Source organism: Dendropsophus ebraccatus, chromosome 2 (genome assembly GCF_027789765.1).
Source record: "Dendropsophus ebraccatus isolate aDenEbr1 chromosome 2, aDenEbr1.pat, whole genome shotgun sequence".
NCBI classification, from domain to species: domain Eukaryota; kingdom Metazoa; phylum Chordata; class Amphibia; order Anura; family Hylidae; genus Dendropsophus; species Dendropsophus ebraccatus.
The window spans coordinates 101,076,264-101,140,236 of record NC_091455.1 but is presented as its reverse complement, the minus strand read 5'-3'; the positions used below and the strand labels follow the sequence as shown (position 1 = coordinate 101,140,236).

The 63,973-nt window shown below is 42.9% G+C and overlaps 1 protein-coding gene across 3 annotated transcripts; it reads right to left on the bottom strand.

Moving 5' to 3' along the window:
- Positions 1–4,539: 4,539 nt before the first annotated feature.
- Positions 4,540–58,027, bottom strand: IRF4 (interferon regulatory factor 4). 3 transcript variants are annotated; one of them, XM_069960214.1, is made up of 12 exons: positions 57,947–58,027; positions 49,369–49,481; positions 43,191–43,261; positions 42,856–42,994; positions 23,864–24,091; positions 19,693–19,879; positions 18,782–18,876; positions 15,691–15,826; positions 10,336–10,443; positions 9,350–9,703; positions 8,076–8,188; positions 4,540–4,894 (listed from the first exon to the last, which is right to left on the bottom strand). In XM_069960214.1, the coding sequence occupies exons 5-12, from the start codon at positions 24,062–24,064 to the stop codon at positions 4,751–4,753; spliced, it is 1,338 nt and encodes a 445-aa protein (XP_069816315.1). In that variant the 5' UTR covers positions 24,065–24,091; positions 42,856–42,994; positions 43,191–43,261; positions 49,369–49,481; positions 57,947–58,027; the 3' UTR covers positions 4,540–4,750. The 3 variants fall into 3 exon arrangements, with proteins under 3 accessions (XP_069816315.1, XP_069816316.1, XP_069816317.1); XM_069960215.1 differs by lacking the exons at positions 42,856–42,994; positions 43,191–43,261; XM_069960216.1 differs by lacking the exons at positions 42,856–42,994; positions 43,191–43,261; positions 49,369–49,481; positions 57,947–58,027 and adding an exon at positions 33,311–33,340.
- Between the last annotated feature and the right edge of the window lie 5,946 nt (positions 58,028–63,973).

Genomic DNA, 63,973 nt, shown 5'->3' with positions numbered 1-63,973 from the left:
TGCGCTATAGCTGTAGCTGAGGCATTATAGGTGCCTAAGATGGTATAATATCATAATAGTTTTTAAGCATATAAGGGCTCTTGAGTTTTCCATGAATTGGTATTGCAGACTGTGTGCTGCTATATTCAATAAGACTCTAAATGTTGAGCTATAAGCAAAGCTTCTAGGGGAGAATAAAGGTGGGGCACATCAAGGAAATGGACTCTGTGTGTCTCCATGTAAACTGTGGCCCATTGAGGAGACCTAAACCAATGTAGGCTGTTTAAAACACACCCCATCTGAAGAGTATACTAGTGTCTCCTTTATTCTCCATGAACACTCGGACGGCATCATATGTTTTATTTATTTTATTTTTTTTATTACAAAATGCTCATTTCACATTATACAAAGAATAACATGTTGGTTTTACATGAAAATAAATGTTCTCAGGATCATTGTGAGAGGCTGAAGAGATTACATATGTATGATATACATTCATTGTCAGTAAACTTATTTATATACCTGAGCTTCGAGCACATGTAACAAGTGCAAACTGTCATTATTAGAGGTCTACAAACATAGGGTCACAGCTTGTTCCACTCCATGGGAAATGAAAGCTAGAGACTTGGATTTTTTTTCTAAGCATTTCAGCAGTATAATCTGTCTACCCATATAGCAGCATTGTTGAAAGCAAATGGTAGGGTGACATTGCTACACATTCATTTTATTTGCAAAGTAGGCATATTTCTGGGAGAGTAAGAAAGATTTTTTAAAAAGTCACAGCTTAATGTTGCAAATTTATCAATTTTCATATATACACACACATATATATATATATGTATATATATGTTCTTTTCTCTACAGTTCAGGTAGTGGATTAGCTAACTACCCAGTGGTAATACTAGATCTGACATTTTTACCAGCTGTGTGGTACTTCTATGAGATACCATATTGTCCAATGCCTCAAGAGGAGAATACACCATAGAAACCTAATTATACAAACAATGAAACAATACACCTGTGGTCATGGGGCTTACACCTGCATCTCATAGCAGCATGCAAGAATGAAGTTGGATCACATTTGCTAAAGTCTACACAATGAACCTAAAATAATAAAACAACCTTAGCAAAGAAAGGTCTCAGTGTAAATGAAAAAGATCTACAGCTATCTAAAATAGTTAGTTTTAATTCCCGCAATTGAGAACACACTTCACATTCACAAGCCCCAGTTCTCTCCACATTTAATCCACATTTAATCAACTGAAAAGTAGGTACAATCATTGGCATATACTGTATGCTGCTGGACACCCGAGGACCTTAATGACCATGGGAGCTGAAACACATTCGTAGCAGCACTAATCTCACTGATATCTTGCTTTAATGTGTCAGCCTGGAGTCCAGGCTTCTTAACTCAAGAGAGCATTGCCTAGACTGGATATAATTGTATTAATTTTACAAATACCTTGAAAATGCTGAGGAACTGAAACACATAGTATATTAGTCATAGAACTTTTCATTTACATTTTAATTGATATTATATTCATACAACTGGGCATGTGATATATAGCACAATGCTATATATTTTTGCAACTATTTAACACCAACATTTGGCATGCAAGCCTTGATAAATTCCCTCCAAAGTGGATTCTAAAGGGGATAGACGCACTGTGTAGTAGACCTTTTGGCCAGTTTCATGCAATCATAATTAGGCCACATTTTGGCATTCATATTGAGGCTTCGTTCACACTACGTATATTTCAGTCAGTATATGTATATTTCAGTCAGTAATATATTTGAGTCAGTATTGCAACCAAAACCAGGAGTGGATTAAAAACACAGAAAGGATCTGTTCACACAATGGTGAAATTGAGTGGATGGCCGCCATTTAATGGCAAATATTTGCTGTTATTTTAGAACAACGGCTGTTATATTGAAATAATGGCCGTTATTTACTGTTATATGGCGGCCATCCACTTAATTTCAACATTGTGTGAACAGATCCTTTCTGTGTTTTTAATCCACTCCTGGTTTTGGTTGCAATACTGACTGAAATATACTGACTGAAATATACGTAGTGTGAACGCAGCCTATGACTGCAACCCCTGGTCCCTAATCTTACAGTAGTCCTAGTCAACAAACTTCTGTCATTCTGTACTGGTTTATTGTCAAGGAGTCTCCTGCTACAACTAGCATAAGGCCAGTCAGGTGTGTCTTGCTGTGCATTCCAGCATTGTGGATACCTGGATTAGACTGCACACGTGTAACACTGACATAAATATAACCAGAAATCAATACCTTCCTGAGCACAATATATAAAAAAATGAATAACCAAAGTAATCCAAATCCATTACAATGGATTATGTTGTAATGTTTTGACTGAACAATGTGTGTTTGTGGGGTAACAGCCTTAGTCCCCTGTTATAGCATTAAAGGGTTTATCTGGTGCTTTACAGTTTTTGATATTGTACTGCAGACATATGCAAAATAACAAAGAGTCTTCATTGGCCTTCATCAGTCTTCTCTTCCATTATGTGAAACAACATACTATATAGGGATTACATTAGTGGGGGCTACTATACCTGCTGAACCAATAAATGTTTCTTGATACAGCCTCCCATTTCCTCCCAAATTTGAACTTACAGTTTGTCTGATAACAGTTAGATGGACATGAATTTTATTTTAATAATGAAAGTGAATTTCAGGTGATGAGTGTGATAATATAGTCAGTGGGTGGGAATATTCTCCATTTCTAATGCCTGGTAATTACTCAGGTAATAAGGACACCCTGAGCTATGTAAAAAGACTTTAAGATGTTGTGGCTGCGACCACTTTTTTGGACATTCAAGTCCCTATTACAAGGGGCGATTCAAAGGAGCAAACAAGCGACGACCAGTCAGGTCAGCGCTTGCTTGCTTGCTTATCGTTCCCCGCTTACTGCCGGCGCTATTACACCCATCAGCAGCGAGCAAGTACGAGCAGGGGGGGCTGCCTGGGTTATTGCTAAATCGTCTGCGCAGCCCATAGAAGATAGCCGTGGTCTGCTGCCGCCACTTCTATTACACGGAGAGATGGCAGCAGATCACTGCTATCTTGATCGTTGAAGTTTTAACATGTTGAAAGACAACGATCAGCTGACATTGCGCATGTCGGATGGTCGTTGTCTTCTATTACACTAAGCGATTATTGGGCAATAATTACTTTGTGTAATAGGGCCTTCAGTCCATGAGGCATATTCATTTGTATACATCACATGAATTAAGTTAGATGACAAATTTCCAACATCCTCTTACTTAAAAGGATCGGATGTGATGCCCTCTTCCTCCGCCCTTTCTTTCCCAGGCTCTGCTTCCTTTTTTTTATCCACAATATTTACTAACTACACTTAACTTTGAGGCTCCTTTAACAATGGAAAGAGTCATCCTTGTGTAATGGGCCCTACTGCAGTTTATATGTTTGTAACTCTTTTAGTCACGGCTATGTTGCAGTGTGCTAAGTAGCAGGTCCATGGCAAATGGGTGTTATCAAATAGTGGAAATGGTTGAATTCATACGTGGCCCATCACCTACATCTTTTGTCTTATTACACCAGACACAGTGATGCAATGATGAGTGGTTTTAGCATTTCTACAAACTTTATGGTTTTCTTTAAACATTATTTAAGCTAAAGCAAAGGCCAAAGCATTTACAGCAGCAATTACTATATTGTCTCAAGCACTGACAGCAGCAAATACGTCATTGTTATTACATGCACAGGAATTGAATGATATGTGAGATATTATATCCCAAAACTTTACATCTGTGAGATGTGTATTCCTAAAGCTAGCAAAGTAATTTCCACAATTTAAAAAAAAGGCATTATCTTCACCATTATATGTGCACAACTGCCCTCCCGCACCCCAACACTAGCATGGTTTAACAAATATATAGTTTCTTCAAGTCTTTGCAAATTGTTTTACTGTCACTTTAAAGAAATTTTCATATGTCACACAGACATGTCAAAAAGTACTGATCGGCCAGGGTCTCGCTGCTAAGACCCCCACAGATTATTAGATATTTTCATAGGAGAAGCCTGTGGCTGTGCACTTTACTCCCTGGCTTCTTAGAATAGAGCCCACGTCCTTCTACAAGTTAACTGAGTGGCAAGCTAAGAAATGAAATACACAAACACTCACTTCTCTCGACTATATCTGTTCATTGGTGACCCTGACTTTTTGAAACTCTTAATATGTCATGTGACACAAGTTTTTTTAAGTGACAATAACACCTTAAAAATCATGTATTATACAGGCACATTTGTCAGTGAAAAATTATATAAGTAAAAAGGCCAAATGTACACTAGAGTATAATACTTTCTATTTACATATGTTTAGATATTGTAAAAAATAAAAAAGGTATGAGGTTCTGTTCATTGGTAATATGCATATTCTGGTCTTAGAAAGTAAGAAAAAGTAAAAATATTTTGAACAGTTGAAGTCGCTCATATAGAACAGAGAAGAAATCATTGTTAAATTACACATTACAAATCCAATAGCAGATTTCTATAAAATATAATCTACATAAAATATAAAGACCAAGAAACATATAGTAGATTAAGACTAACTACAAATACAAACTAAAAACACAATACAACAGGTATTTTTCTGTCTTTTGTCAGCCAGACATGGATCTGCCATACAGTATGTCAGCAACAGAAGGCCTTTGTGCCAATGGTTTCATGAAATGATTTGTCGACATGTTTCAGGAAAAGTCACCTACAGGTTCAGTTTAACAATTTATTCCTGAAGAGGCACATGACGGATTGATCTATGATAATCTTCTGAGCTGCTAATAAGATCTGGATAGTCATAGCCTCTCATAAAATGTCCTCCATTTTGTTCTGCAAAGCCAATCAGCTGTCTTGCAAATACAGGCTCAATCTAGAAAACAAATCACACAATGACATTGTGCTCCAGGGTAAACTCATATGAGGTTCATGCAACATTTTTATATTTTATTTGTTTTGATTCTACTAATGATGAAATCTAAAAAGCTTTAAAGATGAAAAACAATAAATCTGCAAACGTATATTCCTTAAAGTGACACTGTCACCCCCATTTTTCATTTTTTCATCTTTAAAAACGTTTAAATCACAAATTTTGCTCTATCCATACCTTATTTCACATGTTTAATCATGGTGCTGGTTGATGAGAAAACTGAACTTTGATGATCTTGTTATTGTGACACTGGGCGGGGCTTGGCCTCTGAAGCGCCACATCGCTCCGCCCACTACACTGCCGTTGACCCCGCCCCCTTGGCTACGTCATCTCTCCAGGCCGCCGCTCCTACTTGTTTGGCCCTCCCAGCCTTCACCTGGATGTCGGGACGTGCGCGGCCACATCACCCAGCGTAATGCGCATGCGGCCCCGTCATTTCTCGCACAGGCGCACTGGGTGAGTACTGGGTCCGTCCACAGCCGGGCTGTGCGTGCGGTCACACAGCCCGCTGGTGCGGGGTCAACGGCGGTGTAGTGGGCGGAGCGAGTGGCGCTTGAGGCTAAGCCCCGCCCAGTGGCGCAATAACAAGCTCATCAAAGTTCAGTTTTCTCATCAACCAGCACCATGATTAAACATGTGAAATAAGGTATGGATAGAGCAAAATTAGTGATTTAAACGTTTTTAAAGATGAAAAAATGAAAAATGGGGGTGACAGTGTCACTTTAAAGGGGTTGGCCACTTTATAGTAAAATTGTTTAGTATACAGTATCAGTAAGGCCCCTATTACACGGGCCGATGACTTGGTGTAAGTGAGCATCGATCAGCTAGATCACTGCTTGCTTACTGAGCCCATATACGGACCGATAATTGTGCAGCAAGGACATTGCTAGCAATGTCCATGCAGCCCTTGTAAAATAAACTTATACATACCTCTCCATGCTCCCTGATGTCCTACTAGCTTCGGCCTACTACCCGCAGTGTCCAAAGTCACAGACCGCTCAGCCAATCATCAAGACAGTGCTGCGGCCAGTGATTGGCTGAGCGGCCTGTCACTTTAGACACTACGGGAATGGGCCGAAGCTAGCAGGACATTGGTGCACGGAAAGGTATGTATAGGGATTTTATTACACATTCATCAGCTGTCGGCTGTGCATCGCAATTACACGTAGCAATGCGTAGCTAAATCGGCCTGATTTGGCAAATTATTGCTCCGTGTAATAGGGCACTAATTGCCTACCTGTGTGCCTCACAGAGCTAAATAAGATACCCCTTCTCCAGGCTGTGCTGTCCTGCTCTGTGTGCTGAACTGTGACCCTGTCCATAGGATGGCAGAGCAGGGAAGGACAGGGAAATGCCCCACTTTCTGTGTCCTCCATAGGCATATGCAGGCTCAGGGGAGGACACAGAGGGAGGGGTATGCTTTTCCATGGTCTGTCATCTTTTGAACAGAATCAACATTCAGCATACAGACCTGGAGGAGTAGTGTAGCAAGTGTAGTGCTAACATTTACTAATACCTTTTACTATAACATGGCCAAACGCTTTAAGCTTCTAAAATAAGTGCTGAAATATAGACAAGGGCTCTGTACCTGGTTTACCCACTAAATGGGAGGGAGATGATTTCAGTTCAAGTGGCTTCATTCCCTTAACAAACTGAGAATGTCGACAAGGGCAAGGGATTCCTTCTTATTGGCAAATTTCTTTTAGCCAAAGACCCATAAAAGTTTAATCATACACTTTATACACTCACCGGCCACTTTATTAGGTACACCATGCTAGTAACGGGTTGGACCCCCTTTTGCTTTCAGAACTGCCTCAATTATTCGTGGCATAGATACCACAAGGTGCTGGAAGCATTCCTCAGAGATTTTGGTCCATATTGACATGATGGCATCACACAGTTGCCGCAGATTTGTCGGCTGCACATCCATGATGCGAATCTCCCGTTCCACCACATCCCAAAGATGCTCTATTGGATTGAGATCTGGTGACTGTGGAGGCCATTGGAGTATGGTGAACTCATTGTCATGTTCAAGAAACCAGTCTGAGATGATTCTAGCTTTATGACATGGAGCATTATCCTGCTGAAAGTAGCCATCAGATGTTGGGTACATTGTGGTCATAAAGGGATGGACATGGTCAGCAACAATACTCAGGTAGGCTGTGGCGTTGCAACGATGCTCAATTGGTACCAAGGGGCCCAAAGAGTGCCAAGAAAATATTCCCCACACCATGACACCACCACCACCAGCCTGAACCGTTGATACAAGGCAGGATGGATCCATGCTTTCATGTTGTTGACGCCAAATTCTGACCCTACCATCCGAATGTCGCAGCAGAAATCGAGACTCATCAGACCAGGCAATGTTTTTCCAATCTTCTACTGTCCAATTTCGATGAGCTTGTGCAAATTGTAGCCTCAGTTTCCTGTTCTTAGCTGAAAGGAGAGGCACCCGGTGTGGTCTTCTGCTGCTGTAGCCCATCTGCCTCAAAGTTCGACGTACTGTGCGTTCAGAGATGCTCTTCTGCCTACCTTGGTTGTAACGGTTGGCTATTTGAGTCACTGTATCCTTTCTATCAGCTCGAACCAGTCTGCCCATTCTCCTCTGACCTCTGGCATCAACAAGGCATTTCCGCCCACAGAACTGCCGCTCACTGAATGTTATACTCTTTCGGACTATTCTCTGTAAACCCTAGAGATGGTTGTGCGTGAAAATCCCAGTAGATCAGCAGTTTCTGAAATACTCAGACCAGCCCTTCTGGCACCAACAACCATGCCACGGTCAAAGGCACTCAAATCACCTTTCTTCCCCATACTGATGCTCGGTTTGAACTGCAGGAGATTGTCTTGACCATGTCTACATGCCTAAATGCACTGAGTTGCCGCCATGTGATTGGCTGATTAGAAATTAAGTGGTAACGTGCAGTTGGACAGGTATACCTAATAAAGTGGCCGGTGAGTGTAGATTCCCATGAGATCCATTTCATAGACTTTTCCCAGCTAATGAGAAAAGAAAATTGGTGTACCTCCACATTAATCTAGAGTCACACAAAGGTACCGTATAGGATCATTTAACATACAAGAAAGTAATAATAGTAACAAAAGATAAAAAAAAAACACTTACATGAGCTGTGATTAGTTTCCTTCCTCTCTGAGGGTCTGGAAATTCTTCTCCAAAACATAAAACAATCTGAAATTTTGGAACTGGTCGTCCATGGTGAGCAAATGCCTGTAATTCTAATAGATGCAAAGTATGTCAACAGAACATTCTGAAAGATAAGTCAGTGTTTTAAAGGGGAACTATCAGCAGGTTGGCTGCCTCCTCTGTGCCAGTCCCACACTGTTAGCCAGTGTAATCTTCTGCTGGGAGCACTGCCCCGCCCCCCACAACATCAGGCCCACCCACTCTATGTATAAACATTAGAAGGAGCAGGCCAGATTAAACTGTGGGGGCGGGGCAGCGCTCCTAACAGTGCTCCCTGCTGAAGATTACACCAACTAACAGTGCGCGACCGGCGCAAGGAGGAAGGTTAGACACATACCTTCCTCCTCAGTGTCCCAGGCTCTATAGGGGGCTAGATTCACCTAGCCTGGTGATAGTTCCCCTTTAAATACTTTATTATCTATCTATTCCCTCCTCTTCTTCCTGGCCCCTTTCAGCCCATTTGTGGAGGCCTAAAGTGGTGGGAATCTAAATGCACAAGTTACGTAATCCGTATACCACAAGTCTACCTCACAGGAAAGTTTTCTCATTCTAAATTATATACACTATGGGGCACATTTACGAAGCCGTTTATGCAGAATACTGTTTTAGTCAGATTTATCATGTGCGATTTTTTATTTTGCACAAAATAATTGTGCAGAAGTACTCCAGTTAGACCCTGGTGTAATTTGTTAGTCTTTTTTAAACCAAATATTTTAGCCAATATTTATCAAGGCCTTTGCTTCTAATAATATTTTTTTGTGCAGCATGTGAAAAGTGCAACTCATTTTTAAATGGTGCAAATACTTTTTACATAAAACTAAATCAACTTTGAACATTGGGGGGAGAGGGGCTTATGGAGCAGTCTTACAGCAGGAATGTTCTTCCAATCACAGCTCAGCTTTCATATTACCAGAGCTCATAAATATATGAAGGCTGAGCAGTGATTGGCTGCTATGGGCTTTAGAGAACATTTCTGCTGTAAGACTGTTTCATAAATTTTCCCTGATTCCCCAGCTGCTATGCAGATCTATGTATCTCAATGGCACCATGTACCTTATACTTCTTTCCTATCTACCAAATGCATGGAAGTATAATATGTAGGACGTTAAGCAGGCATATATAGACCTATGATCCTGATCCATTTATGTTCTTTTATCAAGTTTAATAAATTCCTGAAATACAACACAAGTTACCTGTTAAAAACTGTTGAGTATCAAATAGCTTGCAAGGCACATCTCGCTCCAGCTTATTGGGACGATCACTGTATATGGACAAAGGTCCCTCCCAGTAAATTCTGCTCTGGCACAGTCTCTTGGCATATATTCCATCATGGGCCATCCAGAGAATTACACCCCGCTCCAATAGGCTCAGTAGCTTCTCAATGTTTTTACGTAGACTATTGTCCTCAGGATAAGGAAACAAAATGTGGTCCATACGACTTATTTCCATGCATTGTCCATGTGAAATTCTACATCCTTCTGGGCTGGATGTTGTTCTTTCACCAACCAGGGTATCTCGGTAATATAAACTGATGTGAAGCCGGCAGTCTAGAAAGTAATTAAAAGTCAATTAGAATAATGCAACTTTTACAATCAATTGCATAAGAGCTGGGTTACTAGAGAATTTTGCTTTGGTATATAATTACATTAAAGGGATATAAAAACATTAAAGGGAATCTGTCAGCACCTGGTCGGGTCCCGAGATGCTGACAGTATTGTGTCTCATACCTTTCTTTTAGCCATCAGTACTGTAGTTTTTCTACAATCTGGCCAGATACATTGGAAGCAAGTGTCAAAGAGAAGCAGTGGTTAGGCGTTTGTGCCGCACTTCAGCTACCTCCTCCCTGTTTGGCATGCATATTGATTCGGCCTGGCCTCCTGCTTTTTTAAGATCTAATCTTTAGGCGTGCCTGCTCCCTGGATTTGTCTGGTCTGCGCGCTCTTGGCACCGAAAACTCACATGTGCCTTAGTGCAGAAGAGTGGCACAAACGCCATACCACTACTCCTCTTTGACACTTGCTTCCAATGTATTGGGCTGGACTGTGGAAAAAGAACAGCACCGATGGCTAAAAGAAAAGTAAGAGACACAATAGGGGGCACACATCTACATGATACTGTTAGGAACCTAACCAGATGCTGACAGATTCCCTTTAACCTTGGTTAACTACATTGCACTTACCTGAAAAAGCAATGGCTTCTCCAGATCGTAGGCTTGGTTCTATTGGCAGTCCAGCAGTTTGTGGCTCTGATGGCGGACAAGTATAAAAAGAGCCAGTTACCTGGTAACCTAATAAAAAGACAAAGACATATCTCATGTTATGTTATCCATTTGCACAATTATAATCAACTCCAAATTAAATAGCTGGAAGGGAAAAAAATGCAAAAGACATGTGCTACAGAAGGCACACAGACCTTTGCATAAAGGGCACAAGTTTCTCACACTGGTTTCTTTACCACTGCTAAATTGTGGTTCACCCAGAAAGACTACTTGCACGATTTTCTGCTTCTTGTTCTTAGGATGCACTATAGCATATGAATCATATTCATGTATGGCTTTTAAGAATAGAAGCAGTTACCTTTACCTACCAGGCAGATGAGTTTTATAATATAATCTAGGGAAAAGGCAGCTGATAACTGACTATTATTCACAAGAGCTGCAACAGCAATGCAATCTAGTTACTAAAAGTGTAACTGTCATGTTTTTTTTTTTTTTGCACAAGTCAATAGTACAAGCAGTTTTAATAAACTCTTATCTGTTATTATTAGGCAAATCCATCTTCATTACAGAGAAGCAAAGTGAAGACGGGTTCTGCTGTATCCATTATATCCTATGGAGGGGGAGGGGGCCGAGGGAGATGAGTGAGCAGGAAGAAGAGACATGAAGGTCAGCTGTTTGGAGACTGGGAATCTAAAATGCTGGATTCAGAGGTCAGAAAGGTCAGTGCTTATCCAGGAACTTGCTGAGAGAAGATTGCAGGTTGTTGTGCTGTGCAGGACTCCTCCATACTCACTCACTCACTCCTCTCAGCCCCTCCCCTCTCCATAGAGCATAATGGACACAGAAATCCTGCTTCTTCTGGAGTGAGGGGGGAGCTAGGAAAACAGCTTTTTTTTAATAATAATTCCTTACTAATCGGCCTTCCTTCCTCTAAACTCTCCCCACTCCAGTTCATTCTCAATGCAGCGGCCAGGCACATCTCTCTGTCCAACCGCTACAACGATGCCTCTCCCCTGTGCCAGTCACTACATTGGCTCCCTATTAAACACAGGATACAATACAAAGTCCTCCTGCTCACCCACAAAGCGCTCCACAGTGTCTACCGCCCTACCCGTGCCTTATGCTCCTCTAACGACTTAAGACTAACGACCGCCTCTCACTCCCGTCTCCAGGACTTCACCCGAGCTGCACCAGTTCTATGGAATGCATTACCAAAGACTGTCAGATTTACCTCCAATACACAAAGCTCTCAAAACTCATCTGTTCAAGCAGGCTTACCAGGTTATCTAATTTGACCACTACACTCAACCCCCTGCCCCCCCAAACACACACACCAACACCAACATTTAAGCACTTAGACCTACACATGCAGGCATTGGATAGTGACTGGTTCACCAACCTTTACCTGCATTGCCTTATTTATAAAGAAGGTCGGACCATTGCAACAATAAAGCACTTTGCCCCTCTACCTTTTTGTCTCAAACTCCCTCCTCATGTATGGATAATTATATGTATATCTCTGTGATGTCTGATTTTTGTCTATGTATGTACCCCCAGAATTGTAAAGTGTTGCGGAATCTGTTGGCGCTATATAAATAAAAATTATTATTTTTATATTATTATAGTCTTGGGACATTTAATCTCAGTTACAAGTGATAGTCATAATTAGAGATGAGCGAACCGGGTTCGAGTCGATCCGAACCAGAACGTTCAGTATTTGATTAGCTGGGGCTGCTGAACTTGGATAAAGCTCTAAGGTTGTCTGGAAAACATGGATACAGCCAATGACTATATCCATGTTTTCCACATAGCCTTAGGGCTTTATACAAGTTCAGCAGCCACCGCTAATCAAATGCCGAAAGTTCGGGTTCGGATCAACTCGAGCATGCTCGAGGTTCGGTCATCTCTAGTCATAATTAAATTTAAAAAAATTAAAAATAAAATGGGTATATGCTGTCTTTATAGTAAAACTGTTCAGTATACAGTATATGTGTACTCACGACACCTATTGACAGCAGCTCCCTGTTCAACCACCAACTTATCCATACAGATCCCTCATAAAAGTCCATCAAGTTTAACCTACAGAAATACTGAAGTGTTGATCCAGAGAAAGGCAAAACCCCTTACGAGGCAAATGCCTTTTTTTTTTTTAGAATAAATCCCTTGATCAATGTTCTATCACATTAAATCTAATGCCCATAACTTGTAATATTATATATTTCAAGAAAAGCATCCAAGCCTCTCTTGAACGTATTTAATGAATCAACCATGACAACATCATGTGGCAGAGAGTTCCATGGTCTCACTGCTCTTACAGTAAAGAATTCTCTTATGTACTGGTGGTGAAACCTTTTTTTCCTCTAGACATAGAGGATGCCCCCTTGTCATGGTTACAGGCCTAGGTATAAAAAGATTGCTAGAAAGATCTCTGTACTGTCCAGTCATATATTTGTATTTTGTGATCAGATTGCTCCTAAGACGTCTTTTTTTTAATGAGCTTGGTTGCCCTCCTTTTTATCGGCTCCAGTTTAGCCGTATTCTTCTTATATACTGGTGCCCAAAACTGTACACAAGTTAACCACACTGGATTTCTCCTATTTCTACATCCCATAGGGTATATTTTGTACCCCCCCCCCCCCCCACTAAGCATTTTATTAAAGAATAAATAAAAACTTATTATGTTGTGGTCACTACTACCTAGGTGACCCCCTTATCACTACCTTTGATATTCTGTCTGGCCTATTGGTTAAAATTAGGTACAGAAGTGCCCCTCCACTAATTTTGAAAGGTAATTGTCTTTTATTATGAGTCTTGACATATATAAAAAATGACATTTTTAAATATGATCTTATAATGATTTCATTCTGCTTTGCTGCCTCGGCTATTTGTCTTATTAGACGATTTTCTGCTTCTTCCACTATGTTTGGTGATTAGCATCTCTTAGAAAATATTTTAAAATTTTCTCCACAACCTAGCTGGTTTAACTCACCTAGTTCCCCTAAGTATTTTGAGCCATCTCCTGTCTTTCTAGCTGCTGCCGTTCCTGAGTTACAAGTTTATCTAAGAGCCAATCTATATCCAAGATGGCTCCAGCCATCTCCCATCAATTGCACCTCAGAGTTAACTGCCAAAATCTATCTGTCTATCTATCTATCTATCTATCTATCTATCTATCTATCTCCTATCTATCTATCTATCTATCTATCTATCTATCTATCTATCTATCCATTTACAAAGATAGATTAGCAAGAGAGAGATAAAATAACTGTGTGTCCTTTTCCTATGCTGCTCAGAAGGCTGTCACTGTTCTGTTGTTTTCTCACCCCTTGGCCAGGTGCTTACTGATTGGTGTGATGTCAGTGGGGTTACAGATGAGGTGTTACCAGCTTACCTGGCAACACAAGATCATGTGACTTTGGTCTTAAAGGGGGGGGGGCACCGTGGCCAGTGATTGTCTGAGCAGCCTGTCAGCTCAGAGATTATTGAGCCATGACGCAGTGAAGCTAGCAGAGGGCAGGAGAGAACCCGGGAGCATGGAGAGGTAATGTATTAACAGTTTATTTAATTGATAACTGTTAGCTGCGTATCCCTATCTCCACCAACATCTTTTGTCTGGAGTCTCAGGGGATCCACATACAATTTACACTGAAGGCTGAACTCACTGAGAGCAATGGTTTCAGCCGACTGAAGTATAACATGTATATCGATCTTTACAATGGAGCTCGAGTCCTGCAACAAGTTGGATTAGGATTGAGCTGAGGAGTAAAGTGTTAAGTGGTGTACTTCTCCTAGCTATAACTAATGATCAGTTGATTTAAATATTGATTTAGGTTTTTAAAGTTATAACGACAGTGACACTTTAAATATTTAAATTATCTACACTGACCCCTGTTTTTATTCTATTCCCAGTCTCATTACTACCTAGCGGCGCCATTCCCATTTAGGTACGGTTAATCTATATTTTCTTACCTGTTTTCTTGCCCCAGAATGCAACAAAACATGCATTAAAAAGTGTTGTTTTTTTGTGGTTTAATGTTGCGTTACAGCTGGGATTTAGCACTGTCCCATTACCACAATATATAGATGTGCTACCACTGTCAAGCTCCAGCAAACTGAACCTGGCACTTTGCAAAAGACTTCTGTTGTAATTTATCATTGGAGGCATAAATATATCTGTGTGTATATGAGGTATTTCCTTGTAACTGCATGCATTCCTTGCACCAAATTTATCAAAAATGCTCATGACCTTTACAAACTTGAGTCCACTGAGAAGCTACTGAATGTTAGTGTTGCACCAATCTAACAGATGTAACCATTTATGTGTATTCTGGAGGGGATTTGTGCCAGCGTCAGTGACATTTGAACAAAAGTTGCTAATAATCCATGTGCTATGAAGTTGAAAAACAGCTGTAACAAGATGACAACAGACGTGAGGAAAAGTACAGTAACTTGCAAAATTTGCAACTTTTTTACACTAATTCAAAAACGTACAGCGACGATAAAGTACCCCCTAAAACTCCAAAAATACGGACACATACATGATGACATGATGCCTAGAGACAAACATACAATAAATAGTGTGCTCATTTTTATTTTCTACTTTGTGTTTTTTTACCAAAATGTTTTAATCATTCCGCTAGTCTATTCTGCCAGTATATGTCCCAGAAGAACAAAAACCTGCCAAGAAATCACCATGCAACCACAAAAAAAGTGATTTCCTGGTACAGTTTCTATTTTATTCAACCACAGATTTATCTTATGAACTGTGGAGAAGTCCTGAATTGTTGTATAATAATTATTTCTAGGTTCACCAAAGATTACATATCAGATATTATAGTCATCTGAAAGGTTTTGATTTTAACAGATATTCACATTGTGGGTACAATAGGCACTTGTGGTTTTAAACAGATAGGATAGAATGTCCGAGAAGGTTTATTTCCTGTTAAAATCACTCCAAGGCTGGGTTGACACTATGTTTTTGCAATCCATTTTTTTGCATGTGTATGCATCCGTTTTTCCATTGAATTCCATTATAAGAAAAACAGATCCGATTTTTAACATACACAAAAACATAGTTGATCTAATTTTTGTGTCCGTTAAAAATAATGGAACCATTTGATCATTTTTTCAAATAATGGAATTCAATGGAAAAATGGTTAAAAATGGATGCACACACATGCATCTGTTTTTTCCATCCATTTTTCATCAGTTTTTTTGCAAAAAAAGGGTTGCAAAAACATAGTGTGAACCTAGCCTAACCAGCATACTCTGATTAACATGCATAACTACTAGCTAGCAATACAGTACTGTTCTTACTGTTATCACAGGGTGTGTTTTGCCATAGGTGACTTCGTGCTGTAAAGGGGACACTTGCACACTGGTAGGGGAGCTCGGGATGGGTTTGTTCATAGTCTCTCCAGCTACGTTCATGTGGCATCATAAAGTGTGGCACCTGTTGAGAAAAAGCAGATTAATCTTCTTAGAGCACATAAATTGTTGCAATGTGTCAAATGACATAGTCCTTAAACATGTCTCTCATGTCTAAAAAATTGCTATAGAGTGCTAATGTGGTAGCCTCCTGAAAGGTCACTTGCTAGATGGTGCTGTGTGACACCACTTTTAAAGGCTGCGTTCACACTACGTATATTTCAGTCAGTATTGCAACCAAAACCAGGAGTGGATTAAAAACACAGAAAGGATCTGTTCATACAATGATGAAATTGAGTGGATGGCCGCCATTTAATGGCAAATATTTGCTGTTATTTTAGAACAACGGCTGTTATATTGAAATAATGGCCGTTATTTACTGTTATATGGCGGCCATCCACTCAATTTCAACATTGTGTGAACAGAGCCTTTCTGTGTTTTTAATCCACTCCTGGTTTTGGTTGCAATACTGACTGAAATATACGTAGTGTCAATGCAGCCCTATGGTGTATGGTTGGTGGAATATAGCTCAGCCGGTTAGGAGGTTGTTGTGACGCCAGTACTAATTCAGCACACAAGTATGATGGTATACCTGCTTTTAGTGTCTGGCTGGATATATTGCTCCCCAATGGTCGGTGACCTGCAGTGCTGTGATGGGTCCCTTTGGCGCTTATCACAGTGGTCCAGGGTGGAGAGAAGACCCACCCGGACTGTCGATAACGCTACCCACAGAAAGGGGAAATGACTCAAGGACGGTGTAGCTTGTGTGTAGGTGCTGGTGCAATGATCACTGAGTCCCAGTAGAATAAATAAAACTTTTCTTTACTGGCAAGTCTCTGGTAATACAGGTGAATAATACGTGACTGATACAGACTTGCTTTCAGTAGATCTGTACTGAGAGTTGCTGAGGTAGAGAGTAAGATAGCAGTGCTGGCTTGATGACGTGCTGAGAAGAGTAGGGAGTTAATAGGAGTAGAGAGGAGTTTGTGATGAGTCCCAACCCAATGTAGTACCGTGCTCTGCCAGAACTTTAGTAGTGGAAGAACACTTAAGAAGTGAATACTTGAGAGAAGAATACTTGTGCTCGTGTTTTGACCTTTGTCACTATACCACCTTCTGCCCTGCAGTGTTGAGTTACCCATCCTACAAGGGTCACACAAGGGTGCTTTGCTCTATCTGGATTAGTTCCTCTGCTTTATGATACTGTTCTGCACTTTTAGAGATGTTCACGGCATGGGTTGGGGTGTCCTTTGACTTGTCCTCCCTTTACTGTTTAGCACTGCATCGTGAGTACAGGAGTTGCACAGTGCTAATGTGGTAGGAGAAGTCTCTGTGTTCGCCATATGTGTCTGTGCACTACAGCTGGTCTGTCCCTGACAGGGAACCTGGTTAAGCTCAGCAGAGATGCCTGTTCTGTGTTCTGCTCCACTGAGAATCAAACAGAAACTGACTAAGTCTGGACCTACACTTCTTCTCCCCAGAGGTGTATGTAACAACCTCTGTGAGTGTCGGAGAAGAGAGTACATAGAAGAGCAAAGGACAGGGATAGGTAGAGAAAGAACAGCATCTCTCAAAGGTGTACAGGATCCCAAAATATGGTACAGTAACCCTTAGGTGACTACAACTGTGCAACATATATACATAAACAGACATAGTGACATCTATTGGCAAAACTTATACATAACTTCATCACCACTTTACTTTCAAAGTACAAGGCTTTTGCGAGGGGTGTTCAAAACAGAAACACCCATGGTGAGACATCACACTATAGAGAACAGGGCCCCCTAAACACTGTGTACTGTATACTTATATACAGTACCCAGGCGGAGGCTGCCCGTCGCTATAGCACAATGTGCCAAACTCTCCACAGCAAGAGGTGATTACTATCACTGCTTGTGGTTCTAGCAGAATGACTGGTGACAGCAATCACTGCTCGCTATGGAGAGTCTGCCACCCTCTGCTACAGTGACAGGTAGCCTCCACCTGGGCTAAGACATCTCTGCAGTTCCTGACACAAACCTTGGTGGCAGCAGAGGGGCCTGTGATATATATACATACATATACATTTATTTTAAAGTTATGTTACAAAGTAGTGTAACTTTATTAAAACAATGTATTGGCAAAAAAAATATAAACTAAGTTTCCAGAGTACTCCTATAATCCTTGCTGTAGGACAGAAAAGGCGGATACCAAATTAAGAGGAAGGGGTTAACGCACAGTTCTTATGTCCTATACGTGTGTCAGTAAAGCCTCAGTTTATGGGCCCTATTCTACGGGAAGATCATCGTTCGAATTATCGTAACATTGTTCGGATCTAAACAATAATCGTTCGGTTGAATAGCAGTTAACGATTAAAAGACAACCGAGAAATGGTTGATCGCTTAATAAGATCTGCACCTATTTTTATCGTTGCTCATTCGCAAATTGTTCGCATTGAATAAGATGTCGCTCGGTCGTGCGCAGTAGCAACAAACGCAATAGCGACGACAAGACAACCGCAAGAACGATCATAAGTAACGATTATCGTTCCATATAAATGGGTGAACGATTTCAGGCCGTTCGCAATAGCGGTCGTTTGAAATTGTTTATCATTAACGATCATGCGAACAATATTCGTCCCATGGAATAGGGCCCTATGACTTTACTCCTGTGACTTCTCACTTGTGTGACACCTCTGCTTCTGTCAGAGTTGCCTCCGCTCTCCGCCCAAAGAATTGACATGTGAATGCTTTGGGCTCTCCCCCCTCCACAGAGGTGTGCAAGAAATCCCATTGTTGGGATAGGCGTAATTTCAAGACGTGTGCGCTCTGCTTTAAAATCCGCCACTCTTGCTTAGTGTGAACAGGCCTTCCTCTGGATTAACACTGAACTGGATGAAAGTATGTCTTTTTCACTCTTACAGATTGTATAGCTATGCAGTTAATGCACTGATGGTCATGGGAGGAGGCACAACACTCTCTCAACGCTTCATGCTACAAACCTGAGGGTGTGGCTGTAGAGAAGTATAGGCTTGAGGTACAGCAAATGGATGGTTCACTATAAGCTGATTCTCTTCTGTGCCAAGCTGTTTTATTCCTGTAATGATATGAATGGTTGTTGGTTTTTAGTGGTGAGATGGATAGACAATACTTCCACAACATTTTTTGTTCTAAACAAAATCTTCTCTGACCTCCCTGAATCTGTTCTATATGGAGGTCTTTTCTTATACATGGAGAATACTACAGAAAGTAAAATAATCAGAAGCGCTTCACAGGGCAGTATATCAATGCAGCCAAATAGTTCATACCAGACGACAACAGCCTGTATGTTCATCTTCATGTGTTCTGTATGCTTACACATAATAACAAACGCATACAGTAATAATAACAAAATGTATCTCACACATAGAGGCTGTTTTTTAACAAATCATGGCGGGATTTTAGAACTGCTCTTTGACTCCATAATTTTGAAGCAGTATAACACACGTTATTTTATAATGATGGTCATCATTTCCTATTTCTCCCCTAGTTTGCTGAAACTTTGATAATGAAACTACAAAAGTAGCTGGAAAGGATTCTAATGGCCACATATGAAAAGGAATTACCGGCACTCACCCAGAGCTTGCTTGCAAATGTGAATTTATTTCATAACAAGGTGCACACATACAATGGCATGGGTTTTGGAGTGAGACGGGCTTCTGAGAAAGGCGGTAACGGCACAACCCGTCCTGCTGTATATGAGTGCACATCATTATGAAATAAATTCACATTTACAAGCAAGCTCTGGGTGAGTGCAGTCAATTCCTGTTGGAGTTGATAGTTACGTATATCCTTAGGCACCACGGACACGGAGTGCCGACATTGACATTTACTACATATAAAGAGGGAACATATTGGGGGAGCAGTGTCTTACCTTTCTTTGATCCTTCTGGAACAATTTTGTACACCTTATATGGGTCTGATATATCCAGTTGACTTCTCTCTACTAACTCCTCAAAGTCGTTACTCTTGTTTAAGGCACAACGTAATCTTGTCTTCCATGTGGGAGGGTCTGGTTTGTCAAGACCCTCTCTGTATTTGCCTTTAAAAAGTGCCCAAGCCTGTAAGTAAAATACATATAATGATGATTTGTACATGATACAATAGTTCAACTAAGTATGAGCCAATGTAACAACGCAGTAGGAGAAGCGCCACATGATCATAATTTATAATTAGAGATGAGCGAACCTCGAGCATGCTCGAGTCCATTCGAACCCGAGCGATCGGCATTTGATTAGCTGGGGCTGCTGAACTTGGATAAAGCTCTAACGTTGTCTGGAAAACATGGATACAGCCAATGATTATATCCATGTTTTCCACATAGCCTTAGGGCTTCATCCAACTTCAGCAGCCACCTCTAATCAAATGCCGAACGATTCGGTTCGGATGGACTCGAGCTATTTATAATATATTGAAAAGCATATTTCTTTATGAAAAAACGCCAAAAATTATTAATCAAAATCATTTGATCAAAGAATTAGTTGTTCTGGAATTTTTTTTTTTATATATAAATGGCCTATCTTCAAAACAGACCATTAACCCCTTAGCTCCACAGCCAATTTTGTTTTGGGGCTTTTATTTTCCCTTTTATATGTTTTATAAACCATTGACAGAACCATATAAAGGCTTTTTATTTTTTTGCTGGACCAGTTGTACTCTACAATTGTTGATTTTTAATATTTTGTTAAATAATTTTTTCATTTAAAAAATTGGAGGCTTGATTTAAATAACTTTTTTATAGAGACGATCAATTATCTCAGGGTTCTATTGGTACAGCCTGCTGTTGGTAAACTGTAGGTAGGCTAGCAGAGGCCTCAGGCTTTGCACTGACAACAAGTCGAGCTACCTGTGGGGAGACAATCGTAACCACAACCCCAACAATGTCATGCTGTAAGGCCATTTCTGTGTCTGTCAGTTTTGACAGCAATATCTAAATAGTTAACGCCATTAGTGGCAGCCCCTAGCAACTGATATCAGAAGAGAATTGCCAAGTATTGAGTGGGCTCAAGTCCCAAGCCCGTCCATACCCCCTTAACAGCACAATCACGTTCACGTACATTAGTTTGCAATAAAGAGTTATTATCTGATTAGTGGAATTTTGATAAGTTGCACTATTTGTGCCATTTGGGCTGACTTCTTTATTCCTTCATTCTGCCACATTATTGACTCCCCTTGAGTCTTCGTACATGCACTAGTTTGTTCACTAGTCTGAGCTATTCCAAGAATAAACATGTTTTCCTGTTAAATTCTATTTCTTACTTACTGTCACATTTTTTCAGTAAAGATAGGTTTAAACTGGAAGAAATGTAGAGCATACAGGAAGAGGCACCACACTCTGTGCATCTCCCTGCACATTCTCCTCTGCATCTGATAAGTATGTTACACATTCTAAGGTAACACTTCATGCTTTTAGTACTTAGAAAATGAGACAGCCCTCTGCTGGTAAATGAGTCACCATTGACATTGACTTGCGTCTGACAATCAGTGACAGATCAGAAGTGTAGGAGGTGGAAAGAAAAACAAAGCTATTTTATAAAGAAGATACATTGTCAGGATTTGGTATCATTGGGCTATGTGTGGTCACTTTTGGTATTAGCAGTTACCAGAGATCAGATACAGTACCATGGGAGAAGTATACTTTAAGCAGAATCCTAATACTACTACTAATACTTAAAACAATACCACTACCAGAACTACAAATCTGGGTCTTGATGGTCATTTATACTGTAAATGAAAGACATCAGGTTTTAACTTTTTAAGTGCCCATACAGCTTCTACTACTGCACTGAGATTACCTCTCACTTTGTGTCTCATTTATATTTAGAATGACCACAAACCAAGAATACAGCAGGTAAAATAGAAACATGAAGAAGAAAGGAAGTCTTGTCCTCCCTGTAGAAATTCAACACTTGTATGTGTTAAAATAAACACACTTACAGTAATTGTTCAGTTATTCGCTCACTATTAGTCTACTAGCATATGAATGGTAATGTAAAAAGCCAGATATTAAATATAAAACATGACTAAAAAGTAAAAATAAAGTGAAAAGTGAAAAAAGAGAGTTTGTAAGTCACTGTTTATTTGCAGTGGAGACTTGGCGTACTAAACATAGTCATACAAGTGTCGATTATTGTTAATGAGTGTTCCTAGGAATGCTAGTATAATAATAATAATAATAATAATAATAATAATAATCGGCCCGTCTAAAAAGGGCCAGCAATCATTGTTATCATTATAAACCATAGCTATCAGCCACACGTCTTACTGTCTAAACAGAAGATGTGAGACTGATAACAATGTATTTATGGCTTCAAGGACTACAGTGATCGATTAATCATGCCTTGTAAATCAGGCCGTGTAAAAGGTCCTTAAGTCAAGTTTCACATGTTTACTTGAGCCTTAATTATGGCTTCTTCTTAAAGTGAGAGCCATTGCAACAAATCCTAATGTGTGCTGTGTGCTTATGTGGCATTTGGCCCCATACTTAATATATAGACAACAATTTTATTTCTTCCCCTGATGAATCATATAAATTGCTTTATGGGAAAATGCGTAAGGAAGTCCTCATGGATATACTTTTGGACTGACTTCTCGCGATCATTTTGGAGCACATATCATATATCTGACAATAATTGTTGGTTGGCTGAGGGTAAACCCGTTTTGGAGATCCAGTAGATAATTGTAGCAGGACTTGGTTTTTTGCTGGAAGAAATCTGTCCTGGCACGTGCCTGCATCAGGAGCGCGGCAGGCGACAGCCTATCCTGACAACCGTGAAACATTATAGTTACTCTTTAATAAGATCTAGTGTCACCAGTAGAAAGATGCAGCCTACTGGGAACTATTTTGGTGGAAAAATACATTGAGGTTAGAAACTTTGAGAGCAAGGTCTAGAAGAGAAGTGGTTGCCTGAAACACTGCAGGAAGTGTGAGTAGTATATGAACCTATGTAAAGTAGCACAGGCCAAGGAGAAGCACCTGTGAAGAGAACAGGAACCTGAAATAGATTCTGTACTGTTGGTTATTGCTTCTCTTCTGTTAACATATTTTCAGAAAAAATGCCACCTAGTGCTATTGTAACCATTAAGCGTTTGTGCTGTGTAACCATTAAAAGCTTGTCATGTACATAATTACGTGTTTTTTAAATAAGACCTGTCTGGATTACTAAACCTGCATTACAAGCAGTCTTGTACGTATAGCGGCCTCAAGGAGTGCAGCTGCTACCAGGCCCATAAATCATAAATTCAGTTTTTGTCTGCTCTGTATCTCTTGCTGTTCCATTTCCCCTGTACTGCAATCAGACTACAATTCCCAGTAGATTTTGCTGTGCACGCTCAGAACCTCCTGTTTCTCCCACTCCCATATACCCACCCCCTCCTGCCTATGCCTATCTCACCAGCTGCTCATGCCCCACCCCCACTCCACCCATGCCCCACCCCCACTCCACCCATGCCCCACCCCCACTCCACCCATGCCCCACCCCCTCTCTGTCCCCTCTCTGTCTTCAGTCAGTGCTCAGCAAAAAAAAAAAAAAAAACTAAAGGCTAGACAGTGGTCACATGATCTTTGTATCCTGAGTGGATTGCAGAGAGGTCAGTTTTCTTTACTTTCTGGGTGTGAATCAACTACCAGTTCAGCAGAACTGTGCAGACACAGTATTACATTATATAGAGACATCTTTAATTTTCCCTATCCAGAGTTCCCCTTTAACTCTTCTATAAACCTTTTATACTGCTTTACTTAAAATGTATGTTTTATATAAAATACATAGTAAAACAGATATCACTCCTACTTTCAGAAAGTATTTTATATAAGACTTTTATACTAGGTTAACACTGAAGTTGAGAATGTTTTTCATAGTCCATATTTTAGATTATATGTGAGGGGAATGGTAAAAGGGAATTTTCTTGTATGCAAATTGTTTCACTACAAAACTGGATATGTGGTGATCAGCTCATACGCATCACTCATCATTTGTCACATTTTAGTCACTTTCTGTGGGTGTTCATGTGAATATTGTATTGTAATATTGATCTAGAAATTGTACCTTGAAGAGTGCTGCATCTTCTTCTCTGTTGTAATCCTGTTTCCCAGCATGTTTCCATGGAATGCGAAAGATGGTCCGATCATCATTCTCCCATATTAAACCAGGGTACTTGCCGCTGTCAATCTGATCAATCAGCCACTGTCTTAGTTTGCCATTGCCACAGCTAATTGGTGTCATTACACTCTCTCCTTCTTGGTTCATACCAAATACAGCCACCCTTTTCTTGCACTGTGACAAAGTAAAGAAAGGTCAAATGAAAATTCAATTAGTTAATTTGGAATTACATAACAGAGTTTCATTTATCTTCTATTGTTTGCTTTTGTGGTGTTACAATGCCTAAGAATAATAAGTCACAATGTATCACCCATTTTGGACAATTTATAAACAGTTGAAATCTAACAATGCTTAAAGTGATATTGTCATCCAACCCCCCCTCCCCCCGCCGCCCTTACTCTATGGTTCTGTGCGGTGGAAAGTGTCATCTAAGAGGGGCTTCACGGCAGTTGGGCCCCCTCCCCCTAGAGGAGAGGGAGCCCAACTTCTGTGAAGCCCCTTCTAGGTGACACTGTCCATCAATGAAATGTGTAAAGTATCCTGTCAATGCAAAAGTTGTATGTTCTGCTGCACACAAGTATCTTCAGAGTAAACAAGATCTTATTTATGATAAACAGACTTTGTAATTTTTCATCCCGCACCAACACAGCACACAAACACTCCTTGGGACATTTCCCCTTTCTTTCGGTGGTAGTAGCAATACTCACTACTCCACTCCGGACCACCGTGACTACAGCCCAAGGGGCTGATCCCCCAAAAAATCAAATAGGTATTCTTGTGGCCAAAAACACATAAGGAGAAACACTATACAGTACAAATGTAAACATTTAAAAACAGAAGAACATATCCCATGGTCCATAGTAAAAGATAAGGTTAAGAAACCCCCTCAACAGAACTGACCCAATAACAGTGGGTTATCACCCCCCCCCAAAAAGTAACACAAATAATATTAACTAGCTTATGAGGTATGTTGGTCTAAAAGAAGAAATAATGCAGTATGAAATAGATTTTATCTGTCATGTGTCCTAATGGTAGCCAGTGGCGGAGCTGCCGCCCTACAAGTATTGCTATTTGTCACAGCTTCATCAGGGTTGATGGCATACTCTATTTAGGTGCTCTACATACTGGGTCAATGGTATAATAAATATGCATACTCAATTTCTGAAATAAATTTACCTGAATGACTAATACATGAAGTAAAACTTCCTCTTTGTATATGTCTATAAAATCCCATTCACAAATTCCCAAATTTATCTATCTTGTTCACCCATAGCAACCAATGACAGCTCAGCTTTCATTTCTTAAATTGTTCTGGTAAAATGACCTGCGCTGTGATTGGTTGCATTCAGACAGTTGTTGACCTTAGATTGATATATCTGGACTATTGCATCCATGCAATTCCATTGTTGTGGGTACCACATTAGGTATGGACCTCACAAGACCGCTGTGTTATCTGGTAGCATGGCATAGAAGATTCTTTCAAGTGGTTGGCCACTTCATAGTAAAATTATTCAGTGTACAGTTTTAGTAAGTGTACTCACTGTATATACTGACAGCTAGGGATGAGCGAACTTTTAAAAAGTTCGGTTTGATCGGGCGAATTTTCTTGAAGTTCGGAACCAAACCTTAAACGAACCTTGCTATAACAGCTGAATAATTGCAGCTACAATAGTGGGAGTCTGATAGGGTATAGTTTCTTTTATTTGCAGTTGCTATTACAATGAAAAAAAATGAAAAAATCAAAGTGCAAAAATAGTGAAAAAAAATTAGCCAAGGTGTAAGTGATTACACGAGACATAGGACACAAAGTTCCTTGGACCCAGTAGGGTGGAAAACAGACGTTTGACAGTGGAACCAGCAGCAGTAATAGTACTGTATTGGACCCAGTATGGTTGAAAACAGACAATTGACGGAGGAGGAGGAGGCAGTAGCACTTGATTGCACCCAGGCCAGTATAGTAGAGAATAGACTATTTGAGGAGGAGGAAGAGGCAGTACCTGATTGCACCCAGGCCACTATGGTTGAGAACAGACAATTGAGAAAGGAGGAGGAAGATAATGTTCAGCCTTGGAGTGGTGGCCTGGGAATCCTCGCTGATGATGTTGTTCAGCGCACTTTCCAGAACATGGACGAGTGGGATGATATCGTTGATCCCATAGTCACGCCTGCTCACAAACACAGTCGCATCCTTAAAAGGAATCAACAATTGGCAGGAAATGTTCAAAGAAACACTATGCACTGTGCACTATGAGGTTTATCACATGTGCCAAACAAGGTATATGACTCAGCCCTCCCTGCTGCACTGCAGAGACAATGTTCCTCCCATTGTCGGCTTCAACACTTCACACTGTTAGTTGACAAGGGGTCAGCCATTCATATATCTCCTCCCTGATGGTCCGGAGGAACTCCTTCCCACTGTGGCTGCATTCACCCTGGCTCACCAAATGGAGGACAGCCTGAGAGCGCCGGGCCTGACATCGTTGGTAAGACACCAGGATAGGTTGGACTGCAGTCAAAGCGGCGGTTGGTTGCAAGGTGGTGGAGGCAGAACTTGTGCAGAACTGGCCCCCTAAAGCACTGGGGAGGTGACAGTGGCAAGAATGGGCCAACTTCCTGATGCTCTTCTGGGAGGATGCTGACCCAATGGGCAGTAACAGACCCAAGGATGGTGTAACTGCTGTGTAGATGCTTGTGCAATAACCACTGATTCCGGTAAAATAAATAAACTCTTCTTTACTGAAGGAATACTTTAGCATACAAGCAGACAGTAGACTTTTGACTTCACTAGGTAGAATAGCAGTGCTGACTTGGTTGCATGCCGAGAAGGTAGGGTGAGTTCAGAGTAGTGAAGAGGAATAGGTCGTGAGAGTTCAGAGTAGTGGAGAGGAATTTGTCCTGAAAGTCCCAACCCAAAGTAGTACTGTGCTCTGCCAGAACTTTAGAAGAAGTAGAAGTAGAATACTTGAGAGAAGAAGAATACTTGTGCCCGTGTTTCGACCTTTGTCACTATACCACCTTTTGCCCTACAGTGTCCGGTGAGCCGTCCTACCAGGGTGATACAAGTCCCAGTCCTAGTTACCTTGTCCTAGTAAAGTGTTCGAGGGAGTCCCGGTGTCACCTGCGCTGAGAGACAGAGCATGTAGGCTTGTAGCAACTTTGCTCTATCCAGATCAGTTCCTCTACAGGATACTGTCCTGCACCTTTAGAGATGTTCACGGCGTGGGTTGGGGGGATTCCTGACTTGTCCTCTCTTTAGTGGTATAGCACTGCATGGTAAGAATAAGTGTTGCTTTAGAGAAAAGAGTCTCTGTGTTTGCCATGAGAGTCCGTACACTACAGCTGGTTTGTCCCGGAGGGGGAACCTGGCCGAGCCAGGCTCCTGGCTAAACTCTGCAGGATACCCTGGTCTGTGTGTCTTGCCTTTACAAAAACCAAAAAAGAAGTGTGAGTCTACAACTCCCATGGGACAACTTCCTACAGGGTGTGTAACAGTTCCTGTGAGTGGTGGAGCAGCTCTTCTGTGATATTGAACCAGATTGACTAGCCTTTGCTCCCTGCAAGCCTTAGTGAACCCCAAGTGCTCATGACCCTGTTGCTTTTCACAAGTTGTCAATCTGTGGACTTGTTGCTATGGAAATGCTCTGACCCAGTCATGTAACCATCAAAATTTGGTGACTGCAAAGTTGCTTATACTCCACTTGCGCACTTACCCACTACTTGTACTTTAAATTCAGCACTTTAACTTCAAGGGTCCATTTACACAGAAAGATTATCTGACAGATTATCTGTCAAAGATTTAAAGCCAAAGCCAGGAACAGACTATAAACAGAGATCAGGTCATAAAGAAAAGCCTGAGATTTCTCCTCTTTTGAAATTCATTCCTGGTTTTGGCTTCAAATCTTTGGCAGATAATCTGTCAGATAATCTTTCTGTGTAAATGGACCCTAATGGTGCGTTTACACAGGCAGATTTATCTGACAGATTGCAGAAACAGACCTAAACTTGGAACGGGTCATAAAGGAAATACTGAGATTTCTTCTCTTTTCCAATCCATTCCAGGTTTTGGCTTCCAAAATCTGTCAGATAAATCTGCCTTTGTAAACGCACCATAAGGGTCCGTTTACACACACAGATTATCTGACAGATATCTGACAGATTTTTGCAGCCAAAACCAGAAATGGATTTGAAAAAAAGAGAAATCTCAGTCTTTCCTTTATGACCTGTTCCCTGTTTATAGTCCATTCCTGGCTTTGGATGCAAAAATCTGTCAGATAATCTGTGTGTGTAAATGGACCCTAATGCTGGGTTTACACGGAACGATTATCGTGAGAATTTGCACGATAACAATCGAATTCGAACGATAATCGTACGTGTAAACGCAGCGAACTATCGAAAGACGAGCGAGAAATCGTTCATTTTGATCTTTTAACAGGTTCTTAAATCATCGTTCGTCGTTCGCAAAAAATTCGCAGATCGTTCCGTGTAAACAGTCGTTCACTGATTTTTCCTATGTGCGAGATAGGCTTAAGCGATCGCAAAACGATCGCAAAATGAATTTTCTGTACGATATATCGTTCCATCTAAACGATGATCGTTATAAAAGAAAAATCGTTACTTAGAAATCGTTAATTGTACGATTGGGCGAATTATCGCTCTGTGTAAACGCAGCATAATACTTGCTGCCTAATATATCCCATCCCTTGGCAAATGACCTAATAATCAATGTTATTTGCTTGTCAGTGTTCTTTATTGTTATTACTGATCTGATAGATGTTTTAGCCCCTCATTAGAGCTTTTTTTAAAGGAGAAGTCTGGACTGGGTTGATTTTTGGCAGGGTGCTGAGTGCTGGGGAGGATGAAAGAAGTAACATGCTCTCACCTCCCCTGGTCCCAGCCACTTCTGGGTCTGAGTGGGACCTGGAGCGTGATGTCTTAGGCCCACTCAGCCAGTCAGCAACCAAATAGGGAGCCCTAAATCCAATAATTTGTTGATCCTATGGAGTCTGTACTTTGCAGGATGTATATAAAACTATGTTCTAAAGTTTTTCTCCTAACTACAAGCATACATTAACATACCCAGGGACTCTTTTTTCAGATTTTTCTAACTGTGTTATCTGCTAGGTAGTCAATTTCCTAACCCTCTAACTCCTATTTCCAATTACAGTATCTTTTTACAGGGACTCTCACCTCCCAAGGCCTCATGGGCTTAATTCCCATCTTTTACATCCATCTCATAAACCTAAAGCTTTTTAATAATTTCCCTTCCCAGTGGAGGCTTATTGAAAAGCACATTCACCATCTCTTCCCAACGAGGACTGGATGGAGCTACAGCACATGGTTATCCCCTGCAGCAAATAACAAAATAACCTAACTGTAAATTACCCACTGTAGTCACCTTTACATCGTTCAATATAACACATTTGATAAATGAAAAATTTCTTATATCTTCACTTAAGAATTGTGATAGTTTCTAGATCCTGACAGACTGCCCAATCATAAAGCATAAACAAGCGTTGATCTGCTAGATTGGCGCTTGTTTAATGAGCAACTACATGGGCCTACTATTGGGAAGCATGAGCTACATGGACATTGTTAGCAAAGTCCGTGCAGCCCTTGCCTTTAGCTTAAAATAATACAAGTATTTACTTACCTTACCATGTTCCCGGGTGTCCTCTGGCGTTCCCTGGTCTCTGCAGCTCTGCCTTCTGGTCTAATGCCATTACGTAAGTAAATACTTAATTTTTTTATGCTACAATTATCAGCCATCACTATTATGCATAGTGATGGACGGCCAACTCCCGATGATGTTAGGTCTGGACCTAAAGATCGTTTCATCGACTGATTGTTCTCTATTACACAGAGCGATACTTGGCTGAATCGGAATATTCATCTGATTATAGCTCTGTTTAATAGGGCCCCTACAATATGCTGCTACTACTTCATCTTTCTTGTATGGTGACATCACTAATCCTCACCTGCTGAACTTGATCTTGTTAAAAATGGACGTCCTTCATATAAAGTGTATGTGTCACAGATGGACAGAGTATGATTTACTTGATTCCCATTTTGCACCAGAACAGTTACACCTGCCTAATTCAGCTATGTACTTGACCCAATTATAATTAAGAGAGAAGTTTTTTTTTTTTAAAAGCAACATATGGCCAACAGAAAATATAGCACTCATGTTAAATATAATCTTGAACAGATGTTAATAACAAGCATATTGTATGTATACTAAAGTTGATGTTAAGCAATGTTACCCTTGTCTCTAGAGATTCAGACAACTTTTGTTTTTCTGTATAGAAACACTTCACACATCACTGCTGCTGCAATGGGATTAATGGTGCATACATAATCTATACTATGTACAGTACAAAAATTGACAAAGTACAGGATAGACATCAAATTATGCTAGAAGACAGACAAATAGGTACTTGTGTTTCTTCTGTATTCTTTAGAAGTCAGGAAGTGTACCACATTGAACTAAGTTTAGAGAGCATAAAGGCAGCGTATAGGAAACTAAGAACTAAAACTTGAATTTCCAACAACAAATGATTATTTATCATAAGGATTTTCTATCTACATTTAAGAGATAAGGTGACCCTGTGTCTATGATAATAATAAAAAAAGATCTCCCTTGGAAAAATGCAAACATAAATTAAAAAAAGGTCCCTCCTTATGCAAATGGAATACTGTGACCACTCCCACCACTTTTGAAACTAAGATGTATAAAGGTATTTTGCTACACCACACATACTCTCAAAGTGGATCTATAAGCTGGTGTCTTTCTTGCTATGAAAAAAACTCCTGAGGGAAGCCAAACGTTTTAACGGTTTTCAACGTTCTGCTTCAACGTCTTTTCAAACAGTCAGTAAATAATGCTTAGTGGAAATGTCACTTTCTTTATTAGGATTTTTAAAATAATTGTTGGGGTCCAACCAGTGCAACCCATAACATTTCATATAGATTTGATTTAATCATTCTGTATAACAAGCACTATAAATAATTCTTTTTACAAAAATTTAGGTTCCTTAAAAAAGACATGATACTGTGATAAAATCCCAAAAGATACCTAGACACTTTTGGTAGCTGGCATGTAAAGGATCCAGCTCTGCCGCTATTGTTAGGTTCTCATCCTGTGACAGCACAGAAATCCACACAGTTGCACTGATATGAATGTAGGGCTCTACCAAAATTCCATTTTACCATTTCTTTAAAGGACAAGTGCCATGAAAAACTTTTTCCCAGTAATTGAAGCACATTACAAAGTTATATAACTCTGTAATGTGCTTCAATCACCTATCTGCCTCCCTTCCCTGTCTTTTCCCCCCTCCACCCCCCACCAGGAAGTGTCCTAACTCACACAGACCTGATTACTGTCGTCACCGTCACCAGGCAGCTCCTTCTTGTGAGGATGAGTCATCAGCAGGAGAGCTGCTCTAGGTCCTGTTACAGCAGCCCCCCCTCCCCAGTCCAAGTGATGGCTTGCAGTTGTTCAGCCAATGGGAGCTGAGCAAGCTGAGTCACCTGACAAGGCAGGGAAGGGGGAGGCTAGTGTAACAGGAGAAGGAGCTGAGAGAAGACCTTGGTGACGGTGACGACAGTAATTAGGTCTGTGTGAGTTAGGACACTTCCTGGTGGGGGGTGGAGGGGGGAAAAGACAGGGAAGGGAGGCAGATAGGTGATTGAAGCATATTACAGAGTTATATAACTTTGTAATGTGCTTCAATTACTGGAAAAAAGTTTTTCATGGCACTTGTCCTTTAATTGTGGAAATGGTTGTTTAATAGGACGAAGAAACATATAACTATAGCAAACACGGGAAAAATAACCTGAACCTTTTGGTCTTAGCTTCTGATGAAGTGAGCGAAACGTGCGTCGGGCTGGTGGGCCGGACGGGGGTAAGATCTCAGTGTTGTTTTTCACTTTTGTGTGGTCGCATAGGATTTGGAATTTGTAGGGCCTTACTTGTGGTGCTCTATTCATTACCTGGCTGGCCGCTGAGGGGTTACAAACAGTCTCTCCTCCATGATACTATATCATATTATACTACATCTATGCTGTAACTGCACTGCAGGTTAAATACTTGTCATCTGCTATAATTTCAGTGACCACTAGATGGTAGTGTTGCAATTGGTACACATAATATTGAAGCCCTTATAATTTCTAATTTTATATTGATTTACCCCTCTGGCCTTGTGTTATTTGTGTCATTTCCCATGAAATTCCCTAGTTTTTATAATTTTTTGTAAATTATGCATATGTAAATAAAGGACTTTTTTATACTTCTAAATAATTGTGCAATTTTTTTCGGTTTTCTATATGGTTTTGTTGCACTGTATGTCGTTTAGGCAGGACTTTCTTTTGGGTTGTCTGACCTTTTGGTCTTGCTGCCTAGACACAAATATGGTAAATTACAAGATACATTTACCTACCTAGACGTAGCATTTACCCATAGTACTTTACCCTACTTTAACCTCACTAACCAAGCAAACATGATCCATCAGCATAGTATCTTTTGGGATATTGCATTTTATATTATCTGCTCTTACTGTAAAGAATCTTAAAGAAATGCTGCGGCTAAGATATTGCACCTGATTCCAATATATATTCAAGGGATCAGTTGTGCAAGAGCATGTGGCTCTACGGCTGTTGTCAGGTACATGTAGGATTATGCACTATTGGTACCAAGGATGCCACAGTATAATTAGAAATTAGTAACAGTGACTGCACCATATTACTGTCAGCTGAGCCTAAGGTAAAATCCATTTCACTTAGTCATATCGTGGTCTTTATTACTTTTAACACTATGGCTTAGCACCATGTAGTGTAGTTTAGATCTGAGGTCGGGGACTTCAGATCTAAACTGTAGTCTTGTCAAAGCTCACTGTATGTGACATGCAGTATCAAGTCAACCACTGTGTATGGTACTGGACAAGTGAAATGAGTCACTACATTTCAAATGAATGAACCAAAAAATTATTTTAAAAAAACCCAATACCTGAATGACCTTTTACCTACCTATATATCATTGCACTGGAAAATATTACTGGAAAAAATGCTATTATTCATTCAATCAATAGATGCTATCTACAATTAAGTTGCATTATAAACTATAGATAAAATAGATGAATAAATACATAAATAAAAATAAGTGTTTTAATGAGAGGAATATATATATATATATATATATATATATATATTCCTCTCATTAAAATACCTATTTTTATTTATTTATCTCTTTTATCTCTATATACAATATACATATATAGTTGATATATCAGCATTAGCATTAAAGTGCTGTACTAAAAAGTAGAAGAGAAGAAAGTTTAGGAAGATGCTGAAGTACCGAGGCAGTATTGTTAAAAAAGAGAAAGTGGGAGCATTTCTTACCTCTCCTCCAAGTGAAGCAAGTGTAAGAGCTCTCTGTTCTGAAAACTAAGATATTACTACTACTATGTAAAAAAGGGAACTTCCTTTATGTGGGGAATAAATTATCAGAGGGTGTGAACTGTAGGAGGGAACCCAGTGCATGTAAATGTACTAGTCTTCTACAGTGCTGTCTAGAGCCCTCCAGCGCATCTATAATATAAAGACATGTTACATACACAAAAGGTGGGAAACCCCAGGCTTCATTTAATATAGGCTGCTGTTACAGTAAAAAATGCTTCAGGAAAGTTTTCTCAATCATTAAAACATGTTTAATGTGACAATGTCTTATACAACACCCACCATAATATACAAGACAAAATTTAAAGAGTAAAGGCATAAAGCAAGTGAAGGTTTACCGTAATTGATAAGTAAGTAATCTAAACTAGGAGTTTGGAGCCTTACAGTAAATGCATAGCACTGTTCATTTATGAAACTGTATACCTCTTATTGCTGGTATTACAACCAGATCAAAATAGAACATTCAACTTAATGTAATTATTATACTTGTTAGGTTTCCTAGTAAATTGTGTTTGTATCACAACTATATAGCAAATGTGTTATACTAGGAAGACTTAAGCATGCTACAAGAACTTAAACGCGATAAGAAAAAACTTACAGCAAACTTACAGCAAAATACATTAAAAGAGAAGTCCAGCCAAGATGAGAAATCGGCTGTATGCGGGGGATGGGTGGGTATAGGAACATAATAAAGAAACTCTACTTACCCCACCCTGTTACCCTGCAGTACTGCCTTACTGCTCATGGACTGCCATGGGGCTCCTGCATCTCCTGCTCTTGAAACGCCACAACCTGGGCTAAGAAATACCCGCTCAGCCAGTCAGTCAGTGCCTGGGGCGGGACACTGCAACACGGGAGAAACTGGAGACTGGCAGCCATCAGTAAGCACTGACGTGGTGCTGATGGGACACAGGGACAGGTAAGTAGATTTTTTTTCCATTATGTTCCCACACCCACCTGCCTGCAGACATTTTTGTATTTTTGGACAGAGTAATTTAATCAAGATGCCTCCAAAGGGGTCCATTGCATTTTCGGGGGTTCTCCATATGTGGTCAATGACATTTTATGTAGAGTAAAGTTATAGCAACAAAGGTGGTGCTTTATCTTGCTGTGGCGTGAAGTGCAAATATTTGAATCATTTGTGTGCATCAGCTTTTGTTGCTCAAAAACTTTGTGAATATTTGCCTTTGCTCTTCTTGCCAGAGAGGTGGGATAGTGGGCATGGTCAAACACAGAGAGGGTATGGCCTCTGTCTGCACCACATTTACAACAATTTATGCCGACTTGCTGACTGCACGCAGGGAGCTCCGGCGGACATGGATTTACGTAGAGGTGTGTACTTAAAATGGGGGAAATTTTTTAGACATATGAAATGACAGTCTTGATAAATCCTCCCCAAAGTTGTTACTAATTCAGCCTGTAAATTCCACTTATTGCATAGCTGGTTAATACATATGCAAGCTGTGCATGTGATGGGTTCTTTAAAAATAACATGGGCTTTATAGGTGTTTACCAAATTACTACAAAGCATATTATGTGCTAACTGTAGCCGGTATTATTTTATGAGTCCCAAAAGGCAAAATAATAATGTTCAAAAGCCTGAAGAGTATAAGGGTCATCCATATCATACAAGATACTGTTAAGACGTGCTTATACAAATAGTGTAAGAGACGGTATTTGAGTTCATGTTTTAATGATCATATCAATGCTGCAGCACATTCTGAAAGTAATATACTACTTCCACCATGTGGTGCTGCTGTAGTTTAACAATTCCGGAACAGTCTAGTTTCATGATGACTCACCATAATGTGAGCTCTTTTTCTGTTTATCACTATAAAACCATAGCTGTATAAATTGAATCACATAAAAAGAAAGACCTGATAAGAACAGTAAAAAAATTGGAGGTGGATAAGGTTTACAGCTGCTTTACTCAGGAGCTCACAATCATATAATTCATAGTGAATTATTCATTGTATTATAGGGTGGTTATGGTATAATCCATTCGAAGAGTTAAAGGCTAATAGTGGGTCATGCAATATAAAACCTAAATAGAATCTGTAATGGAGAAGCGTGCATTAGGCCCCATTCACACGTCCGTGTCAGTTTTTACTGTCAGAAAATCCTGATCAGGAGGCCTCAAATGTCATCAGGAAAGGATTTCATCAGGATTTCCTGACATTAATCCGTTTTTACCTTCAGAATACCATCAGGAAACCATCAGGAAAAGCCTTCAGGATTTCCTGATGGGAGAAAAGAAAAAAAAAAAAAGATTTTAATATGGTCTAGTATGCCAACATACATCACAAGCACCCACATTGCCCCTCATGTACCCTACCACCTCATGTACCCTACCACCGTCACCCCTCGTGTACCCTACCACCGCCACCCCTCATGTACCCTACCACCGTCACCCCTCGTGTACCCTACCACCGCCACCCCTCGTGTACCCGACCACCGCCACCCCTCGTGTACCCGACCACCGCCACCCCTCATGTACCCTACCACCGTCACCCCTCGTGTACCCTACCACCATCACCCCTCGTGTACCCTACCACCGCCATCCCTCGTGTACCCTACCACCGTCATCCCTCGTGTACCCTACCACCGCCACCCCTCGTGTACCCTACCACCGTCACTCCTCGTGTACCCTACCACCATCACCCCTCGTATATCCTACCACCGTCACCCCTCGTGTACCCTACTACCGTCACCCGTGTACCCTACTACTGGCACCCCTTGGTACCCTACTACCGTCACCCCTTGTGTACCCTACTACCGTCACCCCTTGGTACCCTACTACGTCACCCTTTGTGTACCCTACCACTGTCACCCCTTGTGTACCCTACCACCGTCACCCCTCGTGTACCCTACCACCGTCACCCCTCCTGTACCCAGGGGTGATTCTAGCCTCTCTGCTGCCCGAGGCGAACTATAGAATGACGCCCCCCCCCCCCCCGTCAATCCGCCCACATTATAATCCACTACTGCCCCCCCCCCCCACTGCTGTCCCCAATAAACATAATGTTTGGTCCCTTGCTGCACAGAGGATGTCAGGAGAGGAGGGGGCTGACTTTATAGGAGAGGTCCCAGCAGCACAGAGGATGTCAGGAGAGGAGGGGGCTAATCCTATAGGAGAGGTCCCAGCAGCACAGAGGATGTCAGGAGAGGAGGGGGCTAATCCTATAGGAGAGGTCCCAGCAGCACAGAGGATGTCAGGAGAGGAGGGTGCTAATCCTATAGGAGAGGTCCCAGCAGCACAGAGGATGTCAGGAGATGAGGGTGCTAATCCTATAGGAGAGGTCCCAGCAGCACAGAGGATGTCAGGAGAGGAGGGTGCTAATCCTATAGGAGAGGTCCCAGCAGCACAGAGGATGTCAGGAGAGGAGGGTGCTAATCCTATAGGAGAAGTCCCAGCAGCACAGAGGATGTCAGGAGAGGAGGGTGCTGATCTTTTAGGAGAGGTCACAGCAGCACAGAGGATGTCAGGAGAGGAGGGTGCTGATCTTTTAGGAGATGGTCCCCCTCTTCCCCCCTTATAGATGGTCCCCCTCTTCCCCCCCTTATAGATGGTCCCCTCTCCCTTATAGATGGTCCCCCTCTCCCCCCCTCCCTTATAGATGGTCCCTCCCTTATAGATGGTCCCCCTCTTTCCCCTCCCTTATAGATGGTCCCCCTCTTTCCCCTCCCTTATAGATGGTCCCCCTCTTCCCTCTCTCCCCCCCCCCTTATAGATGGTCCCCCTCTTTCCCCCCCCCCCTTATAGATGGTCCCCCTCTTCCCCCCCCTTATAGATGGTCCCCTCTCCCTTATAGATGGTCCCCCTCTTCCCCCCCCTTATAGATGGTCCCCCTCTTCCCCCCCCTTATAGATGGTCCCCTCTCCCTTATAGATGGTCCCCCTCTCCCCCTCCCTTATAGATGGTCCCCTTTCCCTTATAGATGGTCCCCCTCCCCCCCCTTATACATGGTCCCCCTCTCCCCCCCTCCCTTATAGATGGTCCCCCTCTTCCCCCCCTTATAGATGGTCCCCCTCTTCCCCCCCCCTTATAGACGGTCCCCCTCCCGCCCCTCCCTTATAGATGGTCCCCCCCTTATAGATGGTCCCCCTCTTTCCCCCCTCCCTTATAGATGGTCCCCTTCCCCCCCCTATAGATGGTCCCCCTCCCTTATAGATGGTCCCCTTCCCCCCCCTATAGATGGTCCCCCTCCCTTATAGATGGTCCCCCCCCTTATAGATGGTCCCCCCCCCCCCTTATAGATGGTCCCCCTCTTTCCCCCCTCCCTTATAGATCGTCCCACTCTTTCCCCCCTCCCTTATAGATGGTCCCCTTCCCCCCCCCCCCTCCCTTATAGATGGTCCCCCTCTCCCCCCCCCCTTATAGATGGTCCCCCTCTCCCCCCCCCCCTTATAGATGGTCCCCTTCCCCCCCCTACCTTATAGATGGTCCCCCTCTCCCCCCCTCCCTTATAGATGGTCCCCCTCTCCCCCCCCCCCTTATAGATGGTCCCCCTCTCCCCCCCCCTTATAGATGGTCCCCCCCCTTATAGATGGTCCCCCTCTTTCCCCCCTACCTTATAGATGGTCCCCCTCTCCCCCCCCCCCCTGCACAGCAGATAAAACAAAAAACAGCACACAACTCACCTGCCCTCCGTTCCCCCGTCGAGCCTCTCTGGTCTGGTCCCGGGTGATGTGCGGCTGCCGGAGGTGTCCCGTCCTGTCCCCGGCAGCGCGCGCATCAGAGAGCTCCCCGTGTGCCTGTGGCTGTGACTTCCGGCGCACGGGGAGCTCTCTGATGCGCGCGCTGCCGGGGACAGGATGGGACACCCCGGGCAGCCGCACATCAGCCGGGGGACTAAGGCTGCATTCCACGTTCCGTGATCCTGTCGGATCACGGACGTGGAATGCATGTACTGGAGCCCCCCCGCCCCCGGGCAGTATCTGTAATGAGATGCTGTGAGCGGGGGGGGACTGTATTCATAAGCGCCGCGCTGTAGTAACAGCACCGCGCGGCTGATTCATTACAGGGCGGCGCTTATGAATACAGTCTCCCCCGCTCACAGCATCTCATTACAGATACTGCCCGGGGGCGGGGGGGCTCCAGTACAGTCAGTGGTGGATTATAATGTGGGCGGCCGCCCGAACCGCCCATATTATAATCTGCCACTGAATGCCGCCCCCACGAAGACAGCTGGTGGCGCCGCCTGAGGCAGACGATTCAAGTCGCCTCATGATTGCGGCGCCCCTGCCTGTACCCTACTACCGTCACCCCTCCTGTACCCTACCACCGTCACCCCAGGTTGCAAAACTACAAATCCCATCATGAAAAAATGTCAGGACATGATGGGAGTTGTAGTTCTGCAACCTGAATGGCAATATGTTGCAAAACTACAACTCCCATCATGGACTGTCAGCAGGGCATGATGGGAGTAGTAGTTCTGTGACCTGAAAGCTGCAGGTGGCAAAACTACAACTCCCACCATGGACTGTCAGCAGGGCATGATGGGAGTAGTAGTTCTGTGACATGGATGGCCATATGTTGCAAATCTACAACTCTCATTATGGACTGTCAGCAGGGCATGATGGGAGTAGTAGTTCTGTGACCTGGATGGCTGCAGGTGGCAAAACTACAACTCCCACCATGGCCTGTCAACAGGGCACGATGGGAGTAGTAGTTCTGCAACCTGGATGGCCACAGGTAGCAGAACGACTACTCCCATCATGATCCTGCTAGGACATGGTGGGTGTTTTAGTTCTTGGGGGGGGGGCTGCGATCTCACTTGTCCCAGTGTAGGTCCAGGCGTGTGGTGGGGTGTGCCGCCAGCTCGTCCAGTCTGGCGGCAGCAGCAAGTGGTGGGTCCCGGGGGAGGGGGGGGCTTGCGGGGGGAACGGGGAACCTGCTGCGGTCGCGGGGGTCTGGTGCGGAGTCCCGGAGGGGGGGGGCGGAGGCGATGATGGTTTGCGGGCGAGGAGTCCTGGCATCACGGAGAAGGTGGGAGAAGAGCGCTTGGTTGGTGTCGGGAGGCGGGCGGGTGGCGCTGCCAGGGACCGGGGAGGGCACTGCCAGGGTCCTGGGGGCATCTTGGAGGTGTGGCGCTGCCAGGGTCCGGGAGGGGGGCAGCTTGGAGGTGTCGGGCGGCGGGCCGGCAGCGCTGCCAGGATCCGGGGGAGCTCGGGGTATCGGGTGGCGTATGGGCAGTGCTGCCAGGGGGCGGGGTGGCAAAAGGGCGGCCACCGACGTTAGCGTGCTTGGGGTGTCGGGCAGGCAGAACGCAGTGGTGAGATCCGGGGATCGGGCGGCGAGCAGGCCTGTGCTGAGGTCTGGGTGTGGCTCTCAACCAATCTGAAATCCCGGGCACTTTCCTGATGTACATCAGGAAAGTGCCCGTGATTCCGGCGCTTCCATAGACTTCTATGGGGGCGTCCGGGCCGGAATTCCGGACAAAAATAGGACATGTCCTATTTTTTCCGGATCTATTTTCTGGGACGGACACCCTTCCGGAAAAATCCGGAGGGGTGTCCATGACTAATTAAAGTCTATGGGTCCGGAAATCCGTGCCTGAATGTCCAAAATATCTCTCTGCTTTTTTTTAACAAGATTGCTTTTTCCTGTTTTTATTAGTGAAGCAGATTCAGTCCTATCCCACATGATCACATGTCTCTCTCAATAACCTATTTGGGAATTTTGTGTTCAACAGAAAGGAAGAGATTCGAGATTTTGTGGGCATACTTCTGACAATGCTGCCACAACTGTGGCAATGGAGGAAACTGAAAATTTTAGTGGTGATTGTACACAGGTAGGGACATTTAGCAATAATATATACAGTATGCAGTGAGCTGTTGCATTTTTTGTGTTTTTGTGTGTTTGCAATTTCAGCCATAGCAACATGCTCCTGCCTAATGTGAATGGTGTTGTAGGAGAGCTGACCAAATTTGTCTTTTTTGCAAATAATAATATATACCTCAGTGTTATAGAATTTGATTATACTCTGGGATCATAAGCTATCAGGTAAGTATATGTTTATTACTTAATATATTTTTTGAAGGTTTACTGAAGGTGAAATTCACCTAGTCCTCCTTTTGAGAGAAAACAACATGCTAAAAGAAGATCTCAAAAATCTGATTGGGACTTTGGACTGGCCATTGAACTCATAGACCAAAGTCCAACTTGACCCTATAAGTCCACAGAGCACACTCTAGAAATGTAAACTATAATTTTCTGTCAGAGGTGCAGTATGTACAAAGGTGTAAGTTATAACTAATGGACAAGGTGGCCAAATGGACTGCAAAAAGAAGGCCTGATGAAAGAATAACGTACTGGGCAAGTCAGTTATAAAGTCCATAGCAATATGGGTTCACAAAGGGGGACATGTATCATCAGACGTACGGATGATTTTTGGCGGAAAGTGCCGATTTGCGCATTATTTTATTCGCAAATTGCCGATTTGCGAATAAAATATTCGCAAATTGGCACTTTCCGCCGAGTACGCCGGGGGGCGGGGAGGGGGTGCGAAGGGGGCGGAACGGAGGGCGCGGACTCAGAGTCTGCGCGATTCACCATCCGTTCCGCCAAAAGATACGCCGAAAACCTACTCAAGTCCTCGGCTGGCGTAGGTTTTCGGCTGTGCGCACCGACGCCCACAGGATTTATGTAGAGGCAGCCCGCCTCTACATAAATTCCCGTAGCGCTGGAGATGCGGGGACATTTTTAAGTCCGGCGTAAAAAACGCCAGACTTAATAAATGTCCCCCAAAGAGTTTGGAACGGGCAAAGGAAGCAACAAACCAATTTTTGTTGGGAGCCTGTGCACAAGTTGGGCAAGCCCCCTTTAAATTATTTATAGCCATTTATAGTGGGCTACCAGTAATGGTAAGAGATGTGATTCAATGACTTGCATACAACATTGTAACTTGCCTAGGGGAGAAACTACTTCCAATAATTCTGTGAGACAAAGAACTCGGAGTGAAGCCACTGTTATTATGTGCCTGGGATGATTACTTAACTGAGCTTAAGTAGCCAAATATGTTGGATCCTTGTCCATTGTTCCTTGTTTATTGATCTGTATTAAGGGCACCTTTACACAAGGGTGCTATAACAAGGGGTCATTGCTCATTTAGTCAACCCTCACACAGTCATACAAATGACATCTGGCATCATTACAGAGAGCCGCCAGGTAGATTGGTGCACTAAGGACAGTAGTACCGCTCCAAGTGCACCAACCTTCCTAATTTACATATTAATTAAACTGATAAATATGACTGAGGCTGAAGGTTAGTATATGACCTTTATTCTCAGCGCCATGTGTGCCATACCGGCAGGTTAGAGTCTTCTAACCTGTTGTTAGTTTCTCTTTAAGGATAGGGCCAGAAGTACAAAGACTGCAGAGGTCTTACTGCAACATAACAAGCAATGAATGTGGTTGTGTTACTACTGAAAACATGATATATGAACAACACAACAGGACAAAAATCTAAACCTGCTGGATTTTCAGTCACCCAGTGTCTAATGTGGTTTGCATATTCTCATACACACGTGACTTACAGTACAGTCATATCCATCCCTTAAATAGCGATGCAACTCCGAACAGGAAAGCTGCAGGTAGATCGCGCACATTTATTAAAGTGTCTGTGACTAAGGTCCTGTTCACACTACAAAATCGGCGCTGAGATTTTGTGCGGAACCCCTCGCGGCCAAATCCTGCCTTCAATGTGTTTGAAGGGGAGGCCTTTCTGCACCTTACCATTTAAAAAATTGACATGTGAATTCTTTGAGCGGAGAGCAGAGGCATGCAAGCCCTCCTGTTCAAAGAGATTGAAGACAGGATTTGGCCACGAGGGGTTTCTGTCAAGTGACGGAAATGACCATGTAGCCCTAGTCCAGTCCTTCTAGCTACAACCAGTAGTTCATTATTCTGTGCAGCTGGAGGAGCCAACATGTGACCAAATTAATGATACAAGATTTGAAAGGAAAACTCAGGTTCAATGATCATACTGTAGACAACTCATGACTGCAGCTGTCTGTGAGACATTGTCTGTGTCAGAGATTTTCTGCAGCTGAGCGTGGCTGGCATGTCTTTTAGGTTTTAATTTTATAAATCCCATCTGTAAAAATGTTGGCAGCTGGAGAATCATCTCTAAGTTCATTCATATTGAAAGCAAATATTTTCTGGTGGGTATAACTGTCAGTATTTAAAAAATATCTTTTTTAAAAGAATGGATCAATGTATACCCTTCCATAAGATGTCCATCCTCCTACTTGTAGATCTTCCCCCCTGTAGAAGTCACCCAAGAAGGATCCATAGGTTCTGAAAGTAATAGACGCTGCCTCTATTTTTCTTACACGTTCTTCCCTGCCATCATCTACACTAGCCAGTATCAGCTCTGATATCAAGAATCCTTTAAAGGGGGAACTATCAGCAGGTTAGGCGAATCGAACCTGCTGATAGTCCCCTATAGTGCCGGGGATGCAGAGGAGGAAGTTATGTGTCTTACCTTTCTCCTCGGCCACTTCTACGCTGTTAGTTGGGGTAAAATCTGCTCTGGAGCACCATTAGGAGCACTGCCACGTCATCTATCTAGCCAGATGATGCTTATGTATTAGCCCAGCAGCTGTGGGTTGAGTGGGCAGGGGCTACAGAAGAATGAAAATCTGCTATGAGAATGTAGATTCATAGGAAATGACAGTACAGAGCATTGTAACGTATTTCGCTGTGGGAAATCGGCTTCAATACGGTACATGTGAAACTGGCCTAAATCTATTTATTGTTAGGTAATTAGTAGGTAATTGTTAGGAATTAGTAATTCAGGGGTTCTCTGAATGCACTTACTTCCACCTTGCTATGCACATCCTTGTTAAAATTTGCCAACACCATTACATGAAAGCTTGATCACAGATCTCCTAAGCAGAAAAGGGAATACAATATAACTTTAACTGATTTCATGTAATTAATCAACCAATGTACACACTTTCCTGTAAGCATTTCCTGTTAGGGATCGCCTAAAATCACTGTATGAGTGATAAATCTATTGCCTCACACATAAGCCAGTAACAATGGTTCTCTCGTGATTGTCTGCAATCATGAAGTGGAAGAAAATGATTACTGTATGATTTTAACTATTGATTATAAAATGTAGATATTTATCATCATTACTACGAAACATAGGAATATTCATGAAAATACAGAATCACATAAACGAGTATAGCTGAATATTCGTATGCCACGACAAGGCCCTCCATCTCCTGACTAGGTTGGGTTGGGGTAGCAATTTGAACATACACTCCAAAGACAAATGTTTTGTCTTTGGGTAGCTTCACACGTATCGGATCCGCAGCGGATTTCACACTGCGACTTTGTAGCAAAATCCGCTGTGGATACTGGTAGTGTGAAGTTAAATGGGTCACATACCAAAAAACAGATGGAAAAACTGATGAAAAAAAACGGATGCAAATGTGTGCATCCGTTTTTCTATTGACTTCCATTATTTAAAAAAAAAACAGATCACAACGGATCAGTTTTTTTTAACGGACACAAAAAAAAAACGGATCCTTTTTGATCTGTCTTTTTTTATAATGGAAGTCATTGGAAAAACCGATCAAAACGAATGCACACAATTCCATGAGTTTTTTTTTTATCAGTTTATCATCCATTTTTCGCAAAAATAAACGGATTGTAAATACATAGTCTGAACCCAGCCAAAATCATACCTGTAGTCTCTGTTTAGCATGTGGTTCATCCTGTATCTCTTATCTTGTTTATTCTGACCTCTACTATTGCTACTTGACTATTTATTTGGTTATGATTCTGTACTTTGCTTACTTGACCACCCGTTCTTGTTTATTTGTCTTCTCTGCGTTTGTGTTTTCACCATTGGCATAGGAAGTTGTCCTCTACTGCTTAGGGTAGCTAAGGGCTTACAGGTAGGGACAACTGGGTGGGTGGCTTAAGGGCTTACCGTCCTTGTCTCCCCTCTTCCTCCTTGGCTTCCAGCAGCAGCTATTGGCATAACAGTTTGTCTTTTAAAAGGCAAATGGCAGTTTCTATGGATAATCTTACTGTACGGCATGTAATGGTAGTAATATTTTGTTAGTACTTAATTTCTTCTATAACTAATCTTAAATGGAATGGAAGTGGTAACAAATTGACCTCAGTTTATAACAGTTGTTCAGTTAGGGCTAAACAGCAACTTTGCTTGACATAAAGGTATTATCACACTGAAGCTACATGATAATTTTAGGGATCAATTTGGTTGTAAATTGTAAATTAAGGATTAGATTTAGGATTTGCAACCCTCAATAGACACAGAAAAGCTTATCCGTTGCAAAGGAGACCCAATCAGGTTATTTACAATGACCTCTATGCTAAAAAAAAGGAGATTCCAATGTAGTAACATCAAACAATTACAACAGAAGGCTTGCAGTATTGCAATGCAACCTTGCAATCTTCCTTTCATGCAACTGATGTCATGGTGTAGCCTCAGCCTAAATATAAAGAAAAACATTGGCTGTACAAGCAAAATAATCTTAAAAGCAATGGGGGAAATGGAGCTGCCATGATCACTGTTAGAAGGTAACATGATTCCGAAATCTATGCCCCTTGACCCTCCTCCACTATGGGCTAGAATCAATGGGCCTTACGACTCCTCCAGGTACCATGTCCTGTGGACTTTGTATACAGAGATTTTCAGATCTCTAATTCCCTGCAAATACCACTGTAATGTGCATGGTTGTACTCCTTTTGCATATGGTAAATGACTACACAACTTTGTTTCTGGTTCAACCCATTTTTTCCAAAATCTGTTTGAAATTAGTTGACAAGTCTTTCCTTTACCTAAAAAATACAAAATATTAATGGATTATCCATCATGATGAAGGTTCAGAGAAGTATGGTGGCCACAATGGGCTGCAACAGACGGTACAATGCAGGGCTATCTGGGTAGAATATGTCACATGGCAGGGTAAGTATAAGGCAAAGTTGCTACAAGTTAGTGATCTACTTAAAATGGAATTCAGTCCAATTAGAGCAGACTTTGCTTATCAGAATCTTCACAGTTTGGCTGGCTGGGGTTATGAAACATTTGTACTCCCAGAACTCTGCAGATCTATCTCATAATATACAAAGAATATATAATACCCAGAGTAAAGGCCCTATTCCACGGAACGATTATCGTTAGTTTTCGGACGATATCGACTGCTACGGACGATAATCGTTCCGTGGAATAGAGTGCAACGATCAGCCGACATCGTTCATGTCGGCTGATCGTTGCAGTCGCTTGTTTTTCAACATGTTGAAAAACAAGCGACTGATATAGCAACGATCTGCTGCCGTCGCTCCGTTGAATAGGAGCGTCGGCAGCATACGCTGCTATATCCTATGGGCTGCCCGGATGATCAGCGATCCTCCGAGCAGCCCCCCCCCCGCAGCACCCCGCCGCCCCTCCCGCACTCACCCGCTCGCTGCCGACGCGTTGAATAGCGGCGGCAGCGAGCGGGGAACGAGGAGCAAACGAGCGCTGACAGTGCTCGTTTGCTCCTCTTAATGACCCGTGGAATACGGGCTTAAGCAAGGTACTGTATTCCTCAGCCACACAACAACCTTATTCATAAAGTTACTGGGGAAAAAGGTATTGGGACACTGCAGAAGGTTCAAAGAAAACCCCAAGAAAATTAATAAAACACTTGAACAAATAAGAATTGAATGGTTTACTGGATTGTTGATTCAGTAATTTGTTCGACAAACGTACAGTTTATGAATTGTATTAGAAATAAACAGTTACAGAAACCATTTACATACAACCAAAGGGCGGTCATTGATATATACAACACAGAATGACCCATCATTTGTACCTGATGTAAAAGCATATTTGTCTGAACCGTGAAAGAAGTGAAGCATTTCAAGACCTAGGGTTCTCATGAAACTTCTTAGGCATTCTGAAACTTTTTAACCAACTGAAGACAAGGTTGCAGCTTTACAGGCTGTATGTTTGGGACTGAATGAATTGTATATCTTTATCAGTGCAAACCCTGATAACTGTGCTTGGATTCAATTAAATTATCTCCAGCTTCTTTTCTATACTTCTTGAGTAACAGGAAGAAAGTTCCTATTATATCAATATGTTACGTGACGTTTTCTTTCAAAATGTGATCATATATAATATAGTATATTGTAAAAACAATGGTTTTAGCTGATAAAGATACATTTTGGTGTATCATTATGTAGATCTTACTTGTCTGTTTAAATGAATACTTGTATCAATTCTGTGCTGTTCCTCTTATTCTTGCAAGAAATGTATGACTCAATAACCAAATGTTACCAGTTTGGGGGGGGGGGGGGGACTACATAGTCTGGCTCTGATTGGATAGTGTAATGGTGCGTTTACACGTAACGATTATCGTGCGAATTTGCGCGATAACGATCGAATTTGAACGATAATCGTACGTGTAAACGCAGCGAACGATCAAACGACGAACAAGAAATCGTTCATTTTGATCTTTCAACATGTTATCAAATCGTCGTTCGCAAAAAATTCGCAGATCGTTCCGTGTGAACAGTCGTTCGCCAATTTAACCATTGTGTGAGATAGGCTTAAGGATCGCAAAACGATCGCAAAACAAATTTTCCGTATGATATATTGTACCGTATAAACGCTGATCGTTATGAAAAAAAATCGTTACTCCGACATCGTTAATCGTACGATCGGCCCAATTATCGTTTTGTGTAAACGCACCATCACACAGTGTAGAGACACACCCTTAATTAATATCACCCAATTGGTCATGCCTTTCTATTAATAATAACAGGAATGGCACATCACAGAGCTATAGATTAAGGTGTTTCAGAATTGTTATGTAATTGGTACAGCAAGCACTTACTAAAACAGACAGACCAGTATTAAAGACAGGTCCTTTTTAACTGTAGACTTTGACAAAGGTGTTGGCAGAATGGTCAGTTAAGAAGGATCAATGTAGCTTCATACCGGTAGGCACAGGAGGAAATAGTTCAGGAGGGATTTTCATATACAGTGGTGCCTTGGATTACGAACATAATACGTTTCGGGGCAGTGCTCGTAATCCAAATCCACTCTTAAACCAAAGCAAATTTTCCCAGAAGAAATCACTGATATGCAGACAATTGGTTCCACACCCCAAAAATAATGATTTAGGGGTAGATGTGAGCACTAGAGATGAGCGAACCTCGAGCATGTTCGAGTCCATCCAAACCCGAACTTTCGGCATTTGATTAGCAGTGGCTGCTGAAGTTGAATAAAGCCCTAAGGCTATGTGGAAATCATGGATATAGTCATTGGCTGTATCCATGTTTTCCAGACAACCTTAGAGCTTTATTCAAGTCCTGCAGATCGTTCGGGTTCGGATGGACTCAAACCCGAACCCGGTTCGCTCATCTCTAGTGAGCACATACATGCAGCGCTCTCTGTCCGGGGAGAGAGGGGTTACAGCTATGAAGAGATTACCCCCACACACACAGTCCTGTCCCCTGATGCAAGCCCCAGCCTGAAGTGGATTTACTATGATTTAGAAGGTGAAGGAGACTTCCTGGGTCATAGTACAGGGCTATAGACCCTGCTATGCAGATCATGCCCCTCTTCCACTCGCGCTCCCACCCAGTACAGGGAGCTCTTAAACCAAAGCAATGCTCTTAAACCAAGTGACAATTTTGAAAAACTGTGAGCTCTTAAACCAAGCTACTCTTAAACCAAGGTACCACTGTATACAGATATCAAGTGTGAGATCACTTCTTCCAATTATTTTTATAAACCCTTATTCAATAAAATTTACCCACTTTTCTATTCCCAAAGGACAACTATATCTTAGCATTACTGGTGACATACACAAATCTGGCACCAGGGTCTCAATGCATTTCTCCCACCAATTGGGCTCATCAGGAGACCAGCAATAATCAAGCAAGAGTATGATACATAAGGGCCACATAACTCATAATAGATATAGCTAATAGATATAGATTTGGCCCTTATGTATGACGCTTTTGATTGATTATTGCTGGTCTCCTGATGAGCCCAAGTTGTGGGAGAAATGTGTTGAGACCCTGGTGCCAGATGTGTGTATGTCACCAGTAATGCTAAGATATAGTTAAACACTCAGACCGTGACCGATAAAAACGTTTGACATGTCTCTATGACATGTCAATAGTTTTTAAAAATGATAGGTTTACTTTAATTCCAAAATCAACTGGTGATTTTTTTTCTAATGGCACTATAGACTTTCCCAGAAGTTTTCACTTTCGAGAGGTACCCAACTGGGTTGCTACCCAACACTGCCCTATTTTGATTCTTCATTAAAACCTTAACAATTAAGATTAGAACAAATGTACAAAATGAAGTGTTCGGATGCCAATGGGGAAGCATTCCCATTCCGTGAATTTCTCATACCAAACTAAGAACAAAAAAAACTAACAGTGAGTAATATCATGGCATTGGTATGCATATAATTATGGTAATGATGTTAAAGGACGTCATGCTTATACCAGTGTATATAATGTGGATCTGTTGTTAGATGTATAGTTCCTGAAGGAAGAGGCCAGAACGGTCTTAAAATGCGCTGACTTTTTAAAACAAATATTCTTAGTTTTTATCCTTTGTCCTCCTGAGATTTTCACCGTCCCAATCTGTGTGTGGGTGAGGAGATTGCACGTTGCTATACCATCCTCATGTGGGATTCACAGGAATGGCAGCCATCTTTTAACCTGGGATATCCTGTGGTTATTAATGGTACTGGCAAAAACTTACTATGGCCTTTATCCTGCCCTTGGTAAATGAATTAACATCTCCAATGAGAATTTTCATGGTTTACCATAGGCTTGTTTTATTTACATGGCACTGCTGAGTTTGCAAGTTTAGTAAAAAGGAAACATAAAAACTGAGAAAAGTGACAACCATTTTGCTCGTTTCATATGAGAAGCTACTTTCACAGGATGGATTTGATGTAAAGTCATTTAGAGAGGATCATAATACAAACATTACTTTAGTTACCTTTGCTGTGTTGTTATGTAGGTCTTGTAAATGAAAGTTCCCATTTCAGGTTACTAGCATGTCTCAGTCTCAGGATTGGTTTCAGATTTTCTTTCTTCATTATTTCTCATTCTCTTTATTCAGAAATACACAAATTAAAGCCAAATTAGTCTTTTTCATAGTCCTTTTTTAATTCCTAAATTACATTGTGATCTCTACAGAAAGGAACAGACCTCCACAACAGACCTTCTCAAAAACCAGAAGGTAGCAGGGCTGTATTTACAACCTACGCCACCCTAGGTACTAAGGGCCCTATTACACAGACAACGACCGTACTTTATGCGCCTGTGAACACTGCCCTATCTGCTATGGGATCCCGGCCAGAGCGTTTACACATCATATACGCTCCGGCCAGGATCCCAAGCGGACCCGCAAATAACTGACATGTCAGTTTTCTGCTGCCGTAGGAAACCCTGTCAGTTCACACAATGAAGCGAGCGGCTCCGGCTGCTTGCTTCATTGTGTGCTGTGGAGTGTTCTGAAGCGGGCATGCCCTGATGGGCCTGCATCAAAACACTACAGCCATAAAGATCATTCAACCAGCCGTTCCGTGACCCGGCCGGGGTCACTGAATGGCCGGTCTCTTACAGAGTGATGCACGGCCAACGGCTGATGATTATAGTGTAAAATAATAAATATTAACTCACCTTACCATGTTTTCAGGCATCCTCAGAGGCCTTCCGCGCTGTGTGCAGCTATACTTCTTCTCCGGTCTTTTCAATGACAGGCAACTGGCTGCTCAGCCAATCACCGTCAGAGAATGGCCGCTCAGCCAATCACTGTCCACAGCCTGTTTTGGCCATAGGTTGGCTGAGCAGCCGGCGGCCTGTCACTGCATAGAAGAAGCAGAGCTGCACACAGCGCGGAAGACCTCCAAGGACTCAAAAGAATGCAGTAAGGTTAGCTATTATTTTGCACTACATGCAAGGGCTGCACGGACATCTCTAACAATGCCGTCTGTATAACAGCTCACTAAACAATCTGCTAGCAGATCAGCGCTCATTTCCTGTTTATTATTGGGCTGTGTAATAGGACCCTAAGGTCAAATAAGCCCCATTAAAGAACATTTTGTGTTTAAAACCATACCCAGTGGTCTACAGGATATCACCATACAGCAGATAAATGAATAAATTACTGATTAGACGCAGTCAAAGGCAGAACAAACAATTAAATCCAGCACCTCACAAGTGAAATCTTTCCAGATCAAAGTCACTGCTTTCTCCATCTGGCTCAGATACCATGGTGACTTCTCTCAGCGATGTCTTGTTTTTAAAGAGTTGGAAACAGAGACACACTCCGTATTTTCCCCGCACATCTTCACTGTCAATAAACCCCCATGTACTTACATCAGGCTTTATACAGTCCTGTGATGTGGAGAGAGGGATTTGTTCCAGTAGCTTTGTGACTAGATTTTTTTTTATATATATATATATATATATATATATATATATATATAAAATTTTATAATGATGCATAAAGTTGGACAAACATTGTAAGCTCTGCTGCATCATTTATTGTTTTGGTATCAAGTTTGTTCTTATCAGCAACACTGAGAAATGTAAGGTTATACACATAGGGAGGAAAAATTTGGGATAGTCATTGGCATTGCTAGGCATAAATGTCCAGGACCCAAGCACCAAAGGCGCTAGTGATGAGCGAGCACTAAAATGCTCGGGTGCTCGTTACTCGAGATGAATATCTCCCGATACTCGAGTGCTCGTTTCGAGTAACCAACACCATCAAAGTCAATGGGAGACTCGAGCATTTTTGCAGGGGACCCAAGTTCGGTAGGGGGAAGGTCGTGTGAAAACCTGTCAACCTCAGAAAATGATGGAAACACCACGGAAATGGACAGGAAACAGCAGGGCACCATTATGCCTAATTCTGTGCAACAGCCTGGTTATCCAGCGCTATAAAAACATGGCCACTTTCCCCTTACTGTTGTCTCCAGTTAGGGTGGGGTTTTGAAACTCAGTTTCATTGAAGTAAATGGAGCTTAATTGCAAACCGCACCTGAACTGGAGAGAATAGTAGGGGGAAAAGTGGCCATGTTTTTGTAGCGCTGGATAACCCCTTTAAAACAGAGATAGGCATATGGACCACCCAAAAACTCAGCCTGACACAGCATGGCAGTGAGAACACATGGAACCATTAAAACAGAGGTACATATGATGAAACACCCCAAAATTTAGCCTGATACAGCATGGGGGTGAGGACAGAGTGACCAAGGTAGTAGCAGTAGCCAGTGAGCCTTCCAAAAATTATACCAGACACAGCATGGCATCGAGCACACAGAGAACCATTAAAAGTGAGTGAGGAAGCAAGTGAGCCTCCCAAAAACTCGGCCAGACACTGCATGGCATTGAGCACACAGAGAACCATTAAAAGTGAGTGAGGAAGTAAGTGAGCCTCCCAAAAATTAGGCCAAACACTGCATGGCATTGAGCACACTGAGAACCATTAAAAGTGAGTGTGGAAGCAAGTTAGCCTCCCAATAATTCGGCCAGACACTGCATGGCATTGAGCACACAGAGAACCATTAAAAGCGAGTGAGGAAGCAAATGAGCCTCCCAAAAATTAGGCCAGACACTGCATGGCATTGAGCACAGAGAGAACCATTAAAAGTGAGTGAGGAAGCAAGTGAGCCTCCCAAAAACTCGGCCAGACACTGCATGGCATTGAGCACACAGAGAACCATTAAAAGTGAGTGAGGAAGTAAGTGAGCCTCCCAAAAATTAGGCCAGACACTGCATGGCATTGAGCACACTGAGAACCATTAAAAGTGAGTGTGGAAGCAAGTTAGCCTCCCAAAAATTCGGCCAGACACAGCATGGCATTGAGCACACAGAGAACCATTAAAAGGGAGTGTGGAAGCAAGTGAGCCTCCCAAAAATTAGGCCAGACACAGCATGGCATTGAGCACACAGAGAACCATTAAAAGTGAGTAAGGAAGCAAGTGAGCCTCCCAAAAATTAGGCCAGACACAGCATGGCATTGAGCACACAGAGAACCATTAAAAGTCAGTGAGGAAGCAAGTTAGCCTCCCAAAAATTAGGCCAGACACTGCATGGCATTGAGCACACAGAGAACCATTAAAAGTGAGTGTGGAAGCAAGTTAGCCTCCCAAAAATTAAGCCAGACACAGCATGGCATTGAGCACCAGGGAACCATTAAAAGTGAGGGAGGAAGCAAGTGAGCCCACCCAAAAGTTGGAGTGAGTCCAGGGGCTGGGATTTATAGTGGACACAAACCCAGGTGCTGATAGCTAACTGGCTAGGCCAGCTGTCAGTCACCATCAAGGGTATAAAACAGCTGGCTGGTTGGTAGGGGTGCGATCAGCGGGCCCCCGGCAACCAGTCCCGCTCCTCCGCAGACGTAGTGTGACATCAGAGCATGACAGTTAGGACACAGAGACCCATTAGAAGTGACTGATGAAGCAATTGAGCCTCCCAATAATTAGGAGAGACACAGCATGGCGGAAGAAGACTTGGGTGTTGGCTGAGAATTGAAGGAGGAGAGGAGATACCAAGAATCGTCATGTTGAGCTGCTTTCCCTGGGTGGACAGTTGAGTTCAGGTGAAATCCAGGCTTTGTTCATTTTTATAAACGTCAGCCTGTCAGCACTGTCAGTTGACAGGCGGGTGCGCTTATCAGTGATGATGGCACCAGCTGCACTGAAGACCCGCTCTGACAACATGCTAGCGGCAGGGCAGCACAGCACCTCCAAGGCGTAAAGCGCCAGTTGAGGCCACGTATCATACTTTGCAAACCAGTAGTTGTAGGTAGAAGAGTGATCGGAAAGGACATTGGTATGGTTAGCAAGGTACTTTCTCACCATCTTCCTGAAAGCTTCCCCCCTACTCTTTCTAGACTGGGGATGGTGGACATAGTCTTGCTGGGGTGCCATGAAACTGTCAGGCCTTGGAGAGTGTTCCCCTACCCCTTGGCAAGCTGCCTGCTCCATCCCTCCTCTCACCCGCTCTTTGGCCCACAGAACTACGTCCTCTGGCGCTAGTGGTGTCAGATGGGAAGTACATTTTCAGCTTCTGCACCAGGGCCTGTTGATATTGATTCACTGTCATACTGCGTTCCTTGGCAGGAATGAGAGTGGAAAAGTTCTATTTGTACCGAGGGTTCAGGAGGGTGAACACCCAGTAATCTGTGTTGTCAAAATTTTTTTTAACCCGAGGGTCACAGGAAAGACAGCCTAACATAAAGTCAGCCATGTGCGCCAGGGTCCCAACACGCAAAAACTCCCTCTCCTCACTAACCTCAATTTCCTCCTCCTCCTCCTCCACCACCAATTCCTCCTCTTCAGGCCATACACACTCAACAACTAAGGATTGAGCATGGGTACCCGCTTCAGTGGCGGCAGCAGTCTGCTCTTCTTCCTCCTCTTCTTCATCCTCCTCGTCCTCTACTCTGTGGTGAGAAACTAACGTCAGGGTGGGCTGGCTATCTAGCAGCGGATGTTCTTCACCCGTCTCCTGAGTCTCAGACTTCAAGCTGAGCAGGGAGGTTTAAAGCAGACACAGCAGCGGGATGGTGAGGCTGATGATGACAGCATCCTCGCTGACCATCTGTGTTGACCCCTCAAAGGGGCCCAGTACCTGACAGATAGCAGACATCCAAGTCCACTCCTCATTGTACATTTGAGGTAGCTGACTGACCTGACTACCGCTTCTCACAGAGGCCGACATCTGGCATTCCACAATGGCTCTGCGTTGCTGGTAAACCCTGGCTACCATCTGGAAGGTGGAATTCCACTTCATGGGCACGTCGCACAGCAGTCTGTGAGCCGGCAGTTGACAGCGCCTTTGCACTGCCCTAAGGTTGGCAGCATCAGTGGTTGACTTGCGGAAATGCGCACAGATGCGCCGCACCTTGGTGAGCAAGTCGGCCAAATTGGGGTAGGTCTTAAGGAACCGCTGCACCACTAGGTTGAACACGTGGGCCAGGCATGGTACATGTGTGAGGCTGCCGAGTTGCAGAGCCCCCACCAGGTTCCGCCCGTTGTCACACACAACCATGCCTGGTTTGAGGCTCCTTGGCGTGAGCCAAAAATCTGTCTGCGCCATGATGCCCTGCAACAGCTCCTGGGCCATGTGCCTCTTGTTGCCTAAGTTCTGCACTTTCAATCCCGCCTGTTGGCGCTTACCCACCGCACTGCTGATGCAGCTAGCGCTACGAAATGGAGGCGACGTGCTCGGGGAGGGTAATAGAGAGGAGGAGGAAGAAGAGGAGGAGAAAGAGGTGTACAAATCATGAGAGACCGTGATCGAGGTACGCCCTGCAATCCTCGGTGTGGGCAGCACATGAGCGGAACCAGGGTCAGACTCTGTCCCAGCCTCCACCAAGTTGACCCAATGTGCCGTCAGGAAGATATAGTGTCCCTGCCCGCCAGCACTTGTCCACGTGTCCGTGGTTAGGTGGACCTTGTCGCTGACCACGCTGCTCAGGGCCCGGATGATGTTATCCAACACGTGCTGGTGTAGGGCTGGGACGGCACACCATAAAAAGTAGTGGCGGCTGAGGACAGAGTACCGAGGGACCGTCATTAAATTCCCAAAAGCCTCTGTCTCTACCAGCCGATAGGTAAACTGCGGAGCTTGGAGATGCTGCCCTATGTGCACATTAAGGGCTTGTGCATGCGGGTGAGTGGCAGTGTATTTGCGCCTCAGTTCAAAGGTCTGCTGCAGGGACAGTTGAACGCTGCACTTGGACACCTTGCTGGAGGGTGTGGAGCACAGTGGAGGTGAAGGGGTGGGTGTAGGGTGGGAGGCGCTCGTGCCTGTGGCCTGGGCGGGGGGGGGGGGCTGACAGAACCAGCACGTGACACAGGGGAAGGAGCAGGGGTGCGACTTGCAGTCACTGAACAGCCTTGGTTCAACTGAGTGGGGTGTTTAGCACTCATATGCCTGCGCATGCTGGTAGTGGTTAGGCTGGTAGTGGTGGCTCCCCTGCTGATCCTGGCGTGGCACACGTTGCACACTACAGTCCGTCGGTCATCCGCACTTTCTTTAAAAAACCTCCAGACTTGGGAACATCTAGACCTAGCCTGGGAGTTTGACTCTGTGAAACAGTTGCTGATCTACTCGCTCTGCCCCTGCTTCTCCCTCTGCCCACCCCTCTTCCTCTTCCAACCGGTCCTGCGGGTGAACTTGCCTCCCCCTCACAAGCACTGTCTTCACTAACTTTATCCACCCAGCTCAGGTCAGTCACCTCGTCCTCATCCACCAGCTCTTCGTCCAATTCCTCACTCTCCTCCCCACTTTGAGTTACATCCATGACAACAACCTCACTGTCTCACAACCGGGTCTCATCGTCATCAACAGACACCTTTTCCAACCCCGCTTGCAAGTCCCCACTCTCATCACCCACTGACTGCGTGAGCTGCATAGTTTGGGCGTTGGGGCAGATCGACTGCTCCGGTTGCTCAGACTCAGGGAAGGGTCCAGAAAAGAGTTCTTGGGAGCGTGGTGGTGGATCTGAATCCCTTCTTTGCCTGGAGGGGCCAGGCTGTGGGGAAAGAGGCTGAGCTAATGGAGCAAGGGTTCCACTCCCTTGGGTAGCGTGGGTGGACTGCGTGGAAGACTGGGTGGTGGATAAGTTACTGCACACATTATCCGCTATCCACGTGATCACCTGTTCACATTGCTGCGGTTTCAATATCGGTCTACCATGAGACCCCGTGAGTTGGGCAAAGAAGCTAGGGAGTGCATGTCTGCGGTGTGCCACTGCTCCCTCCTCAACAGGTGGTGCTGTGTCACCCTGCCCTGAACCACGGCCTCTGCCAACTGCATCGCTTGGAACCCCACGCCCTCGTCCTCGACCCTTACCCCTGGGGTTCACCATTTTATGGACTCTGCACAGTATGGAACTTAGATATGCCTTGCGTAAGAAATACAGAAATCTGAAAAAATACTAATGGTCCCACTAGTTTAGGGGGGCTGTGGGATACAATCTGGTAGTGGATGCACCTATACACACTCTGTGACACCCCCTTTACTCTGTGTAAGCAGTTGTGAACTTAGATATGCCTTGCGTAAGAAAGAAATCAGAAAAAATACTAGTGGTCCCACTAGTTTTGGGGGGCTGTGGAATAAAATCCGGTAGTGGCTGCACCTATACACACTCCGTTACACTGCCTTTACTCTGTGCAAGTAGTTGTGAACTTAGGCATTGCGTATGAAATACAGAAAACAGGAAAAATACTTGTGGTCCCACTAGTTTTGGGGGGCTGTGGGATACAATCCGGTAGTGGCTGCACCTATACATACTCTGTGACACCCTCTTTACTCTGTGCAAGCAGTAGTGAACTTAGATATGCCTTGCGTATGAAATACAGAAATCAGAAAAAATAATTGTGGTCCCACTAGTTTTGGGGGGCTGTGGGATACAATCCGTTAGTGGCTGGACCTATACACACTCTGTTACACCCCCTTACAATGAGCAGTGAAGTGCAGTGCAGGTGTACTACAAATCCCAGCAATACAATGTAGTACAGCAGCACCACCAGCCACAAAATGAAAAAAAGTACTTCTGAGTACTTCACTGAGTACTTCTTAGGGGTCTGTATGCAACACCTAATGTCCCTTTTCTGTCAGCAGCCGATCACCACATTGTGCTGCTGAAAACATAGTAGTAGCTGCACTCCAAGTAACAGCCAGCAGTGTGTAGTAATACAATTTACAAACGATTTGAAGCCCTTACAAGGGCTGTTCGTTTGTATTGCGAGTATTCCCTGCCTACTGGAACGCTAATTCCCTCCCTAATGCTCTCCCTGACCAGCAGCAGCTCTGTCCCTAATCTCTTCCAGCATACGTCTGAAGCAAGCACTGGCGGACGCAATTTTTATATGGCAGGGTCATCTGATCTGGCTAACCAAATCGCTGCTATCGACATGTATGGGTCCCACGTGATCGCAGGATGTACCAAAGAGTCTCCTGCATGTTTATTGGCTGAAAAATAGCGGCCAAACTTACGGGAAATGGATGATGAGATTTTCTCGAGTATCGCAAGATGCTCGTCCGAGTAATCAGTACCATTGAGTACCTTAATACTTGAATGAGTACCAAGCTCTGACGAGCATGCTCGCTCATCACTACTAGCCGCCAAAGTTGTTGGCCCCTGACAGCTTCACAGCCAGCAGAGCCTAGGGCTGGCACACAAGGTGTAAAGTAGAGTCCATGCACTGCCCTACAAAAGCATCCACAAAACCGATGTCCCCAGCGTTGTCTTCAGTATCTTCACAGTCTTGGGGCCAGCCAGGGGTGAAAGGGTGACATCCACTGGATCCCACAATACAACTCTGCCTGGTGCTAAAGGTGGCAGCACTGCCAGGGTCCTCATACATGTAGCCTGATGATCACAGCGGTCCACAGGCTTCAGGATTGCTCCTCGTCCTCCCTGGCTCCGTCTCAGACAGTTCAGTAGGGGGCAGTGACATCATTAAATTACTTAAGAGGTACAATGGCACAATGAAGTCATGTGAGGGGGCACTGTGGCACAATCAGTTTTTTCAGAACACTATCCTTACCTGTTTTATCCCCACCATGTACAGTGCTCCAACTCTGGTCCTCCATTCAACCTTTGCTTCCTTCTCTGCAGAGAATCTTTGTGCAACCATATAAGTTATCTTTATTGGCTGCACATTTCCCTGTCTAAACAAGAGATGTGAGGTTAAAATAATTGTTCACATGGACCAGCCACATGTTTGATTGAGCCATGAAAAAGCTCTGCAAAGAGAGCTCATCCTGCTAAGCAGTGCTTGTTTGCAGTGCACATCAGGCCTTGTAAGAGAACACTTCCACAATCTGTCGGGCCAGTCTCACTGCTGCAGACTGAGGATGACCAGCATTTACAAACATCCCAGTAGATGCCAGGAGCCTAAAGAATTAACTACCTTTCTGTTTGAATTAACTTTTAACCTTTGCAGTAAGAGCAACAGATAATTCTGTATATTGATTCTTTGTACTTTTGGGTACTTTCTTAGCGGCAGTATATGGGTTGAGTCTGTATGTAAGGCAATCTGACCTGAGCGTTAAAGATGAAGACAGACATACTGCTGCTCCAATCAGCTCTGACTTCTTCATGCAGTAAGGAATGGGAGAACCTTTGACCATCTTCCTCCTTTAGGTCAGCATCTGCCATGTGCCCCTGTAGGCACTAAAGAAAAGATCTCTGGAAAAGCTTTTCTAACATTGTATAACTTGGATTTTGCACCCACAAAATCTGAAATATTAATGTAAAATAATAGGGTAATGGCCCAGTCCGATATATATTTTCAGGCGTATGGAGGTATATTGTTGGCATTGGCAACCCCGGACTGTCTGTATTGGGGCCTATGGGGGAGATTTATTAAACATGGTTTAAAGTGAAACTGGCTCAGTTGCCCCTAGCAACCAATCAGATTCCACCTTTCATTTTACAAAGTGTCTGTGAGGAATGAAAGGTGGAATCTGATTGGTTGCTAGGGGCAACTGAGCCGGTTTCACTTTACTCCATGTTTGATAAATCTCCCCCTATGTGTTTTAGTCTTTTCCTGGCCTCTCTTGTGGTAATTGTGGTAATTATATGAGCATTGTTTTCTGTCATGTATTTGTTTGATGCTGTTATGTATTGACCTCTATTGGTACAAGTGTTATTACAGTTTCCATAGTAACCCACTAGGAGAATATTGATTGGTCAATTTATATGTTTGTAAACAAGTGTTGAGCTTGATCGGTGCTCCTCCCCTGCAACCCATTAGACTCTAGTGATTGGCCAGGGGAAACTTGGCTCCACCCACCTTCTACCCAGAGGGCTGTGCAAGTCTTGACAGTTGACAGTCTGGTCTGGTTTGGCCAGAGTCACATATAACCTCCCTGCATCACCTCAGTAATCCTGTCAGGCTTGAAGTTCCGTCTCCTAACCTGTTTTCAGGCAGCTATAGGGACTAATATGTGTCCTCAAAGTCTCAGTGGGACATTCTCTGTATTTATTAGTGACTGCTGTCGGATTGGTGAAGTATTAGAGGGTCTTCCATCCACTGTCTATATCTTCCTGGCTCTCAAGTTAGTGTGTTCATGCGTCTTCCTCCTGCTTGCCAGTGACAGCGTCATTTCTTTCAAGTCAATAACTTCAAGTATCTATTCACGCGTACATTATAAAAGGCTGGAAACCGCAAAGTTCCTGGAACAGGTCTGTCTACACTATTCCAGTAATCCTATCTATCTACCAAGTCCAAGTTATAGTAACCAAGGTAACCCCCCCCCCCCCCTGAAGCTAAGGACTCTGATCAAGCCAACATATATTCATCATCAGATGCCCCTGGATTGTACATAGTTATTCTTCAAGTAAAGTTTCCATATACTTGCACCGCTACTGTGTAAAGACGTTTATTAAAAATATTCCCCTGTGTATATGCTGAGAGGAGAAGGGCCCTGTTACCCTCGGACCCCACTGTGACAGGAAGGTTACAAAAGAAGAGCCCTAAGGTTGCACTACACCACCCAGCAACAACCCCTCAGTATATTACAGTACACCGCAATAGCACAGCCAAATTTATTGTAAGATGGATGACTACAAATGATGCACTTAAAATCAAACTTCAAGATGAGGGAGTGTCTAGAGTGTCGCAGTGCCATGGCCTGGGGTGCTGAGGTGTAATACAGCAGATGGGCTTGGTGTTTTTCTGGTTTAATTGTCATGGTGGCCAAGAGTAGTGAAACACACCCTTGGACACATGGGCACTGGCACTTAAAAGGGTAGCACAAGGTGAGTGTGTAGGTGCGGTTGCGGAGACACAAAAATAGCACTTGACCAAAAGTGACTTTACTTAGAGAACTTTAGTGCAATACAAAACAGCAGAGCAAATAACTCCATAGGTGCAGGTGACTGAAGGGTAGGAAAGTGAGAAAGGTAAAGCTTGTTTCAGTGCAGGTGCTGGGACTGTCTTAGGGGCCTAGTCCAATTTAGTATTGTATTCTTCAGGGATTAGTGTAGAAGATAGTCTAGTAAAAGAAGAAGAAAACTCGTACTCATATGTATAGATAACTTTGTACTATCTGCCCAACCAGATCAGGGAGTGCCAGGTTGGTTAATACGAGACCCAGGCCTTTACCACTGGGTGTAGCAGACTTTCTATGGCTTCCCAGGATAGCTGTGCACAAGTCAGTAGAATACTTCGGCTCTCAGCAACTTTGTCCTACTGGGGATCAGTTCCTTGACTTTTGGTAACTGTCCTGAGAATAACAAAGAAGGCTTCCTGGCACAAATTTAGAGGACTGTTACCCTTCCTGTGGGTTTAGCAGTGCATACTTGGGATATTCTCACAAAGAAAATCTTTCTCAGTCTCTGGTCCCTAACAAGGGATCTGGCCTGGGCCAGGCCCGGCTTCACCGCAGCAGGAACTCTCCCTCTTGTCTGTGTCTCTCAAACCAGGAACTAACTCATATGTTACGACCTTATCCTGAAGTAAATAATATCTAAAAGAAGGTCTTTCTGGACCTGGAAGCTAAATTAAACTTTGAGATACCAGGCATGCCCTTGCTCACAATTGTGGTAGATACCTCTAATTTTCAAGATAAAGTAAGGGAAATATTTCACAAATCTGTGGATATGGTACAATGCAGGTATCATATTATTATAACACTAGTTGATTATATCATGTAATCCTATGATATTGTATATAATGTACTTTATCTTATTGTTTACGTATAGATTGTAAGCCCTCGCGGGCAGGGTCCTCTTCCCCCATGTGCCTTCATGTAATGTGTCCTAATCTTGTTCCTGCTTGTTACCCCTATCTATTGTATGGTGCTCTGGAATTAAAGGCGCTTTATAAATAATAATAATAATAATAATAATAATAATAATAATAATAATAATGTACTTGTAGCACAACACTTTTGTTTCTTTGCTTAAATTTTTCTTCCTGTTTAATTAACAAAGATTTGAATTACAAATGCTTCAAGTAGTGTGCCGACTTCTTTTCTGTGTATCAAATAATTTGGTAGTGGGAGGTGAACTGACTACTACAACGTAGGAGGTAAAGTTAAATTATCTACATTATAGTGAATTTTTCAAAACCATGGTTCAGGAGCTGTCCCCAACTCTATTAAATGTATACCAGGCTATGTTGGATGGTAGGGGGGTGATTCCTACTAGTAACACTGCTCACATTAAAGTCATACAAAAACCAGGAAAAGACCCAACTCTTCCCAACTCATACAGACCGATCTCTTTGATTAACTTAGATCTAAAAATTTTATCTAAAATATTTGCCGACAGGTTATCTATTTACATGCCAAAAATAATAGGGGCTCATTAAACCGGTTTTATTAAGGGAAGATCTGCTGCGGCTAATATACGGACTGTGATAGCGGTTCAAGACGCTGTACAATCCAGGCACTATGGCGGGCTCCCCCCAGCTTTATTTGCAGTTGATGCTAAAAAAGCCTTTGATAGTATTAGCTGGGGGTGGCTCGCCATGGTGATGGACAAATTTGGGTTGCAGGGATCAGTGAGAGATTATGTTAACTCCATATATTCTCAACCTAAAGCTCGAATAGCGACACCAGGTTTCCTGTCAGATGTCATTCATTTAGAAAAAGGTACTAGGCAGGGATGCCCGCTCTCCCCCCTGCTGTTCAACATGGCGCTGGAACCTTTAGCCCTATATCTGATAACATCATCACTATACTCTGGTATTAAAGTAAACAATACTGAAACCAAACTGCTATGCTTTGCAGATGACTTATTTAGAGTTATCTCAAAATTTTCCTATTTTAGTTCATTTTCAGGATATACAGTGAACACCTCAAAAAGTCAGCTGTTATATTTGGGGACGTCTCATCCTTCAGTAAAGCCCAAGGTGGACGTAGAGTATGCCTTCTCCCATATCACCTATTTAGGCATTAAATTAGGACATACGTCTCATTTTCTATACAAACTAAATTATTATCCCTTGATTTCAAAAATCTCCAAAGAGTTGGAGAAATAGAAAGATCTTCCACTCTCACTTACTGGCAGAGCACATTTGATCAAAATGGTCAGTTTTGCAAGACTATTGTACCCACTTCAGACGCTCCCTCTCCTGATACGTCACTCAGATATTACTAGAATACAAGCATTGTTTGTACAATTTCTATGGAAAGGGAAGAGGCCGAGGATTGCATATAACAAATTATGTCTGCCCCGGGGAGCAGGAGGGTTATGTTAGGATCCAGACAGCAGGACAAGACAAGACAGTGAGCCCTAAGCTCAGCCCCGCCCACTGTCCTCTACCTACTTGCCACAATCCGCCCTTAGCTAAAAAGACCGTGCAGAGAATTATTCTCAATGCACTCACCTTATTGTGTTGTGCAAAGGATAGGCACAACACTATTGTAGACATATATCCAATACCGCAGCTCAGCACAAGATCATCCATACAGCGTGTGGAGTATATACACGAACCAAAAACGGATCCTTCAAGGACTTTAGAATCCCACAATGATCTTCTAAAGTGCAGGTATACTACTAAAATAGGGTAGTTAGTGGTATGTTACCGCATTTGCGGTTACCAAATATATAACTCCCAATATAAATAGTGATAAAAACAAATAATTTATTGATAGCAGCGATGCGTTTCGGCACTAGCATCCATAAGTGCTGTTAAGCTGATCACTCGTTATAACATTCTGGAATATATGCAAATATCAAGAGGCTTGAGAAAGGCAATTACTTGCAAAGTCAAGAAAATAAACTTTATCCCCCAAAACACATTTCAACATCATTGCAGCCCTGCCTTAGAAGGACCAGCTAAGGCTGCATTCACACGTTCCGGGAAGTTGTCCGTGCTCACGGATCCGTGCGCACGGACAATTTTACAGCCCATTGCTTTCTACGGGGCTATTCAGAAGTTCTGTGATTTCACGGATCCGTGATCCGTTCCGTTAAAAAATAGGACATGTCATTACTCGGAACGGATGCACGGAAAGGATTCCCCATAGAAATCAATGAGATCAGTGTTTTTCACGGATGCACACGGATGTGACATCCGTGTTCATCCGTGAAAAACAAGGATGTGATGTAATCAATGTCATTTAAAATGCTGTAAGACAGATCCGTGAAAAAAACGGACACGGATACAAAACTGATGCAAAACAGACTGTTTTGCACGGATCACAGAGGTTGCTGCCGGACCACAATCACGGACCGGGAAAATCACTGAACGTGTGAAAGCAGCCTAACATTGTTTCAGTGATTGCTCCATTAACACAGGTGTGGGTGTTGATGAGGACAGGGCTGGAGATCAATCTGTCATGATTAAGTAAGGGCCCTATTCCACTGGACGATTATTGTTCAGATTATCATTAAATCGTTCGAATCTAAACGATAATCGTTAGTTTGAATAGCAGTTAACGATTAACGACCGAACAAGAAATCGTTGATCGCTTTATAAGACCTGGACTTATTTTTATCGCTGCTCGTTCGCAAAACGTTCGCAAATCATTCGCATTGAATAAGGCGTTGTTCAGTCGTTCGCAGTAGATACGAACGCAATAGCGAAGAAATAGCGAAGAAAAACGATCGCAAATAC

Excerpts from the sequence above, each read along its gene's own strand:
- IRF4 (XM_069960214.1), bottom strand. The coding sequence starts at position 24,064 with ATGAACCAAGAAGGAGAGAGTGTAATGACACCAATTAGCTGTGGCAAT. Across the intron at positions 10,444-15,690 it reads AAACACACCCTGTGATAACA|GTTACCAGGTAACTGGCTCT; the intron begins GTAAGAACAGTA and ends TCTTTTTATTAG. Across the intron at positions 8,189-9,349 it reads TACTCAACAGTTTTTAACAG|AATTACAGGCATTTGCTCAC; the intron begins GTAACTTGTGTT and ends TGCATCTATTAG.